We start from the raw sequence: 72,089 nt of genomic DNA on the forward strand, positions 1-72,089 counted from the left end.
GTAGGGGGACCTAATGGACCTACAGATCATGGGTTCCAACGATCTGAGATGAAAAAACTATTATAAGATACTGGGCCATTTGTTAACTACTGGGCCACTCTACTAATGCCCAGAGTCGCACTTCCCTCACTGTAGATATATTGTATCCACTCGATATAACCATGATTAGTAAGTCAAACCTTCACAGGTTGTTCGTGATATCGGCTGGGTCAAAAAGTTGTTTTACCCCCAAGATTACCTCATGTTTCTTAAATCCCATCGATCCTCTAGTGAACAATTGGTTTGTGACCTGATCATCAAACTGAGTTCCTCTCAGACCAATGAGAGGGTGGGGCCCTTTATTTAAGACCCGGAGTCAGCACTTAAGAGAACAACCTCTCTACTATTCCTGAAAGCGGGTAGAAGTGAATTTCCTCTTGCACCCTATGTCCCCAGCTATCTATCCGGCCTTACCCCTGAAATGGAATGCTTATTGAGCCGGCATTGTTGAGTCAACCCTCACCTATGCAAATCTAAGAATAATCCCAAATAAATAAGAGTTCATAGTTAGTTCAGGATTAAGGTCAAGTTACCTAGGTCATCGTTTTAAAATAATCAGTCTTAAACAGTAAATAACGTTATAAAGTAAGAGTGACTTATTTCATGGTTCAATCTTGCGCAAACTCATTGCGCAGGACGCCCCCACTTTTCATGTTACTACATGTATGAATTAGGATCACTTCATCTGTAGCACTTTACAACTCCTTGTAACAACTATAGAGTGGACCCATTCGATAGTGTTACTAGAATAAGGCACCCAACCTTATTCATATATTAGAGATCATTTAGACTATTTACTCGAACCTGATCCACTCTTATATCTCCACATAAAGTTCAAGTACTAGTCATGAATCTTTTAGTTTATTGGATTTATTTCTAAAACGAAATAAACAATTCATATATTCAATACAACTTTATTGAATCAAACTCCAATAACAATTTTATTGATTTACAGAATGAGCTTATTGTTTACAAACCACGAGTTTTAGGACATAAGACTCAACACGTCTATGTCAGTCTAATGTGGTCATCAATAAAAGTTATGAACCAACATGCTCCAGATATTTTTTTTATTCTAGAGGACCCCAAATATCATTGTGGATCAATGCAAAAGGTTTTAAAGATTTGTAGGACACACTTGGATAAGGATTTCTGGTATGTTTGTGAAGGATCTCATATCTAAGAGTTCCATGAGCGCGTTCGGATTGCTCTAATCTCACTGTGACCAAAATACAACATTATACATTCAACACATACAGTTATGCAAATAAATCTTAATTATCGGAATGCTCAGAACAAGATAAATAACAAAGAGAAAGAGTTTCATAGCAGTTGAAGACGTTCTTCATACTCCGGAACTCCAATGCAGCGAAACCCTCCAAGCAATCTACCAATGCCCAGCAGCAGCGTCAACAACAACAACACGAATGACCACGAACACGAATGCCGTGAGGACGACACCACCACTAAAGAGCCCCAGGTATTCTCGGAGTGAAAACCTAAAGGGTGGTCTTTGGTGAATTTGGTAGAGGAAGGAGGAAACACGAATCGTGTAGGCGACAAGGAAGTAGGAGGGAAGAAAATGCTATCGCATAGTAGAAATACTTATCGTTTAGGAGAAGCTACACGATCATGTAGGATTTACTGAACGATTGTTTAGGAAAAGGTACACGATCGTTTAGTAAAACCGGCACACTATACGATTGTTTAGAGAAGCTATCCGATCGTGTAGGTGACAGTGTGCGATCGTTTAGCACGAGGTGGATGATCGTTTAGGTGGAGAAGAGCTATCGTTAGTCTCTTGATTTTCTTAAGTGATTGCTTAGAATTCTCCAAAGCGCTCTCTCTTTTTCTCTTCAGGCAATTGAACGACGGACGATTCAAAATGAAAACCATTTTCATTTTAACTCATTAGTTACAATAACCGACGTTGCCCACTAACCCATGTCCGAACGTGAAAATTGGCTTAATTATCATATAATTAATCAATTAATATAATCATATTATATTTTTATCCTATAGTTTGATATCACATATCTACTATAGTATTTTCTCCTCTACTTGATATAAATCATATTTATCTCTAATTTCCTCCAAAATAATGTATCTTATACATATAGCCAATTATATCATATATAATTAACCAGTCCAATTATATTATATATAATCGAACTTCCTCTTGTCAATTTGAACATTTTAAATTAACCCAAATACTGGTTCGCAACTTTATCCAAGCTACCGAGGGGACCTAATGGACCTACGACTCAAAGCTCCAACGGTCCGTGAATAGCTGACTAAACTCTTTTACCACGAGATCCACCATCTGTTAACTGTCAGGCATTCCACTAAAGACTAACAGTTGAACTCTTTTTACCACAGATATATTTCTGTGTCCATCGGATATAACCAATCATGAGTACGATGATCCTTTACAGATGCTCGTAAGTACAGTTGGGCTATATTACCATTTTGTCCCTATAGTTACATCTCACTCCTTAAGTACCACTGATTCTTCTAATGAATAATACAACATAGTCCAACTATGTGTGAACAACTCTCGGGCCAAGAGAAGGTGTGTGGCGCCACATCATTCAAGTCCCAGAATCAGCCCTTAAGGGAGCTATCTATCTACTTACCCTTGCCTTGGGGAAGGAGTGAAATTCATCTTGTGTAACTGAGTTTCTAGCTCCCAAATCAGACGAATCCCCAAAATGGTAGGTTTGAATCAGCGACCTGGCCACTCGACTCATACAAATCAAAGGACCGCCCTCAATGGCAGGAGTTCCCAACTCACTCATGATTGAGGTCATGTTACCTTTGGTCATCCTAGTGAAGTGAAGTCTCTGTCATGAACGGTGTTATATAACGAGACGTTAATAATTCGTGGTCAGGTCTTATACAAACTCTTTGTATAGGACGCCCCCGCTCACATGTCCCTAACACGAATGATTAGGATCAGACCATCTGTGATAAGTCACAACACGTGTGACCATTTCACAAAGCGGGCCACATCCGTAGCGTTACCAAGATAAGGTTTCCCTTTTTATATCCATATACTACAGACCATTTTGGTTATCACTCAAGACATAATCCACTTGTATGTCACCACATACATGCTTGAGTCACATACAAATAACTAGATATTTTATGTTTATTGGTTTATGGTAAAGTAAATAAAACAAGCAACTGAGCAAAAAAAACAAGATGTGAAGTAAATATCATATATTAACAACACAAGCGTTCGTACAAACTGTTTACAAACTACAGGACATGAGACTTTAGGACATCAACCCCAACAATCTCCCACTTGTCCTAAAGCGAAGTGGGGTGAAAACTTAGTACAAAACAATAAAATAGGGCATAAAAGCCCAGTACAAGAAAATCTCCCACTTGCTCTAGTCCAATCGTGGGCTATCCTATAGACCCATGCTTCGTAGGTGACCCTCAAACACTGTAGCCGTGAGAGCCTTCGTAAACGGGTCAGCAACATTAAAATGGCCTAGGTTAGACTGATCCATCTCAACTCCTCAACCTCTTGAGGTGTCTTAGGACACATTTCATTAGACAAAGTGACTCTATGCCTGAACGGCAGTAAGCCCCTCCTAGAGTCCTGCATCGAGTACTTGAGCAACATCTTGTCAATGTACGATGGCTGAGACAATGCTAGCACTTTGTTCTTACAATCCCAAAAGATCTGTATACCTAGAACAAACGGAGCCTCTTCTAAATCTTTCATTTGGAATTGGGTCGCTAGCCAGTTCTTAACTGTAGTCAGTAGACCTACATCATTCCCAATGAGTAGGATATCGTCTACATACAACACTGAGAAGACTACTGAAGCATTGATGATCTTCTTGTAAACACAAGGTTCATGAACGTCGCCATCTCGGTCAACATCCTCCATTGCCTTCTTATGAGACAACGGATCCTCAATGTCGTCATCTGCTACCATAGCAAGGATTTCGTGAAACCTAGATAACGAACGGGTGGGTTCGCAACCCTCCCACTACGTCGAGGTTTTCTCAACTCTTGAGGTGGAATCGACCTACTAGATGAACTCCTATCAACAACTTTTGTTGATGTAGCAAGCTCTTCAACAACTCTTGTTAAAGTTTCAATAGTTTCATTGGAAAGCTCACACAACACGACTTTGCTTCGTGGACTGTGCTCCCTTATATGGACCTCCTCCAGGAAAGTAGCATTTGTTGAAACAAACACCCTATTTTCCGTCGGATCATAAAAATAACCCCCTCGTGTACCTTTGGGGTAGCCTACAAAGAGGCATAACCTCAACCGTGGTTCCAACTTCTTGGGATTAGTCTCAAGCACATGTACAGGGCAACCTCAAATGCGGAAGTGATGTAAACTAGCTTTACGCCTATTCCACAACTTCAAAGGTGTTCTTGCAATACTCTTAGAGGGAACCAAGTTGAGTATATATACCGCAGTCTCCACTGCGAAATCCCAAAACGAGTTTGGTAAGGAAGCATAACTCATCATCAAGCGAACCATGTCTAACAAGGTCCTATTTCTCCTCTTTGCTACACCATTCTACTGAGGTGTACCCGACACTAAGAGTTGGGAAACGATTCCATGTTCTATCAAATAGTCCGGGAATGCCGAGTCCAAAAACTCTCCACTCGATCAGATCAAAGTGTTTTAATCCATCTATCAAATGCGTTTTCAACTTCAGCCTTGAAATCTTTGAACTTTTCAAAAGATTCAGACTTCCGTTGCATAAGATAAACATACCCGTACCTAGAGTAATCATCAGTAAAATTGATGAAATACTCATAGCCACCTCGAGCTCGCATATTCATACGACCACAAAGGTCAGAATGTACTAACTCAAGAGGCTCCTTGGCTCTATAACCTTTTCCAGTAAAAGGTCGTTTAATCATCTTACCTTCAAGGCAAGATTCGCACACTGGCAAAGAATTTTCTTCTAACTCACTTAGAAGTTCATTCTTCACCAATCTCTCAATTCTATTGAGATTGGTGTGCCCTAAACGAAGAAGTCAAAGTTGGGCATTTTCTTTGGGAGAAATTTGTCGACGTTTTGATTGAGTTACGGTAGTTCTGAACAATTCAGTATTGTGGAGGGAATTAATGGCTAACAGTCTTAGCACATGTAAATTCGATTCAAGATTTGCTGTGCAAATAAAAATACCATCTTTATGAATAAACGCTTTATTTACATTAAAAGAGATAGTATATTTACATTGCAGTAAACACTTTACAGAAATGAGGTTCCTCTTTAGTTCAGGAACAATATATACATAATGTAAAACAAGAAACCTATTTATAAAGCTAACTGGAGTCCTCCCACTGCCATAGCTGAGACGACGTGCCCGGTGCCTACTCACATCGTCATCTCACCAGCCTCCAGCTATTGCCAAGATCTAATCCCCTGAAAAGAAGAATAAACATGATTAGTGGCGCCCGAATCAATTATCTAGGCAGAATCATCATTCTCCACTAAACAAGTTTCAAGCACAAGTAAATCACATTTACCTTTATCCGCCTTGGCTTCTTTCTTCTTTTTCAGATACCGAGGACAGTTCTTCTTCCAGTGTCCATCTTGGTTGCAGTGGAAACACTTTCCTTTAGCAACCTGTGGACGCCTCCTTGGGGCGACAGGCGGTGGGTTAGTAGGTGCCTTCCCTTTTCCCTTACCACCTTTCTTATTCTTCCCTTTTGCAGAGTTAGAAGTAGAAGGTGCAGACTTCGTTCTTGAGGTCGAACCCCTATGGAACGCCCTAGAGGATGAAGCAACATTTTCCTCATCCTTCTGCCTCTCCTTACTTTTCAGTAAAGATTGGTATGTCTGCAACTCGTTGAGGAGAGTTGTAAGGTTGTATTTCACTTTATTAAGAATCACATTACTAACAAAGTGCAAGAAGCTCTCTGGCAAAGAATGCAGGATTATGCTAACCTGACTACCCTCATCGATCGTAGACCCATTTAACCTACCACATTGAAGTGGACCATCATGTTTAGCACATGTTCACGAACAGAGGTGCGTTCTTCCATTTTGGAGTTGAATATGTACTTAAGAGCCTCATGCATAAGCTGTTCAGACGGTTGTCCAAACATCCCCTGCAGGTACTCCATGATCTCACGCGCTGAGACCATAGGCTCATGTTTCTTGGCCAAGACTTTAGAAAGACTTGCCAAGATCTAGGCTCGGGCCTTCTCATTCGCCCTTGTCCATTGCTCATATGCCTCCCGAACATTTCGAGCGGTATTAGAAGCTGGAATAGGAGGACAAGCCTCCGTGAGAGCGAACATGAGATCCTCGATGATCAGGATCATCGTCATCATGTGTTTCCATGTTGTGAAATTATCACCAGTAAGTTTTTCGGTGTTGAGTAATGTCAACGTGGTTGTTGCCATTTTGAAAATGTTGTTGAAAATATGAACAAAACTTTATTAGATTTTGCTAAACCACTTTTAAATCTATCAGTTTTGCAAAACAGTTTCAAGTACCCTAAGTTATAGACTTCTATTTTACAATGATGCCCTAGTGAGGCAGGACAAACGCCACCGGTGGGGTGATCAGTTACCTCTTCGCTGGGATGAGACATTCTCAAACATTAGGCAGAACCAACTCTTGGAACTGAACCTAACAGCCACCATTTCTAGGTCCAGAATTGTTAACCTTTAACTATTCCGCGTAAGTTTAACCCCTCGCTTTCGGTGCCAGAGTCCCGCCCTAATGAGCCCACCGTAGGGAAGAAACAGATTAGGACAAGAGACTAAGTTACCTTATCCTCTTACAGGAGTTAAAATAAAGAAACGTGCAAAACTGCCATGCGGACACTCCCAGGGTGCCTCGAGGCAATGCGCAGTAACTTTATTCAACCTAACGAGGGAGACCGATGGATGTGCTGTCGCACTTCCCGCTCCCACTTACTATGAACACTCTCTCCATTCACCTTGATATTGACCTACCCAAACACCATCCATTGGGGGGACACGCCAAAGGTGCCACGAGGTCGAGGGTAGATCTCAAGGTGTGGACTATTTAGGAGAAATGTGAAAGGTTTAAGTGAAGCATCTTATGCCCCAAGTACCTCTCACCGAATGTTCTACCTTGGAATTCATTTACCTAAACAATCCGGCTACTGATTTTAGTCTAAGTTGTCTTTTTAAACTCTGCTCATAAACAACATTTGTATATGAAATAAGAACAAGTTCAAGTAGTCACATTTAAACACTTTAATGGACTGTCCGTAACTTGCATGCATGCATCAAATCTATCTAATTCACCTTTCCAGGTAAGTGCCCAGGTAGGGGTGTTATGTTTCCGTGAACTTAAATACCCTAGCCTAGCAGAACCCGCCTTAGACAAAAGGTCCCTTATAGATAGATTTGCTATACTTTAACCTTTTATTAGCCAATTTAATCCTATTAAACTGATTAAAAGATTAAAGCCTTAGGGTTTCTAATCATATTAGAACCGTGATCTTAGGTCTATATGATCCAAGTTTTAAACACTTTAAAACCATGAATTAAACCTAAGTGGGCATGCATGTCTTTCTTATTTCTTTTAGTTATAATTTCTCTTTAACTTTCAAAAAGAAACAACTAAAATCGTTGCGCACAACGAGGCGTTTATAACATTTATAAAATAACCTATGTGTCATGCTTCATGCAATGTCTGGTCATTACTATATATAACTTTTATATAACGCGTAACAACCAAGCAAACATGCTATCATTCACCTTATACTATAACATTTATAATATAAAGATGATGCATGTCAATGCTTTTTATGCATGCATAAATATAACTCTTATATTATATGATGCATGAGCATGCTCTTACATAATTAAAATAATGTTTCTCTAAACTATAACAATTATAATAAAGAGATGATGCATGACCATTGCATAACCTAAGGTGGGATTTACTATATGTGTATACCATATGACATATAAAATATACATCGCATGTAATAAATAAAGGATTAATAGACCGAGACGAGCCTTTACAAAAACTAGAATGAAAAAATCCTATCTATTACATTTTTCATCGAGCAAACCGGTTCACAGGCGAACCGGGTCTTGAACCGCCAGGAGGTCTCCATCGTGTAGCAAACTCCATTAGGTAGACGATCGTTTAGTGCTCACTATACGATAGTAGCATAAGTAAACGATCGCGTAGACAACGACGAGGCTGCGAAGCCTGATCGTCCATTAAATTGTGTAGCGCGACGACAGGTAAATGATTTACCTGACGTTACTAAGTGATTGTTTAGTCAGTTACTAAGTGATGAAGCTTGCTGGCCTAAACGATTGTCTAGCATGTGTGCTTTATACGATATGCGAGCATCTCATCGTCTACACGATGCGTGCAACCAGGTAAACGATTTACCTTGCGATGCTTAGCGATCGTTTAGTCAGTTACTAAGCGATGAAGCTTGCTGACCTAAACAATCGCTTAACACGCACGCGCATTAAACGATACTCAACGATCGCATACCCAATCATCAAGACGATACAATCAACTCTTGATCGCATACCCCCATTATTTAAACAATACGTTCAACTGCGATCGTGTACCCATCATCTTTACGATGCGATCAACAACGATCGCGTAGTACATCTTTTGAACGATGCGATCCACCTTAAATCGCCTCCTTCCACGAAGAACCACAACACTTGCCCAGATCATGTACCACTCTTATGTAATGCTTGCATAGATCTTCTTCTTCAACGAATGACTCAAAACTTCAAACAAACTTTGAATACAGACTCGATAACGATTATTACTGCCTAAAAACGCAGGAGCCTTTACAAACAATCGCAAATGTAAAAGGATCTAAATCAAACCGAGGCTAATCATCCCAAAAACATCCATTAATCTGGCACATCCACAGCAGATTTAACAATTAAACAGCGTAGAAATGCACCCACCACGAATGTAAATGTTAATTCGTTGCAACAGATGAAATCGGAGTATCAGAACCTGGCTCTGATACCAATTGAAGGATCTCATATCTATGAGTTTCATGAGCGTGTTCGGATCACTCCGATCTCACCGTGACCGAAATACAACGTTATACATTCAACACATATGGTTATGCAAATAAATCTTAATTATCGGCATGCTCAGAATAAGATAAATAACAAGGAGAAAGAGTTCCATACTAGCAAAACCCTCAAAGCGATCTACCAACCCCCAGCTGCAACATCAATAACAGCAGCACGAACGACCGCGAACACGAACGTTGTGGGGACGACACCACCACTAAAGAGCCCCGGGTATTCTCAGATTAAAAACCCAAAGGGTGGTCTTTGGTGAATTTGGTAGAGGAAAGAGGAAACACGAATCGTGTAGGCGACAAGCAAGTGGGAGGGAAGAAAATGCTATCGTATAGCAGAAATGCTTATCGTTTAGAAGGAGCTACACGATCATGTAGGATTTACTGAACGATCGTTTAGGAAAAGGTACACGATCATTTAGTAAAATTGGCACACTATACGATCATTTAGAGAAGCTATCCGATCGTGTAGGCAACAGTGTGCGATCGTTTAGCGCGAGGTGGACGATCGTTTAGGTGGAGAAGAGCTATCGTATAGTCTCTCGATTTTCTTAAGTGATTGCTTAGAATTCTCCAATGCGCTCTCTCTTTTTCTCTTCGGGCGATTGAACGACGGACGATTCAAAATGAAAACCATTTTCATTTTAGCTCATCAGTTACAATAACCGACGTTGCCCACTATCCCACGTCCGAACATGAAAATTGGCTTAATTATCATATAATTAACCAATTAATTAATTAATAAATATAATCATATTATATTTTTATCCTATAGTTTGATATCACATATCTACTATAGTATTTTCTCCTCTACTTGATATAAATCATATTTATATCTAATTTTCTCCAAAATAATGTATCTCATACATTTAGCCAATTATATCATATATAATTAACTAGTCCAATTATATTATATACAATGGAACTTCCTTTTGTCAATTTGAATATTTCAAATTAACACAAATACTGGTTCTTGACTTTATCCAAGCTACCCAGGAGACCTAATGGACCTGCGGCTCGAAGCTTCAACAGTCCATGAATAACTGACTAAACTTTTTAGCCACGAGATCCACCATCCATTAACTGTCAAACATTCCACTAAACACCAACAATTGAACTCTTCTTACCACAGATATATTTATGTGTCCATTAGATATAACCAATCATGAGTACGATGACCCTTGATAGATGCTCGTAAGTACAATTGGGCCATATTACCATTTTGCCCCTATAGTTACATCTCATTCCTTAAGTACCACTAATTCCTCTAATGAACAATACAACATAGTCCAACTATGTGTGAACACCTCTCGGGCCAAGAGAAGGTGTGTGGTGCCACATCGTTCAAGCCCCGGAATCAGCCCTTAAGGGAGCTATCTATCTACTTACCCCTGTCTCGGGGAAGGAGTGAATTCCATCTTGTGTAGCTGAGTTCCTAGCTCCCAAATCAGATGAATCCTCAAAATGGTAGGTTTGAATCAGCGACCTGGCCACTCGCACCCATACAAATCAAAGGACCGCCCTCAATGACAGGAATTCCCAACTCACTCATGATTGAGGTCATGTTACCTATGGTCATCCTAGTGAAGTGAAGTCTCTATCATGAACGGTGTTATATAAAGAGACATTAACACTTCGTGGTCAGGTCTTATACAAACTTTTTGTATTGGACGCCCCCGCTCGCATGTCCCTAACACGAATGATCAGGATCAGACCACCTGTAACAAGTCACAACACTTGTGACCATTCCACAAAGCAGGCCGCATCTGTAGCGTTACCAGTATAAGGTTTCCCTCCTATATCCATATACTACAGACCATTTTGGTTATCACTCAAGACATGATCCACTTGTATGTCACCATATACATGCTTGAGTCACATACAGATAACCAGAGATTTAATGTTTATTGGTTTGTGGTAAAGCAAATAAAACAAGTAACTGAGCAAAAAAAACAAGATGTGAAGTAAACATCATATATTAACAACACAAGCGTTCGTACAAACTTTTACAAACTATGGGACACGAGACTTTAGGGCATAAACCCCAACAATTTAGAGAGTCGATAAATTTTGCACTGAAAGTGACTCGATTTTTTTTTTTTTTTAATTAATGAACAAATGAGGAAACAACCTCTCAAAATACAAAAAATTTAGATGACTGAGATGAAAGTACCATAACATGACTTGATTTTCACTAGACAAAGATGTAGAACAAGAAGAGAACTCGAGAATAAAACTAATATAACTAGAAGAAGATTCATACATGGGGTTGACAGACGAACTTGGATGATGCTTTCCTTGAGAAAGATAGAGGTCACCTGGCTACTTTGTAACACCAATCACCTTTCCCGAACCCAACTCCTGAAATTCACATAAATTTGAATAAAATTTAGATGCACAATTCAAGTCACTTATAAGTTTGCTTATCGACATCAAGTTACAGCTCAATTTAGAAACCTAAAGAACATTGGAGAGTAGAAGATCATTTGATATGTTATCGACCCTGTTTTTGTAACCTCAGAGAGAGATCCATCTATTATTTGGACCGAGGAATGGTTAGGGTGTGATTTAAACTGATGAAAAATTCTAATGTCACTAGTCATGTGATCTGAGGCTCCATAATCTACATTCCATAATTTTTGTTTATTGTGTTATACAGAGAAGCAAGGCAAGACGATGTTCTGATGAGCAAAACTTATAGACGGTGTAACAGTTTGCTTTGACATGATGTAAGAGACTAATTAATTTAGATTGGGCAATTCAACTGATGATTGAATAGAAACCAAACTAGTTTAACTGAATGAAGTTGTTTCAACCAAACCAAATGACTGAATAGAGGCATAATCAATTGACTATGTAAACTGAACTGAACCGATCTGACAAAACTAAATCGTACTGATGGAACCGGTCTGATTGAACCGAATCGGTATGACTGAACGGGACCATACTAATTGAATCAATCGGCCTTGATGAACCTGTTGTGAAACACGATTGAAACACTAAATGCTGTAAATGCTGAGGAGCAAAGAACTGTCAGGTCGGTGAATTTAAGAGGAGAAGATATTCCCACTAGGCGTCTATAACTCCTTAGATTGGAGTCAAGATGAAACCTAAGGCTGTAACATCTGAAGATCAAACATGCGGCAACAAACTTGATCGCGCAGAGAGCATAACATGGACGTATGGATGCAGATTTGGGTGCACGAATGTAGTAATGTAGATCGGGGCAGGGACGTCGTCAGGCTTGATCGACGGATAGATATGAGTTGTACGGATCTAGGCTTATAGATTTGACGTCGCCGAACTTGGTCGATGGATGGATCTGATGTCATCGAACTTTGTTGATGAATGAAAGCACACAGAGGGACAACAATGGCTGCTGCGACAGTGACTAGGATTAGGATTTTATTTTGTTGGCTCTAATACCATGAAGATTTTTGGAGAAATATTCAATTTTCTCTTATTATTTAAAAGAGGATCCAATAATGGGTAAATATAATATAAGAGGTATTCTAACAAAGGAAACTAATTATAAAAGGAATGAACATTTAACAATAATAATTAAAATAATTATAAATGAGGCCCCATCCTATACACAAATCTACACTTTTTACCTTTTTTTAGGGCAAAAGAGGGATTTCACACCTTCAAAAAGTCCTTTTCTTCAAATAAAAACAAAAACCAACCTGAAGGTCTTTTCAGCCCAATATTTCATGACTTAATCATTGCTTTTAAATAATGCTTATTTTCATAAAGAGACATTTCTGATCCTCAGTCCTCACTGTGAACAGTAGTGATTTCGAGATCCAAATTTCGCAAATGGGTAGAAAGAATTCAAAGAAATGCAAAACGAAAGAAGAAATCGGAGACGATTTTTGCTTCATTTGTAAAGATGGAGGACTGCTCAGATTCTGCGACTTCAAGTGAGTTCCATTACAGTTGAAAATGGCCCATTCCTTGTTTTTTTCATGCAATAATTTTCTTAAGAGAAATGATTCTGCAAGGAAAAAGTATGAAGATGCTGCTGATATTTAGAGAGGAAGTAAGCATGGAAAATTGGGTGAATGGCAAAAAATGAAGTGGAAAATGGAAATGAACAAAAAATAATCTGCTAGTCTGTCTGTTTGTTTGTTCATTCCGTTTCTTCTTTTTCCTTGCATGATCCTGTTTAAATTGAGTTCTTAGTGGTTTAGTTTATGTTTCATTGAATCCCGAGTGGTTACTTGCTTCCACATTGTAATATTCAACGAAAGTTTCTCCTAAAATTATATTGGAAAAGCTCAGAGAAGCTTTTAGTATGATGAATTGATGATCATAATTACTTATTTAGTATACGATAGTAAAAATTTCTAGAATTCTCTACCAAGTTTGGCCATCTTAATTCACGTTATGTCGGTTTATGAATGTTCATGAGTGAAGATGTATGGATGTGATACATTTTTTAATTACCATATTGGTTAGGATTTTGTGTGCATGTTCTGTACATGTCTACTGGGACACTGTTGTTAAAAGCTAAAATTACTTAAAGACCATTCTATTCTGGCTAGAATGTTTGAAGATGTGAGGGAGTAGATTTTTTTTTTCTTTAGTTTTCTGTTCCTTTATATAATTTAAAGGAATTTGGACACTCTTATTTATCCATTTGCATCCTGATGAATATATCTTCAATTGTGGATTTTGATTCTGTATTATCAAGATAGGCTGTAATTATTTAATCGCGTACATAATGATGAGATTGCCTTAAAGCGTATCACCCTGAGTGTGTTGGAAGGGAAGAATCTTTTGTGGAGTCTGAAGATCGTTGGATTTGTGGTAAGATGCTAATGCGATTATGATTCTAAGAGTGATGATATATATGTCATGTGTGAATTATAGTTTGTTTAAGTTAAGTAGTTGCTAGCAGCTCATCTATTAATATCTTCTTAAAAGTTGCATCTTTTGACAAGGATAGGAATAGAAAGTTCCTGAATCCACTATTGCCTTCTGAGTTCCAAGCCTCCCCCCATTTGAAGTTCCCCAACTTCTAGAGAAATTACTGAATGAGCTTGGTATAATATGGTTCCTGGACATGTTTATATGGGGTCTGTCATTGGCTACTTCAAAATTATGAAATTAACATATCTATAACATGTGGATGGAAGTGGAGCATGAGTCACAATGTGCTATCTGCACAGAATATCTCTCCTGACTCTTGTACTACGCTGTTTCTCTTGTTATGGAAAAGGTGTATGTGTTATTCCACATATTAAATCTACTTTTGCTGCCTTGCCTGTTATATGCTATCTCAAGTCTTTTACATAGTACATGTTAGGATTGTTAGTTAAAGCGAGCAATTCTCAGTTAAATTGTTTTTGTATTATTGTTATGTTGCTGAACTGTATTCAGGTTTATGATTAGAATATTAGTTAGGCTATTATTTCTCTTGGGCTTCTATTTTGAGAGCCTCATTCTGCTCTTGTGAATCAATGAGAAATTACCAATAATGCTCTACTCAAGGATTTTCAGACCCTTCTTGACACGCGTCCTCAACAGATAGCTTCTTCTTCTTTTTCCACATCTACCATGTTTCAGAGACCCTTTGTCCTCCACTCTTCGTTACCCGTTCTTCTGCTTTCAAATGTGTGTAACTACCCTCCTTGGCGCCACCAGATTACTCTAATTCTTCATGGGCACAAGCTGTTTGTATTTACTGACGGGACGAACAGTAGTCTCCATGTTCCTTCTATGTCTGCTAACCTTTTGTCTGTTCATACGCTTTGCCAAGATAACAACTTTACTATCCTTTTTTATGCTAGCTCCTTTGTTATAAGAGACAAAATTACTCATAATATTTGTTTCAGGGTCTATCTAAGATTGTTTTCATCCATTGCCATATGTACCTTTGTCTAGCTCCAACAAGACTATAACTTCTGCCATTGTCTCAACCAAGTTTCTTCTTCACCTTGGCATGCTTGGCTTGGTCACCCTTCTGATAATATTTTACGCAATGTACTGACAGAAGCTAATATTCCGTTTTATTCATTTACTTGTAAATGTTGCCTTCAAAGGACAAATGCATAAACTACCTATTCCTTTGTCTATTTTGCTTTTTTTCCCCTCTTTAATCTTTTACATAGTGCTGCTCGAGGTCCAAGTCCTGAGTCTTACTTTATCAATCACTAACACACCTCCAATGACTACAATATCTAAAGTTGGTATTTCTAAGAAAAGCACCATTTTGCTGCTTCTAATGACTCTAATGCACAATCTTACCCTCCGTTGCAGATGTTGCTGCCGTCTGTCTGGGTCTTTTGTCATTTTCCTTTGCCAACTGTCTGTGTTCTCTTAGTCTACTGACTTTCATCATCCATATTTGGTTCTGTTGTTTTTGTTTTGAGGCTTTTTCTTTGGACTTCTTTGTGAGTCTGCTGGCGCCTCTAGTGTCGTCATCTTCCTAGCATATACATTATAATTTCATTGATAACATACATATTATAATAATTTCATCCGAGCTACAATTGATATGATTTATCCAAAAAGGACAATCTTACTTGAATGGAGTCTGTTCTATGGGTTGTTCAACTGTGTCCTTGAGTTCTAAAAAAATTATGGTTTATCCAAAAAGGAGAAATTCTTTCCTTTTATCAGGGATATCACACCATTTAATTTTCCTTTCTGTCTCAGTGTCTTTTAAGACAATTTAGAGTGAAAGACTTTTGAGATCTGTTGGGCATCTTTCAAGTTAACTCTGTCATTGAAGATGAACATTCTTCTCAGCATAGTTGTTCACCGCTTATTGATGATTTATTTGTCCAACCACCAGATTTTCTGCATGCTCCAAAGGAAAACCCAGACATTAGTCATGCATTTAATAGTCAAGGCTTGCATGATCACCCTCAATTACTGCAACAAGGTCTTGAGGATTCAGTTGTCTTCTCAAAGGAACCCTCCTTGTGAACTGCCTGCCTTTCATATTGATCCTAATGCTTGTCCTATTGTCTAAGAGGTGCCTTTTAAGGAAACCCAGATGCCTTTTGGTGATTTTCTTAGGGCTCTTGATTCTTCAAATTCCTTAAGCATTAAAAAGGTGATTTTCTTAGGGCTCTTGAATCTCCAAATTCCTTAAGCGTTAAAGTGGCGATTTTCTCTTTTAGTTCTCTTTTATTTTATTTTTTATATTGCAGCTTATCCAATATCCTGTACTTAATTTTTTTTTTATTCATTTCCTCAAACTCGAGATTAATACTTTGAATCCAGATAGTGTTGAAGAAAATGTTTCATATCTTTTGGTCACTGTTTGTTAAGCAATCAATCGACAAGAATGCTTTTCATCAGATCCTGATTTTGTTCTCATTAAAGGAATCAGTCATTTGCCTGAAGACCCTACACCTTATCATTCTCTTTTCATCAGTGTCATGTTAGGATGATGATTCAATGCAGCATCCAAAGTTAGCTTAAGTAGTGTGGAATCTGTCTTACAATCTATGGAAAATAACATTGATGATTCTGGTTTTAAAGACTCTTTTGCTGACGAGCTAGTTTCATTTTTCAGGAATGTGACAAAGTAGTTCCTCTTTCTCCTTCTTTATAAGTGCCTTTTAAATTTTCTTCTCTTATTGAAACTTGTGGCTTTGATATGCATGAAATTGCTTTCATGATTTCACTTGGAAATTGATTTTCATGTTTGTTAACTCAAGTCTTCAAGGTCTTTGAAAGCTTTCAATTGGTACTTCTGTTTTTCATTTCATTTTATGTATTATTCTTCTTGGATGTTTGGGGTTCAGCTCTGCTTTCTTCTTTGATGGATTTTGTTAGACCTCTAATCACTTGCACATATGTAAGGATGGGTAGAAGGGGGATTTCTTACAATATAGTTAGTTAGGGAGGAAGGCGAGTTTTACCTGAGGAAGCGGGGGAGTACTATGAATGAGTTTATGTAGGGGTTAACGTGAAGGAGGGGAGGCAGGAATTGTGAGAAGGCTTGTGGAGGAGGGCACCGGTTCTCTTGAATTAACTGGGTTATGTTGTTGCTTTTCTTTTGTTCTTAGTCTTACTATTTTCTCTTGTATATCAGGAAGACAGAAGTTGATCTGAACTTGCAATAGAATATCATGACTCTTTTTTTTGAAAAGGAAACAAAACTTTTCATTATCGTAATGAAAAGAGTTATGCTCAAAGCACAAAGAGACATTGAGTAATAAAGATTTAAGAAACAACTAAATATTTAACCAGAAAATCCTAGGATCAGTAGATGCACCTGGTTATCTCAACTAGGTTGACACAACCATAGCACCCTCATCTTGTCCCAATACAAAACAGTCTCATATTGAAATCAAGAGTACATGACTACACTGAAGAAATAAAAGCATTCCAATTAAGACGAACGTCTTGAATAGAATAATCAGCGAAAAACTGTTTGAATATCATGACTCTGATTTTCTTGATTATTTGCTCTTATTATTAGGCCTATTGTTTTCAGAGTTTCTCTGGTTCTCAAATCTACCTTTGGTGCAGTTTCCAAAGTGCAGTGTGTTTTTCTTTTTGGTTTTTGTTTTGTGTGTGTTTTGGGTTTTTAAGGCTCTTTATTTGCTAGGTTTTCTTTGTTTTGTTCAATTAGTGATGTTATGTTCCTTTCTTTGCTCATTGTAGGAGCTTCTTTTCTGTATTGTGTTCTTGATTGGTTCTTTTTTATTTTGATCTGTCCCTATACTATTCCCTTGTAAAATTTCTATCTTTCTCATTAGTCTCTTTTCATTTATTCCATGAAAAATTTCTCTTGTTCAAGCAGGAAAAAAAACTAATGGTTTGTGAAAAGAATTCAAAATGATAGATGTAGGGCCTTGTATAGATTTTGCTGTTGACAAAGCTTGTCAGAAGATGCACTCTCCCACCGATGGACGTTTTACAGTCAAACACATTCCTCAATATCTACAGTGTTCTTCTAACATTGGTCTATCCTCTTTTGCTGTATCTCTTGAGCGAATGGACTTTTGTATGGCGATTAGGCTGGTGACACAATTATGGAACGATCAACAATAGGCTAGTTTATCTTTTGGGCAAAAATCCTATCTCATGGAGTGATATGAAGCAACCTACTGTTGCTCGTTCCTCCATAGAAGCGGAATAATCACTCACTTCTCCTACTGCTAATCTTTGCTGGATTCGACAACATTTGTGTGACTTTTTGAGTGCATACTCTTCATGTTCCAACTGTTTAGTGTGACGATGTCTCAACTATTGCCCTTGATAACAATCCATTGTTTCATGGGGGAACTAAACACATAGCGATTGACTATCATTTTGTTTTTGAGAAGGCTACCTGCAAAGATGTCCAGATCAACTATGTATACACTGTTGATCAAATTGACAATTTGCCAATTTTTTCACCAAACCACTTTCTCACACAAGGTTTCGGTACCTAAGATCCAAACTGAAACTCCTCGATCAGTTTGAGGGAGGCTGCTAGGATTGTTGGTTAAAGTTATTAGTTCTCTGCTGAATTGTTTTTGTATTATTGTTATGGTGGTGTACTGTATTTAGTTTTATTGTTCGAAGATTAGTTAGGCTGTTGTTTCTCATGGGCTTATTAAAGAGCCTCATACTGCTCTTGTAAATCACTGAGAATATTATCAATAAAACTCTGCGAAGGATCAGTTCAGTACATACACATGAAAGTCTCAATAAGACCAGTTTCAGAACTAAATGAGAACCGTGTACTTACTTTTTGTTTGTTTCTTTTTTTACTATATCTAGTAGTCTCTTTTGTTTGCTTGTGCCGTTTATATATTTTTGAGTGTTCTCAAATCATGATGTATATTATGTATCAGACTGGCATTCATGCTTCCTCTGCCGTAAAACCTCAAAGTTCCGTTGTGTTGGCTGCCCACAAGCTGTATGTGGACGTTGCATTTTTAATGCCGAGTTTGTATGTGTTCGAGGCAGTAGAGGATTCTGCAACCACTGTTTGAAGCTCGCATTACTTATAGAAGATGGTAAAGATGCTGACATTGATGGGGTATGCTGTATGCTGACTTGTCTTCTTAGGGAATTTTAGCCTACTCCTTTGCACACGTCAAGTATCCTGAACAATCTCTCTCTCTCTCGCTTTCCCTTTTTGGTTCTGTCCTGTTTTCTTCATTTATTCCAACTAGCAAGACAAACGGAAGAAATGTATTATAAATATTTCTTGAAGAACTTTATTAAAATAAATATTAACCATACAAATACGCGTACGCATATGTGAGCTCAAAGAAAAAAAAAAAGAATTTACATATGTAAAATTCAGCCAAATAATGTAATCCTAATCTGAAAGGTCAAACTTTTTGTAATTTCTTTGATTGTCTGTTTAATAGGATTGCTCACTCTTTTATACTTTGATTTTTTTCCATATGGCTATATTACTTTGTTTTTTTATTAAAAAGGAAAATAATTCTTAAAATGACTTCTTAGTTGAGGCTGTTTCCAACCCAAGAAATTCAGGATGAAAATGGGTTGCATATTATGTGCTTCAAAATTCTAAGCATCTAGTTTTTTCTTGGTAGTTGGAAGAGAGAAGAAAAATTATGATTAACAAGGTACTTAATTATCTTTGTTTTCCTTGTTGGTACTTAATTATCTTTGTTTTCCTTGTTTTCTTGTTATATCAACATGTATTTTGCACCTTAGAGTTTTACGTTTTCTTTTCTCTCCTTCCTTGATTTTTGTGCTATGGACTTGCATAAGCGTTTACTTCATCTAATACTGTCAGGCTTTTGCTTATTCATGGATGTTTTCACATTGTCAAAATATTTGATTCAACCTATGGTTTATGTCATTTATTTGAATGGAAGTCATGAAATCTAATATGTTTGGGGAAAGCTTTCAAGCATATTGAAGGGTGGAAATTTTTTGTGGAAGATCAGTAAGCAATTTTGTGATTATAACTTCCTTTGGTAGTTAGAAATAGATGGAGATCGGTTTTCGAAATTCCCTCCCTTTTTCTTCTTCTCTTTCTCCTTTTTCCCCCATGTTTGTCTTGATTGTGTTTACTCTATTTAGTCATATTTCTCTAGTTTTTTAATTGATAGATCTTGTTTCTTCTTATTTAGTTGAAATTAAGATCTCTGGTTTGGAGCTTCATCATTTATAGAGATATAGAGTGAGATTAACTCAATTAAGTAGATGGATCTTTGGCCTTCAGTTTCATCCTGAAATAATCCTTCTTGAATTGCTTGGTGTATGTGATGTAGGGGTATTCTTAGGATTCCATTATTGTTTTGTCTATTAGTTGACTTTGGTCTTTTTTCCCTTTAGTTGTTAGTTTGGGTTAATTTGTCAAGTCTTTTATTTGATTAGCTGCTGAATTTTTTTTAGAACAGAAAGAAAGCTTGATATTCATTGCAACAATCCAATTCAAGCTTTTAAAAGAACCAACAAAAAAGCAGATAACAAGAGAGAGAGAAGAACCACCTTAAAACTTAAGTTAATTAGCAAAACTAATAAATTATTTAAGCCAGTAGGTTGCCGGTTGTAGTCAGCCTATTTAAAGGGTTGTACTTTCAGTTTTTGGCATCAAGAATAAGCATTCAGTCTTCAAGATTTACTCCAAAATTCCAATCTTCATCTGTATGTTGATGTGATATTTCTATTTATTTTATTCCTTCATGAACTTGCTTTAATATTTAGTTAACCTTAAGACTCTAAATAGCTCCTTAAGGGAGTGTATGGCACGAGTTGAACTTTTATGTTGCAGGATAATAACTTGAGCCTATTTTTGGTATCTAGCTTTGCTTATCCTAGGTTGTGTGTTTATTATTCCAATAGGCTATATAAAATTTCTTGTTACTTAATCCCAAACATGTGATATGCACCTTTCAGAGTACAGACTAAACTTTACAAATTGTAAACCCATGAATTTAGCATATCCCATGGGTTCCCTACTTTTAAATTTCTATGTTCTATTCCTTTTGGTAATGCAAACACAGATTACAAAAACATAGGCTTTCCAACTCCAAAATTTGTAATTCAAACATCTCCCGAGTGTCTAAGCCCTAAGGGATGGGACAGGTTGATATAGCTGGAATCTTTGTATGACCGCATAACCTCCCAGCAGACACTGTATGCCTAGATATTCATATATTTTTTGCCACAATTGCACTTTTTTTTGTATCGACGGACAGTTGTTGTGGCTATAAAACATTGAGAATGGTAGTCATGTTTAGCAAACACTCCTCCATGAGTGGACCGAAAGTTAGATAAGGACAACAAGGACAAATTTGTAGAGATAGGGCATCAACACCTTGATCATTGGTCTTGGAAGGTTGAAGGTTTAGACTTTTTTAGTGAGCCCAAACAGCATCACAAGAGACCCTTATCCGGGGCAGTATTTAGCACATGCTTTAGTGTCATCTAGTTTTGAATTTCTTAACCAAAAACCAACTTTCATTAATGAAAGTACAAATAGAGACCAGCAAAAAGGAAGTGCCTAACCAACAAATGGAACATAAAAGACAGGTAGAATTGAAAAAGAAAGAACTGTGGCTGCTGGTGATATTAAAAACAAATGGTAGTTACGTAAGAGTTTTGAGTATGAACCCAAAGAGAGATGTTAATGTTGAAGATTTAATTTCACGGCTTATTAACCTAAGTTTTCTGGATTCATTGGTGATTTAACAGCTAAAAAGTTTTAAGCCCCACATCTCTTCTCTCAACCTAAGTTGAAATATCGTTCTCTTTCTAATAATAAAACATGCCACAAATTGCAAAAAACCAGCTTGATGCAACATATGATTTTTTTTCTTGAAATGTGGGATCGTCAACTTTCACATTTTAGAGGAAAGGTGAATCCCATACTTGCAAATACTTGATGCCACTTGGCCCGAGGGTAACATTTTTACCCCTTAAATTTATAATTCCCGGACCATTTTCTTCACAATATCTTGACTTTTGACACTAAACTCCACCAAACAAAAACAAGACAAAGATTAATGTTATTCATCTTGCCATTTGCCTAAAGTTGCATCAAGTGGTTTCCAATCAAACCTTGAATATTATACATTTCCAAATTCCATTTTTTGTCTCAATTCCCTAACTTTCATGGATGTGCAAGGCAGTTATATCTCTGGTGTGGTCATTCCAACATTATTGCTTCCTTTTGATTTTCTTATGACTTACCTCTATGCTTGCTGATTTGCAGACAAAGGTTGACTTTAACGATCGTGAAACTTATGAATGTCTATTTAAGGAATACTGGGAACTGATGAAGAAAAAAGAGGGTTTGACAGCAGAACATGTCCATACAGCGAGTAACTTATTGAAGAAGGGAAGGAATTACAGGTGTGACTTCAATTCAAATGAAATTGAGGAATCAGAAGAAGACACTGATGAATATGAACTATCATCAGACTATGAAGAGTTGGTGTATACAGAAGAAGGGCATGCACTGGTTAAAAAATGCAAAAGAAGAAAGGAGAAGCTAGGCTCAACGAGAAAAAAGATGAAATCAAGTAACAAGGAGTTCATTGGATGGGGGTCAAAACCAGTGATAGACTTTCTTTCAAAAATTGGAAAAGATACAAGCAAAAAGTTAACACAGCATGATGTGGCTTCTATTATTACTGCCTATTGTAAAGAAAACAAGCTCTTCCATCCTCAAAAGAAGAAGAGGATTCTTTGTGATGCCAAACTACAATCTGTTTTTGGAAGGAAAATAATGAATGTAAATAGTGTAAACAAACACCTAACTGCTCATTTTGCTGAAAACATGGAGGAATCATCGGAGGATGAGAGCACGAGTAGTATGGAAAAGGATGATAATTCTATAATGGCTTGTAAAAGGCAGAGGAAGTTGGGCTCAGACAGAAAACCTGCTGAACAGAACCCATCAGATATGTCACATAATTGTTCTGCTGCTATTATTGCAGCAAACATCAAACTAGTCTATCTGAAAAGAAGTCTAGTAGAGAGGCTTTTGGAAGACAAAGAATGTTTTGAAGGAAAAATGATGGGAAGTTTTGTACGAGCTAAATCTGATCCCAATGACTATTCACAGAAAAATTCTTACCAGTTGCTACAAGTTACAGGTAATGAACTATATCTGTTGCTTAGATTAGTGATTAAATTTAAGAAAATGTCTGTAAGCTCAATCTTCAAGGCATCTAACCCTAGAACAAAATCAAATAAAATCCCAGAACATTTAGGGAGTAAAAAGATTTAGCAAATCATGGAAAATAAGACTAATTAAAATATCTTAAGGTATTTGGTCCAAAAATGCCGTGAGAGAGAATCCTAAAGACCAAAATTACATCCCAGATTAAAAAAGAAAACAAATAAGGGAAGTAGGGTAGGCGGCTAGGGCCAAAGATAGGGAAGGGGTGTGCTGGGGCAGGCTGAGTGTTGGTGATGTGCTCTGGGCATTGGGCAGCATCTAAGCACATTGTGCAAGTGCACATATGGACGCGTGCAAGGTAGAAGTATATGCAAGTGTTGCTGGTGATGTAGTGCCAGTTGCCAGGTGGACACATGCACGTTGAGGGGCATGTGAAATGTGAAGCAAGGCTGCTGGTGCATGAGTGATATCATTGTGAGGTTATTGGGAGGTTGGCATGTGCAGGGGCTTGCATGTCGTGAGGTTCCCTACAAGCGCAGGCATGCGTACTGTTGGGTGGTACTAAGTGTGAGGCATGCTGGCCATTGCTTGGCTGCATGATTGCGCCTTGGTCCTCCTTCTCTCTTGAGTCATTTGCTTTGATTCTCCTTGTCCTTGGTGTGACTATGTGAGGTTGGTTATCTATGATCAGTTCACATCAAATGGGGAGTGAGTGAGATGGAAGAGACGGACAACGAGACATGGAGAGAATATGATGGAAAAAGAGGTAGAGAGAGAAGTGTAAAGGAGAGTGAGATGGAGACAGACAACGAAAGAGACGGAGAGAGAATATGATGGAAAGAGAGGTAGAGAGAGAAGTGTGAGGGAGAGAGAATATGATGGAAAGAGAGGTAGAGAGAGAAGTGTGAGGGAGGGTGACGTGGAGGGAGAAACCGATATAAAGAGAGGTTGAGTAAATGACTACAGTCAGAAGCAACAGCCAGCAGTTGGAAAGTTGGTAGTTAGTTTATTGTCTGAAATTAATTTTTTTTTATCTGATTTCATGGTGAAATTAATTTGGTTAAATAACAGAATATATTTTCCTTTCATGGATTAGTTGTTCTTCATGCTCATGCATACTTCATTGGCCCATCATGAAACTTATCATTGAATTATCACCATTGAATTTTCACCTACAATGACTACACCAGGTGAACAAAATTTGATAAATCAAGTTGTGGCATCAGATATTTATTTATTTTCAGTTTGTAGGCACTAAGTGAAGCATTTTAAGAGGAAGGTCCAGCTCGTAGTGTGATGTACCTTCATTTAAAATGTTCTTTTCTTTTCCCTACTGGAAAAACTTGTGCCTTACTTTTGTCAAGATTAACAAAATGAGCTTTCCAAAATTATTTCCATGCACCTTAGATACCTATGGAACTGTGTTCTGTCATTCCTTTCTGTTGCTGGAACTGATTGACCTTTGGTATTGCATATTGAAGTGCTGCTGGTGATTTAAAAAATTACCGTGCTTTGCTCTAAACCTTTTTCTGCACCATCACAGGCATAAAGATAGATTCGAGCAACACTGGGAAACAGGGAATTCTCCTGCAAGTTGCCAATAGACTAGACTATATACCAATCTACAATTTATCAGATGATGACTTTTTTGAGGTAGCAAATACATCATTGCTTAATTTGTTTCGTCTTTTGAGAAAATTCATATCCCACTGTTGAGAGTAATCTTCAGTTCCCACACGATGTTTTATGGAAAAGTGCCTTTTTGGTTCCCAAGTTATTAGGAATATGTGTCTTTGGTTGCTATAGTTTTAATTTGGTCATTTTGGTTCCTCACTTTTGAAGAATAGATTTAAATGGACCCTCTTTTCATTAATTAGATATTTTCTATTATATTAAAGAACAATAACAATATATTTTTTTTTTTGAGAGAAACAATAACAATAATTAAACTAATTAAACTAGTAATTAAAACTCTCTCTTTCCTTTCCCTTACCCAGCCCCCACCTCCACCGGCAACCCCTTTTTCTTTCTCTTCCTCGTCTTCCTCGTCTTCCTTCATCGTCATTCACCTCTTCCTTCATCCTCATTCTTCTTCCTCATTAACCACAAACAAATCATTACATTCCTCAGTTTCCCCACCATCCAACTTCAACTTGAAGCTTTCTTCCACCATGAACTCCAGCTCCAGCATGTACATGACTGTTTTCTGCTCGCATTTCCATAGTCCATTAGAGCTAGCCGGCTCGCTGTTAACTTCTCAGGCAACAGTTTGAGTCTTTTTCCCTTACCCAGCCCCCACCACCGATCTTCATCTTCAAGATTAATGGAATGTTTTGTTTGTAACATAGGGAAGAAGAATGAGATGAAGGAAGAGGAGGAAGAAGAGGAGGAGCTAAAAAGGGGACCCGGAGGGGGTGGGGGTTGGGTAAAAGGAAAGGGGAGAAAAAGTTCTTTTTCTCTTTAATTACAAGTTCAATTATTATTATTTTATTAAATATAATAAAAAAATCTAATTAATGAAAATAGGGACCTTTTAAACTTATTCTTCAAAAGTGAGGGACTAAAAGGGCCAAATTGAAACCATAGGGGCCAAAGGCACCTATTTCTGAAAACTTGGGACTAAGAAGGTACTTTTCCCGTGTGTTATTTATAAGATTTTCTAGTCACATTTGAAATTTGAAAATTCAGCAATGGCTCTAATGTCTTCTTCTGGGACAGGGATCTATCGAAGTTGCTTTGCACTTCGTGACTGTAGATCTTGATTTATGATCTCTTGATAAGAAGAGAAAGAGTTTTTCCTAATTTTAACAAATTTCGGTGTTTACTATGAAGTTTCTTGTGATAAAATAACAAGTTCCCTCTACTTTGTGCCAAAGCTGACAATTATGTATTGCCACTTCTTTGTTTCTTACAAATCAATAAATCAGAATTGAAAACCATTCGTAGAATGCTAATCACCATGCTTAGGTATGGTTTTGATCCGGTGAATTGGGTGGCATCAAAGAATCGAACAGTTCTAGTGAAGTTGCGTTGGAAGGATTTCTCTGCCAGGAGAAACTTCCTCCTTTTTAACGTTCTGCTTGTAAAAGAGGCCTACTGCTTATATTGAAATATAAGACAAATTTGGGGAAATTTTGACCAGGTGTCTAGTATTGCAGGAAGAATGCGAGGATTTGCACCAGAGAGTGAGAAATGGCCTGCTCAGACAGCCCACACTGGTAAGGCTGTAGACGTTTTGAAGCATATGCTTGAACTAATAGAAAATTATTTAATTGGAAATTTTTTGTGGTGGCTTTCGGTTATTGAGAGTAAATTCTCGGTTGAACAAGTCACTGTTTTTCAAGGACATTATAGTAATAGCTTCATGAAGTATCTTGCCATGTGGCTGATGGTGAGACGATTTTATGAATGACCAAATACCAATAGCAATCATTACAATGACCTATTCTATCCTAAAATTTTCCTCAGATTTATGGTAGCATGTTCTGTTAATAATTATTGACAAGGATATCCATCTGTATACCAAATAATCTTCATATCTCACAACTTTAGTAAAATTAAAAAAATAAACAAAGATCCAAACAGTCAAGTTTTTTGAAAACCTCTGCAATTAATGCTCTGAATTCAAATTTGGTGACAAATTTGAATTCTACAACCTTCAAAATCTCTTATTCAACAGTAAATATGTGCTGAATCACTATTGAAAGGAAACTGGAATATTCTTTATGTCCTCCAAAATCTTCATGATCTATGTCTAATTTCCATGTTCTAAATGTCTTTTTACCAAACATCATTATCTTTCAAGAGTGTTTATACTGGTATTTCACAAGTTTAACAATGAGAATGAACCTGAGAAGTTCCTGCACCCTCTCTATATTGATATCTTGTTTGTCACCTCATATGTAAATTCCTGTGCATATTCTGTACATTTATGCAACAAATTGATCTAGAAAACGTCTGAGCTTAGTTCTTACCTAATCTTATTTGTTTGGCCTTTTACAATGTTGAGCATCACAGTGGCATAATGGTCAAAGCTCGTAAGTAGGGTGTTTTAATTGAGTCTGCATACTCTCTTAATTTCATACCTATCTTATAATTTAATATTCCCGTACTAGGAGCCTACATCTTTCTTGAAGAACTTCTTTTCTTGCTAAGGTCAGAGGGATTATTCAAAATGCACATTTTTTTACTTGTATCCTTAAACATAAGTCCTCTTTTTCCCTTCAGGAGGAGCTTTGTGAGAAGGCAAAAAGTCTGCATGAGGACATCATAAAACATGTAGGGTAAACTGTTATTAAATTAAAGCAAATAATTGTTTTCAGCTATAAGTACATTCAACTGGTTTGTATTTCTTTTACTGACAGTGGATTCCAAAAGAGCTGGCTAGATTGCAGACATGTATTGATCATGCAAATGAGAAGGGATGGAGAAGAGAATATCCTATCTGGATTCACTTTATATGATATATGTCATTTTGGAGTGGCTAAAACTAAAATTACGACAATGACTTATTTTGGAAGAAATATAAAATTTAAGTAGACTTTCTAATTGGTGCCATTTTAATTTAATGTGGTCCTTTATAATGGGGGTTGCAATCACGATACCTCAGTTTATCCTTTCCTCGTTGGACTTGAACACCCATAGTGCCATCTAATATATAAGCACTTAAAGAAAGGCAGAAAAGAAAGAAAGATGGCATACAATTGGGATGAGAGGATAATCTTTACAACCTCTAGACAGGACAGAACAAGGAAATATCTAAATTGTGTATCCATGAGTCGAAATCACCTAGGATATTGGATTCTAACAATAATATCATTGTCTATTGAGTATACCTTATGTCTACCGTTCAAATCATTCTTATATATATTATTTTGGCTATAAAGTTGTGTTTTATTATTACTCATTTTATTAAAAAGATGACAACACTGATAATACTAACGCCATAGTACGAAAACATACAGACATGGCTTTGCCTAACCATCTACTTCATTTTCTGCTTGGATCCATTTCATGCTGTCAGGAAATTTTCATGTGGATTGAACCAAGCTGGATTTTTTTTCCCCAAAACTTTTAAGGATAATAAGTTGCCTTAACCTTTGCTTTGTATAAACATTGTTTGAGTACATGGAAAAAAGAATTCTACTTCAAGAGCCATCAGAACAAGCGCGGTTGATACATGAGCTTCCAAAAGTGATAGCAGATATTCCCGAACCCACGTTTGAGGATTTGCTAGAGAAGGATGAAGTAAATCATGTGCTTGTTGATAGAAAAGACGGCAGAAAAGCTGCCACAGGTCAGTGATCTTTGTCGTAGTTAAGTGGTCTTTTTTTGGTTTTTTTTCTTTTTTGGTCGGGCTTGTTCAGATACTCACTTTTACCTTTGGAAAAGTTCACTTTTGGTTGTCTCTTCTATCGTAGTTGATGCATGGAATTTAAGAGCCATTGATCCGTTGAATTTAGTTTGTATTATGATTCAGGCCATGGCATTCTATTTTCTGCCTCTGAAGTTGGGCGTGCCTTTTTCTATCCTTAGTGCTGCCTATTTAGATTCTACTGTTTATATAACCGTACGTCCCTATTTTCCTAGTGAACATCTTCGTTTATTTTTTCCTTTGTAGTTGGTTCAATCCTTTGAACTTGTGGGTTGTAATTTGGAGATGAGTCTTTTGATAGGTTATTGGTTTTTCTTGGAACTAAGACATTTTTCTGGTTTCTCCTTCACTTAACTCATAACACTGACTGGTAGAACATAAGGAGCCATCAGTGTTGATCGGGGCTCAAGTCTGGGTTTGCTCCCTGAATCTGCCGCAGCTGGGTCTTAGATGGGTATTAGAGCTGGTCGGGCTGCTGTTAAAGGGTGTACATGCTGTTAAAGGGTGTAGCTGCTGGTGGTTTTAGTTTGCCAATCAAGAGTGGTTGACTCTGATCTCGTGTGAGCCACCAGAAATAGGGAAACATTTTCATTCAATTGAATAATATGATAAGAAATACTTCTCCATTCTGCCTAAAGCACTGAGATATTCTTGGTACAGAAGGAAAACGAAAACCTTCCAAGTCCTAACTAATAACAAACACGAGAGATATAGCTGCTTAATTACGATCATGTAAGTTACAATGGTGTTCATTAGAGAGATGATCCACCACCATGAGTTTCTAGGGGAATTGTGTCCTTAGGGGATGGCTCTTTTAGTAGCCTTTTCTAGGCTAAACTCTTCAGCTTCAAGGAACTCACCTTGAGGGAAGTAAAAGTAATCCTCCTCAAACCAATGGATGGAGTCAGGCAGCTAACTGGCGTGAGGGGTGTACCTAAGATATTTCTTTGGGTAGGGGGGAGGTCTGCTAGTTGCAATTTTGCAGGAGAGGAATAATAGAATTCTTAGAGAGACCGAGTGATAGGGTGAAGAGGTTTGGGAGGTAGTTTAGTTTAATGCCTCCTAGTGGATGTCAGTCACTTGGTATTTTTGTTATTGTGAGCTTGATCTTGTTCTTTCGGCTTGGAGTTTTTTTTTAGTTAGGTGGGACTCCTTTTGTTGTGGATTATTTTTTGTATATCCTTGGGGTGTTTGGAGCAAGGAGTGGAATAGTGAGCTCCAAAGAGTTATGAAATCTAGGGAGTTCTAAACTTTTGGGACCCACATTCTAAGGAGTTGATAAGGTATAAAATTGATGTATTTTAGTAGTAGGACCCACAAACTCCTTGGGCCAAACAATGAGTGGATTTCACAACTTCTACTTTCCAACTCCTACTTGTCAACTCCTTGGGTCAAACGCACCTTATATATTGAATATTCTATCATTTCTTTCAATGAAAGCACGTTTGTTTTTTAACTATCATGGATTGACCTAGTGATAAATAGGGATATGACCTTGATAAAGGGCTAAGAGGTCATGGTTCAATCCATGGTGACACCTAAATGGCGTAGGGCAGGTGGGTTGCCCAAAAAGAAATGAAAGTACTTTTTTAAAAATAATAACAATAATAAACCTTCTGCTGCTTATAAAATCCATCAGTTGCTCCTATTTCACAGTTGCCCATGGCAGAGCCGCACCCCCTACTTTTACCAAGTTTTTTTTTTTTCCTCAAGGAAACAAACTTTTATAAGATGAAAAGAGTCTAATGCAAACATAAAAAGGACAATCCGAATAGATAGAAAAAATTAAACTATTCAAAGAAGATGAAAGCACTCCAAATCAAACAAATATCTTGCACCGAAAAATTAGAAAACAACTTGGAAGGAGAACACCAAGTGAATGCATTAAGTCTTGCAACTTCATAACGAATGAGCCACGTGGGTGATTTTTCATGAAAAACCCTTTGGTTCGAACCAAATTCCAGCAAGCAAATCTTTGACCACGATAGCCAAAGTAAAGTAGAATGAAGCCTTCATCACAAGACTTCCCAATCTTTGAATGACATTCTCTCAGTGAGAATGAAAGGAAGCAAATAAATCCTTCAACGTGCCATAGATAACCCACTTTCACCAAGCTCTTTAACATTGACAATTGAAATGGACAGAATCAAGCTACATTCTAGGTGTCTGAATCAACCCTTCTAAGAAAAACGATTCTCGTGGTATTAATTTAGTGGGCATGTCTAAAGAAGAAAGCTAGCGACATAGCAACTTCATTTTCATTTCTGCTTTCAGACAAGGTGGGGTTTTCAGGGGTGATAAAGCCTCAAATTTGTACAATTTAGGGGGCAGTCAGCTCTGTAGGGGGCAGAGGAATGTGTAATGGGGGGAAGAGGGAAGAGGGAGAAGTACGTTAGTTGAGAAAATAAGAATCTCCAATCTAGGAATGAATGAGGCCTCTCATATCTGTCTTCTACTGTTTAGTTTCAGTGAATGAGAAATTGTCATTGATACTCATCAGAAAGTATAAAAATTGGTTTGGATGGTGATTGTGATTTATCCTCAACAGAGCAAGAAGAGATATAAAGAAGCTCTCCAATGGACTGGCATTGAAGAAAAGGATAGTGATTACTCAACCTTTAGGCAAGCAGCTCCATCTAAAGCTTGAATGAAATCCAAATCATTAATATGTGGCCTTGTAGGTACTCCTTAATACCTGAGCCTATTAATTCCTCTCAAGCCATTATAACCAAGAAATTATCAAAATTCAAGGGATATCCTGTCAACAGTTGCAACTGACTGTTCTGAATATTCTTCTGTTAGCACCACCACCATTTCAGCACAAACAAGCTAAAATTGGAACAATATAACTTCTTCATGTTATGAGCCAAAATAAACTACAATCTTGCTGACTCATATTTGTAATTCTTTAATGAATATTTATTGTATTGCATCTTGGTGCTTAGGAATTGTCTTTTTCTCTCAATGTACTAATGAGCATTCTCCGTTGGAAAGCCTTCAAAAGGAATGTATTTTTAATAATTTTTGCTGTTTCGGTCCAATCATTAGGCTACAGACTTTTTATGAGTTCTTAATTGGTTGTAATGGATTTATTTGTTTTTGTTTTATTTTTATTTCATTGTACTTTGACTTTGAGCATTAGTCTCTTTTCATTTTGTCAATGAAAATGATTCAATAATTAGTTCGAGACAAGAGCTTCAGTGAATTTAGAAATATTTTTAATTCATTATTTTCATTATGCAATCTGTATATGATAAATAATAATAATGATAATCAAGGGTCTCACAAATGCACGTCTCCAAGGGTAGGCCGTGTTAAATGTTGGTCGAAGAATAACAATAACAGAAGGCAGGCCTCAAATGCAACTGAACTATCACTCATTTGAATTTTGGATCATGTTCTAATTTTTGAGATCAATATATGTGCAAAATTGCTTTAAAAGAAGGATTTGAATAGATATTGTATGAGTGCAAGTGTTTGTTTGAGAACAAGACTAGATTTCCTTTGACTTCAAATGCTTATTCACCAACAGTGTTCTAATTAGCATCAAACATCAATATTTTAGCTCAACCTTTTTGGTGATAAATTTAACTAACCATGTTTTGATTTTCTTGCTTTATCCCTCAGCTGCTGAGGTAGAAGAATGTCTGATTGGCGTACGGAATATCTCAGAGAAGCAGCAACAATCTGAAGTATCTACTTGTAAAGATTTCGCTAAAAAATCTTGCATCTCAGCCGTGGAGTTTCAAACTCGTGATGAGCAGCATCAATCCATTCTGCCAAAGGAGCATGTATGTTCCAATCCTTCCTGGAACAATATTCAAAGTGAGTCTATCAATGTTCAAGAATCAAAGTTGAAAAATAAAAATGCTTCTGAAGTTCAATTGTCGAAGTTGAAAAAAAAATTTGATTCTGAAGTTCATTTGATAGAATCGAAGTTGAAAAACAAAAAGGCTTCTGAAGTTCAGTTGATAGAATCAAAGTTGAAAAACAAAAATGCTTCTGAAGTTCAGTTGATGCAGTCAAAGTTGAAAAACAAAATTGCTTCTGACGTTCAGTTGGTAGAATCAAAGTTGAAAAACAAAAATGCTTCTGACGTTCAAATGGTAGAACCAAAGTTGAAAAACAAAAATGCTTCTGAAGTTCAGTTGATTGAACTAAGCGACGATGATGAGGACTTGAGGGTTGAAGAAAAAATGCAGAATTTAGAGAATCCAAATGTCTCCATGTGGTATTGTGCAAGTCCTCAAGGCGAGACAAGGGGACCGTTGCCAATGTCGTTATTGAAGCAATGGAGGGACAGCAGCTCATTTGAGTTGAAATGCAAGGTTTGGAAGAGTGATCAGAGCTCACAAGACGCAATCCTTTTAAGTGATGCCATTCGGTTGCTTTTCCCTGAATAAATTGTGGACTGCTAATATATTTTTGCATCAACTCAATGTCTATATGATGCAAAACTACTGTACAGTTAGAATTGTAAATGGTAGTAAAGAAGGGAAACTGTTGCTGCTTAGTGCTTTCAATGGAAGCTCTTTTTTGACAAGAACAAATCATTTTGTGTGAGATATGAAAATCAGAATTGGTATTTATCAACCATAGCCAAGGGATTTCCAGACTTTCAGCTATGTTGAACATGAGGAGATGAAAAATGTGTTTACACTGCCCTTGAAGCCTTTATACATTTGAATGTTATTTTCATTTTTGCCAAAAAAAAAATCTTGGAAATATGTTACATAATCTGATGATAGCAATAGGCCTTTTAGGCTATAGCAAAAGGAAAAACAATTAGAAGATTTAACCAAAGTATTTAGAGACTAATAAAATTTTGATACTTCAATGACTGGTTTAAAGCAGAGTTTAATTAACCTCTCTCTAGATCAGCTGAACATTGAAGTATTAAATGCCATTTTGAAGTTTATTTGGAGAGTATAATTTCATCATATCTATCTCTTGAGAGTTTCTTTAATTCAAGTTTTTAGAAGTATTTTTATTTGTTTATTAAGATTTTACAGAACACTTCATTAGCTATGCTAAATACATTTTAATTAATAATTTTTCCATAGGTACTTGTACAGATTTTATTTTTTTAAAAAATATTTTTTCCACAAGTTATTTCAAACACACTCTTAAGGGACTGTTATGATCAAGCGGTGAGATACAAAACATGTTCTGAAAATGAGCCCACAAATAATTAAATTCGATGAGATAAGATAATGAGTCTCCAAACACTGAGATGATATAAGATATGGGGATATAGGACCCCTAAAAAGCCCATAAAATGTTAACAATTGGCTTCTTTTTACTAATTTAACTAGCTTAATAATACATAATCCAAAACGTTCTTAAAAAATCTTAATGAAAATCTAGCTCAAACATTTTGTTCTCCAATTCCTAGAGGGGTGTTTGGCACACCTATTTCATAAATCATTAAATAATATTCAATTCTACCAACTTCAATAATATTCATTATTAAGATTTACACATTTATCAATGAATTTAATTTTTTTCTCTCTCCCTTTTACACATTTATCGAAAAACTATAATTCTACACCCCAAACAAATTTTCTAACTCCAACATATTAGTTACAAATTTCGAAACTCAACTAAGTGACTCAAACACCTCTTAATAGTCGAAGCATATTACCTTGTTTTAAAAAATAAAAAATAAAAAATAGTAAACAATAATAAAATAATAGAAAGGCATATCATCTGCATACACTTTATTGTTATATAACTCTTAAAATAGACTCCCTATATAGCTCCAGAACTGAATGGTCATAAGCAATTGTAACACTCCCAGAAAGAAACGACAGTGCATTATGCAAAGGTCAGTATGCGAAAAGGGGGAAAATATTTCTCATTGGCTCATCACAATTATTGCTGTAAATCATCAATTATGTCAACTAAACATGATTAATATTATGAGTCTATGACCAGTTTTCAAACATCCAAAGCATATTCCCATCTAAACAGCCTCATAAATATCGAATTTCCGAACCCAAACTGCAGTATTGCTCAACATCATCATCTTCACAATCTACAAGTATGGTGTTCACACTACAATTTCTATCTCTTCCACAGTCCAGAGTGAAGTTTCCAACCATTGAAACTGGCAACAAATTTCTTGATAGCTGTAACGAATTTACATGTCTTCCCAATCTTGGTCGTTTGATTAGTTAAATGCTTCCTCTTGAAACATTTTCCATGAAAGCCATACCCTCCCTAGCTACTTCACGAAGCGTTTTCCTTTCTTAAAGCGTCGAGCCTTTCCTTCATTTTTTTACTCTGTTCAAAGTTTGCCTTTCGTTTGAGAGCTTTCTATAAACAAAGAAAAGAAAGTGCCATTTGAGATGAAAAAAAATGGAGCAGGTCAAGTTGAACATGAATGTGGAAGCACACAACTCACTTCCTGCCTGAAACACCGATCGAGCTTGATTTTGAGATCTGTGCATTCACCGAAAAATTTTGCAACAGGATGGTCTAGATGACACTTCTGAAACTCCTCAATAATCTGCAAGTGATGAAAGAGAAGAGGAACGAAAATAATAGCTTTTAGAAAATGGTTTCCAATGAGAAAACTGCATAATAACAGGGGAGTTTGGGCTTTAGTAGACTACGAATAGATTCTCTTACCTTTACTTTTCCTAATATGCAAGTGTTTAGGCTAGCTTACAACCTAACTCTAGAACATTTGGTTGTTAAGATCAAACTCAAATGAGTGGCCACTATTAAATTTGAACTTATTTCACAGATGAATACCAAGGAAATCTATAGAGATTCTCTTCACTTTGAGTGGAAAGAAAGCCATATGCTTCTCACATGCTAGTTGGTGGATAAAATTTAGCTCCAACAGCAATTTCATAGCAGTAGTTCACTGCAATGTTCTACCATCACAGTTCAACTAAAGACATGTTTTTGAGTAATTCTGAAATTGTTAAAAATCACTCCAAAATATGTTTTTAATAATTCAAAATCAATTTTGATGATATGAAAATTGCATTTCCAAAGTGTAAAATTAACCACTAAATTGATTTTGCATGATTAAAAACGAGTTTTAAAGTAATTTTAAACATGAAAAAAGTGATCACTTCGAAGCATGCACTAATTATAGCTCCACAACTCATCATTTGATTTCCATCAGTATAAAACTGAATTAGATTGTCAATAGTTCTGCGCTTGATTGAATAGAGTTTACATTAAAAGAGGTAAACTGGGCTTCAACATATGATTTTCCCCCCCACTTTCTTGCAAGACAACAACAGAATTGATTCATAAACGAAAGGATAAAAAATGAAATGAAGATCAAGTCAATCATCTAAAGGAATTCAACTATATATATATATATATATATATACAAGAAGGTATAGTTTCGGAACTCACTTCAGCACACATCGGGTGCTTATGCAAAGTTAGAGGAGGATGCATATTCAGTTATGAAATCCCCAGCAGCCTGCAACAAGTATAGTTCACAGAAAACCCAAAATCATTCTCAAAAATCATAACCAATGCGTCGATTTAATGTCAGGGAGAAGAGAACGGATGCGGATGTTTAAGGTTTCGATTCAAACTAATATATTGGCAATCCCCATTAGAAGGTTATGCTATTTCAATCAGAATGTAGGGTTTTCGTATCCAAATTCGAAGAATCAGGGCGATTTTAACCGAAAGGAGTACACAAACGTATATAAATTATAAATTGAGATTCAAATCAAGAAACCAAACCTGCGAAGGGCATAAAACTTGAGCCACTCGTTCTCCTGTAAGCTTCTCTAATCTGATTCAAATACAGAAAAAGAGTGTTATATATATATATATATAAGATTTAATGGGAATTTTTAAAAATAGATTAATAATGAATATTAAAATTTTAATTTCTTTTATAGAACTGATAATATTGTCTGTTAGCGATGCTAATAGAAATCTATTAGTGATTTTTTTTTACTATTTTTATAAATAATTTGACATTTTTTTTATTTGTAAAAATTTTTCTAGATTATTTTAAAGGTTAAATAAAGTAAGTTAAATTATCAATATAAACTTTCACAATTATTAATTTAGTATATGAATTTTTGTACTTTTTGAAATTGGTTGATATGCTATATACAAAATTAAAAGCTTTAAAATTACATTAAATATAAAATTCATATATATATATACAAATTATTTTTTAAGATTTTCAAATTTGTTAATAATTTATTAGAAATTAGAACTTGACAAGTATTTTGCTTTTGAAAATTTTACTTTCTACTTATTGATTATTTTCTATGTATACATTTTTCAAAATCAATAAAATTTTGAAAACTAAAAAAATATTTCTTAAGAAAAAATCTTTCTTTTTAAAATTTGGCAATGAAATCAAAGGTTTACTTAAAAAAGAAAATTTTGAAAAAGTAAATATAATTTTTAAAATAAAAAAAACCAAAGGCAAATGGTTATAAAAACAAGATCATAACTTTTAAATCTTGACTTGATTTTTAAAAATAACAGTAGAAAGTGGATAACAAATAAGAACAACCTTATATGTAAAGTAGGATTGTTAAGCTTAATTAAGACAAAAAATCAAATAAAAGTGAGTTAAGTTAGTCTAATAGTTGACTTTTTAGTTTGGGTAAAAAATGTCAAACAGTTCCTTACATGTTCAATTTTGCATAATAAGTCTTTGAATTTTTTTTAAAATGTGTAATATGTCCTTTTTAATTTTGTATCAAATATGTCTTCAATAGATTTAAAATTTTTAAAAATTAACTAATCTATTTGATTTAAAGTTAGGTTAATGACCTTCTAGATTACATATTATTAGATACAAAATTACAAGTCAAAGACTTATTAAATATATTTTAGGGACTAAATAGATACAAATTCGAAAGTTAAGTAACTAGACTTGTAGTTTAACCATAAAAACAATAGAGATGAATATTTCACGAATGAACATTTTAAGGAGAAAAATTTGTAGATCAAAAAAATTAAAGATATACTATAAGAGAATAGTAAATTTTGCTTTAGAAAAAAAAAAAAAAAAACAAATTGTGTCTATTGTTGAATAGAAATTGTTAATGTTAAAATCTGGATGAGAGAAAATGCATCTGACCTTTACATGACACTAACAGTGAATTTGTATGAAATGGAGAATAGCATGGCTTACAAAAGAGTAAACTTGCATACCAATGTAATGTTTGACATGCCACACACTCTTATGGTTAAAGTTAGAGAGTGAAAGGGTGTAAAAGATTAGAGTTTGAGAGTGAGATTTAAGTTACCTTTTGAGAGTTATAACAATATATAATTGAATTTGACTAATGTCTCTTCCTTTTCTTTCACATATTAGGTTAACAAGTAAGGCAAACATCATAGGCCTATTGGACCGAGGGCGCGTGATAGGCCCTGGTCAGAGCTAAATAGATGTTGTTAATTCTACCTAACCTGAACCAAACAAAGTTTATAATTCACCGAACCTACATCTTATTCTAACATGTAGCATAAGCGGTAACACGGGGTCGATTCACAGAGAAGACTTGTTTAATCTTTTCTTAAGCTAAATTTGACTATAAAAGCAATAAAACAGGGGTTTTTGTTTAAAATAGAAACATACCTAAAATCAAGAAACAAAGGATAAATGTAAACAAGTATAGAATAATCTTGCTCCTAATTCAAGTTAGACGTTCAATGCAATTCATATCATGGAATTCTACAAATTAAATTCACAATCGAATTATGCTCGCAACTACTTACTTAATTCGATTAAGCTAGCCTCTACAAAGGCGGACAATTAGCAATTATCTAGTCAAAACAGCATCCTAAACACTAGTTAAGGTTGGATAGGCCTAACCCTAATCAACCTACATGTTTCTACCTCTATTGGGTTCGATAACGACCATATAGAATAGAAAGTACGCGCATTAAGTTTTTAGAATTCAATTGTGCCAATTAATTTTCAAGATAGCTTACTCAATTAACCAATATTTCTAGTGAGATTGGGACTGCTGAGGGTTCAACAAGAGTTGTTGAACAGGCCGACAGATCAACAAAAGTTGTTGAGGTCGAAACATCTAGTCAACCAGCTCAAGAGTTGAGACTACCTCGACGTAGTAGAAGGATTATGAATCCACTGGATCACTACATGGGTTTTACTGAAGCCCAAAACGTCATTTCGAATGATAGGGTCGAGGATCTATTGTCTTTTAAGAAAACAATGGAGGATGTTGACAAAGATGAATCGGTTAAAGCCATGAACCAGGAAATGGAGTCTATGTACTTCAATAACGTCTGGGAGCTTATTGATCCGCCTGATGGGTTAAGACCTATGGGGTGTAAGTGGACCTATAAGCGGAAGAGAGATGTAGATGGAAAGGTGCAAACCTTTAAGGTTCGACTCGTGGCAAAGGGTTATACTCAGATTGAGGGAGTTGACTATGAGGAAACTTTCTCACCTGTTGTCATACTCAAGTCTATTCGGATACTCCTGTCCATAGCCACATTTTATGATTATGAAATATGGCAAATGGACGTCAAGACTACCTTTCTTAATGGTAATCTTGAGGAGACCATCTGTATGACTCAACTAGAGAGGTTCATAATTCCAAATCAAGAGCAAAAAGTTTGCAAGCTTAATAGGTCCATTTATGGGCTGAAACAAGCATCTAGATCATGGAACATCAGATTTGACACTGCGGTCAAGTCATTTGACTTTAATTAGAATGTTGATGAACCTTGTATATACAAGAAAATCATCAACAGCTCAGTAGCTTTCACGGTAATGTATGTGGATGATATCCTACTTATTGGGAATGATGTAGGTATCTGACTGACATTAAGAAATGGCTAGCTGTCCAGTTCCAAATGAAAAATTTGGGTGAGGCACAGTATGTTCTAGGGATCCAGATCATTCGGGATTGTAAGAACAAACGGTTAGCCCTGTCTCAGGAATCGTACATCGATCAAATATTGATTAGGTATAGGATGCAGGATTCCAAGATGGGTTTGTTACCCTTCAGGCATGAAATCATTTTATCTAAGGATCAATGTCCTAAGACACCTCAAGAGGTTGATGAGATGAGATGGATTCCCTATGCTTCAGTCGTAGGAAGCTTAATGTATGCAATGTTGTGTACCAGACCCGACATTTGCTATGCAGTAGGGATTTTCAGTTGGTATCAGTCCAGTTTAGGATTTGATCACTAGACGGCAGTCAAGACTATCCTCAAGTATCTTCGGAGAACGAGGGACTACAAGTTCATGTATGGAGATAAGGATTTGATCCTTACAAGATGCACGAACTTTGACTTTCATACCGATAGAGATTCTCGTAAATCGACATCGGGGCCAGTTTTCACTCGAAATGGAGGGGCTGTAGTGTGGCCAAGCATCAAGCAAGGATGCATCGCAGACTCCACTATGGAAACGAAATATGTAGCTACTTATGAAGTAGCTAAGGAAGCTGTTTGGCTGAGGAAATTCCTTTCCGTTTTGGAAGTTGTTCCAAATATGGATTTGTCGATCACTCTGTGTTGTGATAACAGCAGGGCTATGGAAAATTTGAAAGAGCCTCGGAGTCATCGTCGGGGTAAGCATATAGAGCAAAAATACCACTTGATCAGGGAGATTGTGCATCGTGGTGATGTGATAGTCACTAAGATCGCATCGGAGCACAACGTTACTGATCCCTTTATAAAGACTCTCACGGCTAAAGTGTTTGAGGGTCACCTGGAGAGTCTGGGTCTTCGGAACATGCGACATCTTGTCTAGAGCAAGTGGGAGATGATACTGGTATGCCCTAGTTTATTGTATATTGTACATGTTTTATATTGTATTGTACATTAGTCTCTCGAGGCATTAGGACACGTGAGAGATTGTTGGGATTAGTGTCCTAATTCTCTCGGAGTCTCGTTGTTTCATTCTGACATTCACTCATATCCAATAAACAAAGCTCCATGGTTATCTTATGTAAACTTAAACATATATATGTGATATACAAGTGGATCATGCCTTAAGTGATAACCTAGATAGGTCTGTAGTATAAGGATTAAGGTGGGATGCTTGATCCTGGTAACACTGTAGAGGTTTGCAAGTGTTGTAAACTACTACAAATGGTAGATCCTGACCATTCATGTGGAGATATGCGAGTGGAGGTGTCTTATACAAAAAGTTTGTATAAGATCAGACCACGAGATGACTAGACTCTGTATATAACGCCATTGATACTGGAGACTTACATCTCACCTAAACGACCATAGGTGACATGACCTCAATCTTGAGTGTTTTGGAAACTCATGCCTTTGAAAGCGGTCCTTTGATTATTATGGGTGAGAGTGGCCAGACTGCCAATTCTACCTTTTTGGGGACTTATCTGATCTGGGAGCTGGGAACTCACTTACACAAGATGGAATTCACTCCTTCCTCGAAGCAGGAGTAAGTAGAGAGATTGCTCCCTTAAGGGCTGATTCTGAGGCTTGAACATAGTGGTCACAACTTCTCTTTGGAAGAGAGAACTCAGTCATGTAGGACTATGACTTATGTTCATTAGAGGATTTAGTGGTATTTAAGGAATTAGATGTAACTATAGGGGCATAATGGTTATTGGCCGAGCTATACTTATGAGCGATCTGTGAAGGGTTGTTACACTGCTGATTGGTTAAGATGGACACATAATATATTTGTGGTAAGGTGAGTTCAGATGTCGGTCTTTAATGGAATGCCTGGTAATTAATGGATGGTGGATCCCGTGACTAAAGAGTTTAGTCAGTTCTTCATGTGTCGTTGGAGCTTCGAGCTACAGGTCCATAAGGTCCCCTTGATAGCTCAATGAATTCAATTTGAGGATTAGTTCTTAGTGTTCATTTGAAATGTTCAAATTGACAAGAGGTAATTCGATTATAAATGATGTGATCGGTATGATGTATGAGATACATAAAGTGGAGGATTAATGTAAATAAGATTTACATTAAGTACCATGGAATAAAAAAAGAGCTATGGTTTATATGTTTCATGAGATGAAATATTAAAACTATAGGTTATAAATATATTATGGTAAGTTGGTTATCATTTATATTTATAATAATATTAATTATTGGATAATTATCTGTTTTTTTCTCTAATAACCAATTGAGTGGGAGGTTATTGGTGGTTTCATGGTAACTATGAGATAAAAGGAAAAATGTTTTCCTAATTTTAGAAAAATAAAAAGGAAAATGTTGTTTTGAGAATTCCATTCTTGGAAAATACTCACGGATAGTTGTCAAATAAATTAGATTTACTAAGCGACAGCATAGAGTTAGCTAAACGATCATGGAGTGTTATTACACGATAGACACTCAGCTAAGTGATGAGCTAAAAGATCGCATAGCTTTTGCTAGACGATCGCATAGCTTTTCCTAAACGATTGGGCATCAACTTATACGATAGGTTGTGATTCCTCCGATTTTCTGCCTCAAACCAAGTCCACACAAAGCCCACCCTCTGTATTCTCACACGAGAATACCAAGGTAGCCTTCTTGGTGGTGTCATACTCAACTCGACATAGTCGAGGCTCTGTGGAGGTCATTCGTGGTGTTCGGGGTGTTCGTGACCTTGGCGATCGCTTAGTTCGAGTGTGCGATTTTTGTGCAGTGTAGCGGTCGTGTAGGACGAACATCCGTGTGTTGCTGTATTACTGTGATCGAGCGTTCGTAATCAAGGAACTCGAAGATGAGTCGACAAAGGTTTGTTGATTTTTCCTTTGATCTATAATAAAGCATAATGTAATTTCTATTTTAGCATAATCGTATGTTTTCATTTGTAATTGTAATTGTAAAGTTCATATACGATTGTAATTTGGAAAGATCCTTCCACTTCTTATAGAAATCCTCGTGTTCATGGTTACCTTGGTATTTTCGGTGTGAGAATCCAGTAGTTGTGGGCTCTGTCTGATTCTGGCTTGAGGAAGAGATTGGAGGACTACGATCGAGTAGACGATCGAGCAAGTGAGAGATAAGATGTTGCCTATCGTATAGACGATGTGCTCGATCATTTAGTAAACGACAGCCTATTGCATAGGCTATACCACTCAATCATGTAGCTATGATCAGCTGAGTGACTATCGTATAGTCAACTCTAAGCGATCACTTAGTTGATCGTGTAGTCTCTCGGCTATCACTTAGTGAAACTCTTTCACTTGATAGCTTGCCCGTGAGAACTTTCTGAATGAAGCAACCTCTAATTTTAGGAAAACAATTTTTCTTTTATCTCACGGTTATCATAAAATCACCAATAGCCTCCACTCAATCGGTTATTAGAGAAAAAGAAATTAATTATCATATAATTAATATATTATAAATAAAATGATAACCAACTTACCATATTATATTTATAACCTATAGTTTTAATATTTCATCTCATGAAACATACAAACCATAGTTCTTTTTCTATTTTATGGTACTTAATGTAAATCATATTTACATTAATTCCTCCACATGATGTATCTCATACATCACACTAATTATATCATATATAACTGAATTTCCTCTTATTAATTTGAACACTTCAAATCAACCCCAAAATGTGATTCTGAACTTGAATCCGTTGAGCTACCAAATGGACCTTATGGACCTGTAGCTTGAAGCTCCAACGGTACGTGAATAACTGACTAAACTCTTTAGTCACGAGATCCACCACCCGTTAACTGTCGTGCACTCCACTAAAGACTGATAGCTGCACTCTTCTCACTACAGATATATTTCTGTGTCCATATCAACTAATCAACAGTGTGATAACCTTTCACAGATCACTCGTAAGTACAACTAGGCCAATTTATCGTTTTTCCCCTATAGTTACATCTAACTTCTTAAGTACCACTGATTTCTCTAGTGAATAATAAGTTATAGTTCTACTATGACTGGGTCCTCTCTTGCAAAGAGAGGATGTGACCATTATGTTCAAGACTCGAAATCAGTTCTTAAGGGAGGTCTCTATCTACTTACCCCTGCTTCGAGGAAGAAGTGAATTCCGTATTGTGTAATTGAGTTCCCAGCTCCCCAATCAGATAAATCCCCAAAAAGGTAGGCTTGTTGAGTTGGCAATTTGGCCACTCTTACCTGTACTAATCAAAGGACCGTTTTAGTGAGTAAGCGGTCTGATAGGCAGGAGTTCCCAAAACACTCTAGATTAAGGTCATATCACCTATGGTCGTTTTAGTGAGTAAGTCTCAATTATCAATGGCGTTATATAAAAAGACGAATCATCTCGTGGTCCAATCTTATACCAACTCTTTGTATAGGACATCCCCGCTCACTTGTCTCCACATGAATGGTCAGAATCAGACCATCTGTAGTAGTTCACAACACTTGTAAACCTCTACAAAGCGGGCTGTATCGGTAGTGTCACCAAGATAAGGTATCCCTCCTTTATCCTTATACTACGTGTGATATAACAACATTAATTTCCATGCCCTGGTCAACCGCCTGCCATTTCAGTTGCTTTTCAGATACCAACATTCAGATACCCATACTTACAAGTGGTGATTTGACAGGAACAACATGAACCAATATATCTTCTATGCGTTGGAATCCTTTAGACGCGTGCCTTTGCGTTAGTTAAGCCTACGATACTTAGTGAACTTTATTGAAATCCTGCAATGAGATGCGTTAGTGGCACAGTTTTATAAAAAAGAATGTTTTTGTAAAGGCTAGCAGTATTTGAAGAATTCCATGCGTTTTCCTTTAAGATAAATAAGTTTTTATCATTAAGAATCCTGATTGTTCCAACTTTCGAGAGACAATAACTTGTATTTCTACAACTTATTAGCAACCCATGATGAAGTCCATAGACACATTCTCCCATTTCCATTCTAGTACGCTTAAGGGTTATAACAAGCCTATTGGCTTTTGCCTCGGGGCTTACACTTGTTGACACATTAAGCACTTTCTGACGAACTACACTATCTCCCTTTTCATGTCATTCCACTAGTAACAACGTTTCAGGTCCTGATACATCTTCGTACTACCAGGATGTATTAAAAATGGAGAATTATGAGCTTCTAGCAATAACTCATTTTTAAGGTCACTGTCTGCTGGTACGCATAAGCGTCCCTGATAGAGAAGACCCGTATCTGTGTTGGGATTGATGTTCTAAATCTATTGTATCTCATAGTTTATAGTTTTGTTAACATAAATTATTTATCTAATAAAATTAGAGGCATTTTATTTGGCATTTAGACAACATTAATTCAATCTAATAAAATTAAGATCCAAGGTTATATGATGTCATTTGACCAGTATGTGGTTGACATACAGGTGGTTCATGTTCAAGTAATAACCTAAAAGGTCTGCAGTAAATGGATGAAGGTTAGGTGCCTTATCCTGGTTGCACTGTAGATACGAACCACTTTGTAATTGTTACATGAGAAGTAAAGTGTTACAAACAATATGAACCATATTGTTCATGTAAAGACATGTGAATTGGGGTATCCTGTATAAAAGAGTTTATACATAGACCGAACCACGAAATAATTAGTTTCTCTTTATAACACCATTACTTGAAGAAACTAATATTTCACTAGGATAACCATAGGAGACTTGACCTTAGTCCTGAGTGAGTTGTGAATTTTTGTTTATGACATAGTTCTTTAATCTGTATGGGTGAGAGTGGCTATGATAGCCAACTTATAAGCCTATCATTTTGGAGATCTATCTAATTAGGGAGTTGGGAATACAACTACACAAGATGGAATTCACTCCATCCCATTCCTTAGGAAAGTAGATAAATTGCTCCCTTAATAGTTGCTTCTGGGTCTTAAACAATGAGGCCTCAATGTCTCACTGGCACGAGAGGTGTTAGTTTATAGTTGGACTATAAATTGTTTGTTCATTACAGAAATCAATGGTATTTAAGGAGTTAGATGTAACTGCAAGGGTAAAATGGTATTTTGACCCAGCTATAATTATGAGCATTTGTGAAGGATGTTAGGATATACTATCATGCAACAGAAGCAAACAAAATCAATAAGCACTCTAATTACATTTAATTTGAGTTCTAAAAGCATGTTTAAATAGAAACTTCAAAAGAAGGTTTCTAAACTACATACCATTGATGAATTCTCCCAATTCCAAGCTGCTCTTCACGTAATTTCAGCTCCAATTCAACAGTGAACCACCAAGAGATCTTCTCTACTATTCTCGGCCTTGAATTTGAGTAGTGGAACTAAAAAATGGAGTGAATTTATGAAGAGAATTGGATGAGTTTTCGGGTGGAGATGAAAGTTGTAGCAGAAACCATTTCCAGCAACCTTAATCTCCCTTCAGCAAAAAAATGGAGAGCTTTTTATCAACTTCCTTCGTGCAAGCATTAATGGACAATTTGAATTCCAACACAAAAGTTGATTGTTCAAGTGGATATGTGGTGTGATAAGAGAAAACAACTTTTCCAAGATGATTTTGTGGGAAAATCCCACTAAACCATAAATTTCCAATTTTTGTTTTTCAAAATCAAATTTTAATTAATTCTAAAATTAACTAAATTTTAATTTAATTAATTTATAATTAATTAAATTTAAAACATAAAAATTCAATTTCTCAAATTGGATTGAAATTGAAAATTAATTTGATTTTTAATTAATTAAACATATTTAATTAATTAAATAACAATTTAGTATCAATTATTAAATTAATCACACACCTAATTTTAAACATGAATCCTATTCATGTAATTAATATTTAAATCAATATTTAAATATTATAAACTCTTCCATTCTGTTTAATTTCTATAAACTAAACGTTTAATTATATCAAATATAATTATACAAACCCTAATTTGAATTTGAGCTTATTCAAGTTCAAACCCTAATTTCAATTTGAACGTTTCCATTTGAAATTATGTTTGAACACTTTAAATTGATATCATTCCAAATTCACTCAATTTATTAATTTAAGGTGTTCATGTTTTACGAGCTAGTAGAGGAACCTTATGGACCTACAGATCATGAGCTCTAACCATTTAAGATTAATTGGCCAAAACACTTTAGATCAAATTAATCAGTATTCATTAACTTTCAAGCCATACCATTATAGCTCGATAGTTGCACTCTCCTCACTATAGATATATTTATGTTCACTTGATTTAACTATAATCAGTAAGTCGACCCTACACATGTTGTTCGTAATAACGACTGGGTCAATATGCTGTTTTACCCCCAATATTACATCTTGCTTCTTAAGTTCCACTGATCCTCTAATGAACAATTGGTTTGTGATCCAATCACTAAACCGAATCTCTCTCGAGCCAATGAGAGGGTGGGGCCCTTTGTTCAAGACCTGGATTCAATACTTAAGAGAACAACTTTTCTCCTATCCCTAAATCGGGTATCTACTCGATCTTACCCTTGAAATGGGAGACTTATTGAGCTGTTGCTGTTGAGCCAACCCTTATCTATACAAATCTAAGGATAATCTCGAATAAACAAGAGTTCATAGTTAGCTCAGGATTAAGATCAAGTTACCTAAGTCATCTAAGCGAAATAGTTAGTCTTAAACAGTAAACAATGTTATAAAGTAAGAGTGACTTATTTCTTGGTCTGATCTTATACAAACTGATTGCATAGGATGCTTCCACTCCTCATGTCAATACATAAACGAATCAGGATCACTTCATTTATAGCACTATACAACAAATTGTAACAACTACATAGTGAGTCGCATACAATAGTGTTATCAGAATAAGACACCCAACCTTATTCATATATTATAAATCATTTTGATTATTTACTCAAACCTGATCCACTTTTATGTCTCCACATAAAGTTTAAGTATCATATAATAGCCATGGATCTTAATTTATTAGATTGACTTTATAAGTGCAATTTATAGATTGAATAACAAATTTATTAAAGTAATGTCGAATAACATCTTTATTGATAATAGAATATGTTTAACTTTACAAATTGCGAGTTTTAGGACATACAACCCAACAAAGGGTTATCGCTCTGTTGATTGGTTATATCTATGGATACAGAAATGTATCTATAGTGCGAAGAGTGCATCTCTCGGTCTTTAGTGGAATGATCGGTAGTTAATGAATATAAATAATTGGATTAAAGCAGTTTAATCAATTAATCTCATATCATTGGAGTTTCTAATTTGTAGGTCCATAAGGTCCCTTGTTAGCTCACTAAAGGATAGTAATGAGGAATGATTTAAATTGTTCAAATCAAATGAGGAAATTTTATATTAATAAAATTAATATATAATGGTTAATTATAGATATGATCTATAATCCAAACTAGGTGATAGAGATATATTTGAATAAGAATCAAATATTAGATTCATAAATAGATGTATACATATAGATATATGATATTTATATGTTAATTAACTCCATATTAAATATGATTTAATATAGTTATTCAATTGATTAATTAATGATTAATTAATTGATTAATAAATAATGAAGATTAGAGGTTAGTATAAATATATGATATTTATGATAATTAATTAAATGTATATTAAATAGGATTTAATATATGGACATTTAATTAATCTGTCAATTAATTAAATAACCCTAATTAATTAAATAAGGGTTATTTAATTAATTAGCACTAAGGGTTTTAAGGGAAATAATTGGAGAAGGGATTAACCCTTCTCCATATAAATATATCCTTATAACCAAATTAGGGAAAGGGATTTTATTGCACAAAAAGTCCTGACTCCACCTTGCAAACTTTCTCAACCAGGTAAGCATCACTCCGTTGAGCATCAGTAATTCTCTGCCTCAAGGTTGATTGTACCGATAACTACACCAATTATGCAGTGACTTCCCCCACTACTACTGCAATCTCAGCCCATTTAAGGTCTTTGCATAGATGAGTCTGTCTGGTAACCAGGGCTGCTGAATGGGTTACCTTCCTACTTATGGCATCTGCCATTATATTTGCTTTTCCTGGGTGGTACAAAATCTCACAATCATAATCTTTCACTAACCATAACCACCTACTGAAGGAACTCTAAATAGAGAACCAGTGAGCGGAAGCAGATCGTTTCAAACTCCATTGAGAAATAACACAAACAATTACAGTCTAGAAGAATAGATTATGCACAACGAGTAAATTACAACATGATTCTTTTAAGAACAAACAAGGGATAGAGTATGCAATACCTTTGAAGAACCCTTTCTTCAAGTATTCATTGATCGTTCAGCAATGTGTCCAATAGCACGATCTCGAACGCAACGATCAAAACTCGATCTCAATGAGCAACTGAATGAACCTCAAAAATAGCACCACAAAAGTTACCTTGGTATTCTCGGTGTGAGAATCCAAGAGTTGTGGGCTCTATATGACTTTGGATAGAGGAATAGAGGAGGTAAAAGATCGAGTAGACGATCAAGTATGCGACAGAAGAATGAAGTCTATCGTATAGACTAGCTACTCGATCGTGTAGAAGAAGAAGCCTATCGTATAGACTTGCTACTCAATCGTGTAGTAACGAGTAACTATCGCATAGTAAACTCGATACTTGATCTTTAGGCTGTGAGATACTATAGTTTAGTAAAACTCTTTTACTCGATAGTTTTTCTTTTATGAGACGATACAATAATGAATCATCATCTGATTTGGAAAAATCATTTTCTTTTTTATCTCACAGTTATCATAAACCGCAAATAACCTCCCAATAAAGTCGGTTATTAAGAAAAATAATTATTAATTATCAAATAATTAATATATTATAAATAAATATAATAACTAACTTATTATATTATATTTATAATCTATAGTTTTAATATTGCATCATATGCAACATATAAACCATAATTCTTTTTCTATTTTATGGTGTTTAATATAAATCATATTTATATTAATTCCTCCAATCAAATAATATATCAAATACATCATATCAATTATATAACATATAGTTGAATTAATTTAATTATATCATATATAATCAAATTTCCTCTTGTTAATTTGAACACTTCAAATTAACCCAAAATTTAATTCTCAACTTGAACCGATTGAGTTACTAAGGGGACCTTATGGACCTGTAGCTTGAAGGCTCCAACAGTACGTGAATAACTGACTAAACTCTTTAATCACGATATCCACCATCCGTTAATTGTCAGTCACTCCATTAAAGATTGACAGATGCACTCTTCGCACTATAGATATATTTCTGTGTCCATATAACCAATCAACAATGCGATGACCCTTCACAAATCGCTCGTAAGTACAGCTGGTCCAATTTACCATTTTGCCTCTATAGTTACATCTAACTCCTTAAGTACCATTGATTCCTCTAATGAACAATAAGTCATAGTCCTACTATGACTGAGTTCTCTCTTCTCAAGAGAGGGTGTGGCCACTATGTTCAAGACCCGAAATCAGCTCTTAAGGGAGCAATTTATCTACTTACCCCTACATCCGGGAAAGAGTGAATTCTGTCTTGTGTAGCTAAGTTCCCAGCTCCCCAATCAGACGAATCCCTAAAATGGTAGGCTTGTTGAGTTGGCAATTTGGCCACTCTCACCCATACAAATCAAAGGACCGCCCTCATGAGCAGGAGTTCCCAACTCACTCAGGATTAAGGTCATGTTGCCTATGGTTATTCTATTGAAATATAAGTCTCAATTATCAACAACATTATATAAAGAGACTAATCATTTCATTGTCCGATCTTATACAAACTCTTTATCTAGGATACCCTCGCTCGCATATCTCCACATGAATGGTCAAGATAAGACTGTTTGTAGCACTGTACAACACTTGTAATATCTATAAAGTGGGTCGTATCCATAGTGTCACCAGGATAAAGTATCCCACCTTTATCCATCTACTACATACCATTTAGGTTATTACTTAAGGCATGATCCACTTGTATGTCTCCACATACATACTTAAGTTACATAAAATAACCACAGATCTTAGTTTATTGGATTAAGTAAATGCTTATACATTAACACTTATTTTATTATAACAATTTGTTTATAGAATGTTACAAACTACGAGACTACCAGGAGATTTAAGACACTAATCCCAATAATCTCCCACTTGTTCTAAAGCCTCGGGAGACTAATGTACAATACCAGTACAAAATACAATAAATTAGGGTATACTCTATACCCCAGTAACATCTCCCACTTGCCCTAGACAAGGTGCCACATATCTTATAGACCTAGACTCTCTAGATGACCCTCGAACACTTTAGCCGTGAGAGCCTTTGTAAACGAATTAGCAATGTTGTGCTCCGACACGATCTTCATGACAATCACATCACCGCGATTCATTATCTCCCTGATCAAATGATATTTCTGTTCTATGTGCTTGCCTCTTCGGTGACTCTGAGGTTCCTTAGATTTTGTCATAGCCCCGTTGTTATCACAATAGAGTGTGATCGGCAAAGACATATTTGGAACAACTTCCAAATCAGTAAGGAGCTTTCTAAGCCAAACAACTTCTTTAGCAGCTTCACAAGCAACTACATATTCAGGTTCCATAGTGGAGTCCGCGATGCGTCCTTGCTTGATGCTTCGCCATACTATAGCTCCTCCATTCACAGTGAACACTGACCCTGATGTCAATTTTCGAGAATCTCTATCAGTCTGAAAGTTAGAGTCTGTGTATCCTGTAAGGATCAAATCCTTATCTCCATACACAAGCATACAGTGCCTCGTTCTTCCAAGATACTTGAGGATTGTTTTGACCGTCATCCAGTAATCTAATCGTGGATTGGACTGATATTGACTTACAATCCCTACTTCATAGAAAATGTCAGGTCTAGTACATAACATTTCGTACATAAGGCTACCAACAGTCGATGCGTAGGGAATCAGTCTCATTTCCTCGACCTCTTGAGGTGTCTTAGGACACCATTCCTTAGACAAAACAATTCCAAGCATGAAAGGTAATAAACCCTTATTAGAATTCTGCATCGAGTACTTGCTCAACATCTTGTCAATGTACGATGCCTGAGACAAAGCCTAACTTTTTGTTCTTACAATCCCTAATGATTTAGGTCTCTAGAACAAACTGTACCTCTCCCAAATATTTCATTTGGAATTGGGCAGCTAGCCATTTCTTAATGCCAATCAGAAAACCTACATCATTCCCAATGAGTAGGATATCATCCACATACAACACAAAGAAAGCTACTGAGCTGTTGATGATTTTCTTGTAAACACAAGGCTCATCAACATTCTGATCAAAGCCATACGATTTGATCGCACTATCAAATCTTATATTCCAAGACCTAGATGCCTATTTTAGTCCATAAATGGACTGATTAAGCTTGCAAACCTTTTGCTCTTAATCTTGCTCAATGAATCCTTCTAGTTGAGCCATGTAGATGGTCTCCTCAAGATTACCATTCAAAAAGGCAGTCTTAACGTCCATTTTCTATATCTCATAATCATAAACTATGGCTATGGATAGGAGAATTCAGATAGACTTTAACATGACAATAGGTGCGAAAGTTTCTTCATAGTCCACTCCTCAACCTGGATATAACACTTTGCCACAAGTCTAGCCTTAAAGGTCTGTACCTTTCCATCTACACCTCTTTTCCTTTTGTAGATCCATTTGCAACCTATAGGTTTTACCCCATCAGGTTGATCCACAAGCTCCCAGACAGAATTGAAGTACATAGACTCCATTTCTTGATTCATGGCTTTAATCCATTCATCTTTGTCAACATCTTCCATTGTTTATTTATAAGACGATAGATCCTCACCTCCATCATCCGATATGATGTTTTGGGCTTCAGTTAAACCCATGTAGCATACAGGTGGATTCACAACCCTCCCACTACGTCGAGGCAGTCTCAACTCTTGAGATGGTTGACTAGATGAACTGAATTCAACAACTCTTGTTGATCTATCAGCCTGTTCAACATTTGTTGAACTCTCAGTAGTCTCATTAGAAATCTCATTTCAAACAAGCTTACTTCGTGCTTATGATCCCTTATGTGATCTTTTTCCTTATGTGATCTTTTTCCAAGAAGATAACATTTGTCGATACAAACACTTTATTCTCACTTGGATCATAGAAATATCCACCCCTCATTTCTTTAGGGTAACCTACAAATAGGCAAACTTTCAAACGAGGTTCCAACTTTTTAGAGTTAGCCACAAGCATGTGGGCTAGACATCCCCAAATCCTGAAGTGGCATAAACTACCTTTATGACCTCTCCAAGACTCAAAAGGCATTTCAGAAACACTATTTGAGGGAACATTCTTCAAAATGTAAACTGTAATCTCTATTGCATATCCCCAAAACGAGTCTGGAAGATTAGCATAACTCATCGTAGACCGAACCATGTCCAACATGGTTCTGTTTCTCCTTTCTAATACACCATTCTACTGAGGTGTACTTGGGGTTGAGAATTGGGACGTGATTCCATATTCTATCATATAGTTTTGGAATTCTAAGTCCATATACTTTCCACCTCGATCAGATCGTAGTGTTTTTATCTTTTTACCTAACAAGTTTTCAACTTCAGTCTTATACTCCTTGAACTTTTCAAGAACGTCAGACTTATGTTGCATTAGGTATAGATACCCATATCTAGAATATTCATTTATGAAAGAGATGAAATATTTATACCCACCTTATGCTCTTACACTCATCGGATTACAGAGGTCTGAATGTATAAGCTCCAAGGTTTCCTTGACTCTATAACCTTTTCCATGAAAGATCGTTTGGTTATTTTGCCTTCAAGGCAAGATTCACATACTGGCAAATAATTTTCTTCTAATTCATTTAGAAATTCACATTTTACCAACTTCTCAGTCCTACTGAGATTGATGTGACCTAATCTTAGATATCAAAGATGGGCATTTTCTTTAGGAAAAACTCTTAGTCTTTTCATAGTTGTTGTTGTTTTGAACATTTCAGTATTAAGCATGGCTTTTATGACTAACGACCTTAGTACATACAAGTTATTTTCCATTGAACTAAAACCAATCTCTATACCATTCTTAAAAATAAACATTTATTCTTAGAAAAGGAGATGGAATAACTTTGTTCAATCAAATAAGAAACTGAAATTCAGTTCCTTTTGATATGAGGAACTACATAAACATTATCCAGTAATAGATACCATTTCTTGTCCAAAAATAACTTAAGCCTGCCTAGTCTACAGCAACAGCTGAAACGACCTCACCAGTACCAACTCTAAGAGTCAACTCTCTAGCTTCCAACTTTTTCTAGGAACTAAATCCTTGATGGGAAGAACATATGTGGTTAGGCAGAATCATCATTCTCTACCAAGCACGTCTCCAAGACAAATAAATCACATTTACCTTATTCGAATTTCTTCCTTTTCTGGAGAGTAGTGGGATCAGTATCAGAACCTAAATTATAAACTCCAAGTTTCATTTTAGAGAACAATTCTCGCCGATGAACTTCATCAGAGTCGGCAATAATTGCTTTATCTTTTAGTCCCTTGACATTCAAGAAAGACTTGAGATTATCTTGGGAATTGACACCACTAATTTCTTTGTCATCAATCCCTTTTTGCTCAAAAAGTAAGAACTTACGTTCAAACAATTTTTGCAACAAGTCCATGATCTCACTGCAATGACCATGTTTTCAACCCTTTTGGCTAATGCATCAGGTATGCTTGCCAAAATGTGAAGACATATAGATTTGAAACCCACATTAAGTTATGTAGTTATGTAGTTATTCATGCATCATATATTATAAGTGTTATAACATGGCATTATGAAATTACAAGAGAGCATGTGCATGCATCATGAAATATAAGAGTTATATTTATACATGCAGTAAGCATATTCATGCATCATCTTTATATTATAAGCGTTATAGTATAAGGGTGTATGGAAGCATGTGTGCTTTTCGTTGCTTGGTTATATAAGTGCTATATAAAAGTAGCAATGAATGAACAATGCATGGAGCATGACACTTAGGCTAATTTGTAAAAGTTATGAATACCTTGTCTGTGTTTTCTTCGCGTTGTGATTGATTTTGGTTGTTTTCGGTTATAAGCATTATAATGAAAATTAGAACTAAAATCAATAAGAAAGAGTTATATCTGAACTTAGGTGAATTTATGGTTTAAAGGGATTTTAAAATTAGAAAATTAGATTGAGATAGACCTAAGTTCAAGGTTCTAATGGGATTAGCTACCTAAGGTTAATCTTTTAAATCAGTTTAATAGAATTAAATTGATTGGCATAAAAGATTAAAATTGTATATCTATAAGGGACCTTTTGTCTAAGACGGGTTTTGTCTAGGTTGGGGTATTTAAGCTGACGGAAACAGAACACCCCTACTTGAGAACCTACTTGGAAAAGTGAATTAGATAGATTTTCTACAAGCATGCGACAGTTGATCAAATACTTCGTTAAAGAATTTAATGAATGATGATAAAAAAATTGTTCAACTTTCCAAGGTAAACGTTACTCTTGGACAAACCTAAAAAGTTATTTATTAAAATCCTTAGCCGTGTTTTTTCTAAGTAAACTAACCCTAGGTTATAAATTACTCAGTGGGAGGAAGAGATATATATGATATGTCAATGATTCCACTCACGTTTCCCCCTGAATGTTCATGTTGTGAGATTCATACTTGGCCTTGTGGTGCCCTGGGAGCATCTCCCTTCGGATGGTGTTTGCATGAGTCAATATCAAGGTGGGCAGAAAGAGTTTTATAGTAAGTGGATGAAGGGTGTGTGTAAATATGTCCTGCGGTCTCCTTCATTGGTTCACACCGTGAGATCATTCATGCATTCCCTCGTGGCGCCCTGGGAACATCCCCTTCGGATGGGTTTTATGCAGTTGGTCAATATCAAGGTGAACTCTAGAAATGGATAGGGTCGCTTTAGTTTTTGCCCCAATTGGATGTTTTTCCTTCGGATTGGCTGCTTGGGGCGGAACTCTAGGGTCTAAAATGATGGGTCACACTGACGGGAAATTGGCAAGCAAGTTAATGATTTCTTGACCAAATCAATGATGGCTAGTCGTTATAGGAACAAGAGTTGTTTTGGTATTAATGACTGGTTGAGAATGTCTTAATTTAGAGGAAGGATAAATTGACCACCATTTGACAGCTTTTTCCTAAATATTTGAAGCGTCATTGCGAAACTAGATGTCACACGGGTTCATTTGAGTTTTGCTAAATCGTATGGGATGTTGTATGTTTTTCAATGAGTATTTTCTTAAAATCTAACGTACGTCAATGTGTTTGTTTTTTCAGCAACATGTTTGATTTTTCATTAAATGCCTCTAGTTTGACCCGTTACATATAGTGGAAAGAGTCCTTAAAACATATTTCGTGATTAATGACCTCGAGTTTGTCATGGTTGAGGAATGTCCTCAAGTCCCGACCCTTGATGCACGGCGAAGTGTTTACAATGCATATGAGCTGTAGATGAAGGCTAATTCATTGACCCGACTTCACATTTTGGCTAGCATACCTGATGCTTTGGTAAAAAGGGTTGAGAACATGGTCATTGCACGTGATGATTGAGAACATGGACTCGTTGCAAGAATTGTTTGAACGTCAATTCTTAATTTTCGAGCATAAAGGGATGGATGACAAAGAAACTAGTAGTGTCAGTTCCCAAGATAACCTCTAGGAAGAGAAAGCAAGTGTTGCTAACTCTGTTAAAGTTCATAGACGCGAAGTGTTCTCTGACATTGAACTTGGAGCTTATTTAGGTTCTGATAATGATCCCACTTGAAACTTGGAACTTGGAGCTTACTTTCCAAAAGAGGAGGATGTCTAAAGACAGTAAATATAATTTATTGGTCTTGGTGACGTGTTTTGGTAGAGAATGATGATTTTTCCTAGATCCTTGATTCGGTTGCTACTAACCACGTCAGTTTTTCCTACCAAGGATTTAGTTCCTAGCAAACGTTGCCACATGGAGAGTTAACTCCTCGAGTCGGTACTGGTGAGGTTGTTTCAACTGTTGCTGTAGGCAGGCTAAAGTTATTTTTAGACAAGAAACGTTTTCTATTATTGGATAATATTTTTGTAGTTCCTCATATCAAGAGGAACTTAATCTCGGTTTCTTGTCTCATTAAACAAGGCTATATCGTCTCCTTTTCTGGGAGTAAAATGTTTATTTTCAAGAATGGTATGGAGATTGGTTTTGGATCAATGGAAAATAACTTATATGTACTAAGGTCATTAGTCATAAAAGCCTTGCTTAATACTGAAATGTTTAGCACGATGACAACACCAAAAAGACCAAAGGTTTCTCCTAAGGAAAATGCCCATTTTGGCATATAAGGTTATGTCACATCAACTTCAATAGGATTGAGCAGTTGGTGAAATGTGGACTTCTAAAGAGTTTAGAAGAAAACTCCTTGCCGTGGGTGAATCATGCCTCAAAGGTAAGATGACCAAATGACCTTTTATTGGAAAAGGTTATGGAGCCAAGGAAACCTTGGAGCTTATACATTCAGACCTCTGTGGTCTGATGAGTGTTAGGGTTCAAGGTGTGTATGAATATTTCATCTATTTCATAGATGATTATTCAAGGTACGGGTATCTCTACCTATTCTAACTTAAGTCTGAAGCTCATGTCAAGTTCAAGGAGTATAAGGCTGAAGTTGAAAACTTGTTAGGTAAGAAGATAAGAACACAATGATCTGATTGTAGTGCAGAGTACATGGACCTCCAATTCCAGAACTAAATGATAGAACATGGAATTATGTCCCAACTCTCGGCCCTAGGTACACCTCAGTAGACTGATGTATCAGAAAGGAAAAATAGAACCTTGTTGGACATGGTTCGGTCTATAATGATTTATGCTCATCTTCCAAACTCGTTTTGGGGATTTGCAATGGAGACTGCATATTACATTCTGAAGAACATTCCCTCAAAATGTGTTTCTGAAATACCTTTTGAGCTGTGGAGAGGCCGTAAAGGTAGTTTACACCACTTCAGGATTTGGGAGTGTCCGGCCCACATACTTGTGACTAACTCGAAGAAGTTGGAACCACGTTTGAAAGTTTTCCTCTTTGTAGGCTACCCCAGGGAAACGAGGGGTGGATACTTCTATGATCCGAGTGAGAATAGAGTGTTTGTTTCTACAAATAGTATCTTCTTGGAAGAAGACCACATTAGGGATCATAAACCATGAAGCAAGCTTGTTTTACATGAGATTTCTAGTGAGACTACTGAGGGTTCAACAAGAGTTTTTGAAATGATTGACAGATCAACAAGAGTTGTTGATGTCGGTTCATTTAGTCAACCATCTCAAGAGTTGAGACTGCCTCAACGTAGTGAGAGGCTTATGAACCCGCCGGATTGCTACACGGGTTTGACTGAAGCTCAGAACATCATTTCTGATGATGGGCTCGATGATCCATTAACTTATAAGCAAGCAATGAAGGATGTTGACAAGAATGAGTGGATTAAAGCCATAAACCAGGAAATGGAGTCTATGAACTTCAATAATGTCTTAGAACTTATAGATCAGCATGATGGGGTAAAACCTATAGGATGTAAGTGGATTTACAAGAGAAAACGAGGTGTAGATGAAAATGTGCAAACCTTTAAGGCTCGACTCGTGGCAAAGGGTTATATCCAAGTTGAGGGAGTGGACTATGAGGAAACTCTCACCTGTTGTCATGTTGAAGTCTATTAGAATATTCCTGTCCATAGCCACGTTTGATGATTATGAGATATGACAAATGGACATTAAGACTGCCTCTCTTAATGGTAATCTTGAAGAGACTATCTACATGGCTCAACCAGAAGGGTTCATTCTTCCAAGAGCAAAGATTTTGCAAGCTTAATAGGTCCATTTATAGGCTGAAACAAGCATCTAGATCGTGAAACATTAGATTTGACAGTACGGTCAAATCGTTTAGCTTTTATCAGAACGTTGATGAGCCTTGTGTTTGCAAGAAGATCATCAACAGATCAGTAGCTTTCCTGGTACTGAATGTGGATGATATCCTACTCATTGGGAATGATGTAGATTTTCTGGCTAATATTAAAAGGTGGCTAGCCGACCAATTCTAAATGAAATATTTGGGAGAGGCACAATATGTTCTAGGGATCCAGATCATTCGAAATCGTAAGAACCAGAGGTTGGCCTTGACTCAGGCATCGTACATTGATAAAATGTTGATCAGGTACAGGATGTAGGATTCTAAGAGGGCTTTATTACCCTTCAGGCATGAAATCATTTTGTTTAAGGATCAGTGTCTTAAGACACCTCAAGAGGTTAAAAAGATGAGACGGATTCCCTATGCTTCAGCTGTTGGCAGCTTAATGTATGCAATGTTATGTACTAGACCTTACATTTGCTATACAGTAAGGATTGTTAGTCGTTATCAGTCCAATCCAGGATTAGATCACTAGACGGCAGTCAAAACGATCCTCATGTATCTTTGGAGAACGAGGGACTACATGCTCGTGTATGGAGATAAGGATTTGATCCTTACAGGATACACAGACTCTGACTTTCAGTCAGATAGATATTCTCGGAAATCGACATCAAGGTCAGTGTTTACTCTGAATGGAGGGGCTGTAGTTTGGCGAAGTATCAAGCAAGGATGCATCACGGACTCGACTATGGAAGACAAATACGTAGCCTTTTGTGAAGCTGCTAAGAAGGTTGTTTGGTTGAGGAAATTCTTTATAGATTTGGAAGTTGTTCCAAATATGTCTTTGCCTATCACTCTCTATTGTGATAACAACGAGGCTGTGGCAAATGCGAAGGAACCTTGGAGTCATCGTAGAGGCAAGAATATAGAACGGAAATATCGTTTGATCAGGGAGATTGTGTATCGTGGTGATGTGGTAGTCACGAAGATCGCGTCGGAGCACAATGTTATTGATCCGTTTACAAAGGCTCTCACGGCTAAAGTGTTCGAGGATCATTTGGAGAGTCTAGGTCTACGAGATGTGCGGCATCTTGTCTAAGGCAAGTGGGAAATGATACTGGGGTATAGAGTATGCCCTAGTTCATTGTATATTGTACTTGTTTTTTCATGTATTGTACATTAATGTCCTCGGCATTAGGATAAGTGGGAAATTGTTGGGATTGGTTTCCTAATTCTCCCGGAGTCTCGTAGTTTGTAAACTTTGTACACATTGTTATGAATAAAATAAGAGTTATTTTCTTTTGTATTTACTCATATCCAATAAACAAAAATTCGTGGTTATTGTATGTAAACTTAAGCATGTATATGAGATATACAAGTGGATCATGCCTTAAGTAATAACCTAAAAAGATTTGTAGTATAAGGATAAATGAGGAATACCTTATCCTGGTGACACTATGGATATGACCGAGGTTTACAAGTGTTGTGAACTACTACAGATGATCTGATCCTGACCATTCATATGGAGACATGCGAGCGGGGGTGTCCTATACAAAAAGTTTGTAAAAGATTGAACCACGAGATGATTAGTCTCTTTATATAACGTCGTTAATAATTGAGACTTACATTTCGCTAAAATGACCATAGGTGACATGACCTTAATCTTGAGTGAGTTGGGAACTCCTGCCTATAAGGGCGGTCCTTTAATTAGTATGGGTGAGAGTGGCTAGATTGCCAACTCAACAACCCTACCTTTTTGGGGATTCGTCTGATGGAGGAGCTGGGAACTCAGTTACACAAGACGAAATTCACTCTTTCCCCGAAGTAGGGGTAAGTAGATAAATTGCTCCTTTAAGGGCTAATTCCAGGTCTTGAACATAATGGCCACACCCTCTCTTTAGAAGAGAGGACTCAGTCATAGTAGGACTATGACTTATTGTTCATTAGAAGAATCAGTGGTACTTAAGGAATTAGATATAACTACAGGGACAAAACGGTAAATTGGTCCAGCTGTACTTATGAGCAATTTGTGAAGGTTCATCGCACTGTTGATTGGTTCTATGGACACAGAAATATATTTGTAGTGTGAAGATGGTAGCTGTTCAAGTATTTACATACCGTTGGAGCTTCAAACTACAGGTCCATGAGGTTTCTTTAGTAGCTCAATGGGTTCAAGTTGAGAATCAGATTTTGGGTTGATTTAAAGTGTTCAAATTAACAAGAGAAAATTCAATTATATGTGATATAATTGATATGATGTATTTGATATATTAATTAGAGGAATTAATATAAATATGATTTATATTAAATACCATAAAATAGAAAAAGAACTATGGTTTATATGTTTCATATGATGAAATATTAAAACTATAGGTTATAAATATAATATGATAAGTTGATTATCATATTTATTTATAATATATTAATTATATGATAATTAATTCTTTTTCTTTAATAACAGAATTGAGTAGGAGGTTATTGGAAGTTTTATGGTAACCGTGAGATAAAAAGAAAAATTGTTTTCCAAAATTCAAGAGTTGATTCATTCGGAAATAGCTCACGAAAAAGGCTATCAAGTAAAAAGTGTTTTTACTAAACGATAGCGTTGAGAGCATACACGATAGCTATGAGTTGACTATACGATAGTTACTCGTTTGATCGTTGTTACACGATTGAGTAGCAAAGTCTATACGATAGGCTTCATCTTCTAAATGATCGAGTGCATTGTCTATACGATAGACGGTCTTCATCTCCCACTTACTCGATCGTCTACCTCCTATTTTCCTTAATCCAAAATCATTTAGAGCCCACAACTCATGGATTCTCACACCGAGAACACCAAAGTAACACTTGGTGGTGTTTTAATTTGTTCATGGATCGAGTTGGACTCGATTGAGTTCGAGGAGCATCCAGTTATTTGTGTTGTTGGCTGTTTCGTTCATTGCGTTCGAGTGCATCGTTGGATGCATTGGACATTGATCGAGGGATACTTGAAGAAGAGTTCTTCAAAAGTACACATACTCCATCCCTTGTATCTTCTTGTAACATGCTGTAATTTCAGTTTATGCATAATCTTTTCATTTCCATTTTGACTGTAATTGTTTGTGTTCATTATGAATGGAATTTGTAACGATCCACTTTTGCTGCTCAAAAGATCTCTATTTAGATTTCCTTTAGATCAATGTTTACCCTGAATGGAGGAGCTATAGTATGGCATAGTATCAAGCAAGAATGCATTGCAGATTCTACCATGGAGGCTGAATATGTAGCAGTTTGTGAAGCAACAAAGAAAGCAGTTTGGCTTAGGAAGTTCCTAAGCGATTTAGAAGTGGTTCCAAATATGGACTTGTCCATCACCTTATACTGTGACAACAATGTGGCAGTATCCAAGTCTAAAAAACCTCACATCCACAAATGAGTACAACATTTTGAGAGGAAGTATCACCTGATACGGGAGATTGTGCAACGGAGAAATGTGATCGTCACAAAGATCGCCTCGGAGTGCAATATTGTTGATCTATTTATGAAGGCTCTCTCAGCTAAAGTGTTCAAGGGTCATCTAGAGAATCTAGGTTATGAGACATATACATTGTATAATCTAGGACAAGTGGGAGATGTGTAATGGGTATATGGATGCCCTAGTTTATTGTATTTATTTACCATAATCCCATTGTTTTGGATTATGATATTATGTACAACCCACTGACTAAAGTTTTAGTTCTAGTGGGAGTTTTTTGGATTTTATGCCCTAAAACTCGTAGATAGTAAATGTTATCAATTGACCGTCATTAATAAAGAGTTTTCAGTGTTAATTCAATAAATATTATTGATTGTGTTGTATTCTATTTTGTCTTAATAAACCTAAATCCAATAAACTAACATCCAATGTTGTCTTATGAGTTTTGAACTGTATGCGGAGACATATAGAGATCAATGTTCAAGAAACAAACTAAAGGGTCTACAGTATAAGGATAAGGCTGAGTACCTTATCCTAGTGACACTATAGATATGTCCCACTTTGTTCTTGATACAATCGCAATGATCCAATGCGTTCGTGTAAGTGACACGCGAGTGATGGTATCCTAGGCAATGAGTTTTCATAAGACAAGATCGCAAAATTTTAACCACTAGATGTAATACCGTTAATTAGTTTGGTTCATATTTTAATTGGATGACCTAAGTAACTTATTCTTAATCCTTAGTGTGTTATGAACTCCTATTCACGAGGGATTGTCCTTTGATTTATATGGGTGAGAGTGGCTAATTTGTCGACTCAATAAGCCTACCATTTTGGGAACGAGATCGAGTGAGGAGCTAAAACATAATAATACAAGATGAAATTCACTCCTTCTCGACTTCAGGGTAAGTAGATGAGTGTTCCCTGAAGTGGTGTCTCCGGGATTTGAACAAAGGCCCCTACCCTCTTATTGGACCGAGAGAGGTTTCTGTTTATTGGTTGGACTACAAACAAGTTGTTCAATAGAGGAGTACTGGTATTTAAGGATACAGAGGTAACCCAAGGGTAAAACGATAATTTGAACCAATTGGTTTTATGGACACTCGTGAAGGACTAACTTATTATTATTGGTCTATATCTGTGGACACAGAAATATATCTGTAGTGAGAAGAATGCAACTGTGGGTCTTTAGTGGAATGCACCCACAATTAATGAATATTGATTAATTTGGTTAATGAGTTTAGCCAATTAATCTCATATCATTGGAGCTTCTGATCTGCAGGTCCACCATGTCCTCTTGTTAGATCACTAAAGGATATTAAAGAGGAATGATTTGAATTGTTCAAATCAATTTGAGGAAATTGTATATTAATGTGATTAATATGTAATTGATTATGGATGTGATTTATAATTTAAATTAAGTTGGAGAGAAATATTTGAATGTAATTGATTCTTTATGAATCTACTTCACTTGAATTAAATATTTGAATGAGATTCAAATATTTAATTCAAGTGAAGTAGATTCATAAAGAATCAATTAATTAAATTAATAGAGAGGTGATGCACATAAACGTACGATGTTTATTTATGTTAACTAAATATATAAGCTAAATTAGATTTAATGTATAGATGGTTATTTAATTAATGTGCTAATTAATTAAATAAATGTTATTTAATTAATTAAGCACAAGGGTAAATAAGAAAAGACTTGGGAAAAGGGTTAATCCTTCTCCATATAAATTCTTCCTTATAGCCCTTTTAGGGCAAGAATTTCGTTTAGATGAGATTTACCTTAGCCACCAAAACACAAAATCCTATATACTCTCTCTAAGGAGAAATCTCTCTATCTCTTCCTCTTCCAATTAGTTGGATACCACCTATCATTCTATTGGAATCCTTGAGAATAACAAGGTTATTCTCGTAGTCATGTTCAAGTTCGATTTAGAAGAAGTTCATGCCAAGATCGAGAGGGTTTTTTCATGGAGCTCAAGAATCTTCAAAGGTAAGAATGACTCTCTCTTAGTTTCCCTTCTCCAAGCATGTTATTTCATATGTGTATCCTTCATATGTTTTGTTTTAGAATTTTTTTTTTTGTTTATTTAAAAATTGATTTTCGAGATGCAAGATGTTCACATACTTCCACTCGGGATTTGATCCCTATACGTAATACTGCTGCGATTTGACCGACTTACTCTAGAAGTAATGTAAATGAAATAAGTGAAAGCAAATACCTATATATTGAACATTATTTTATATAACATACCTTCAAATTCAGCATCAACATTTTCTATATGACATTTAGCTCAACCATAAAGAAGGACTCCATACGATCCAACTTCTACTCATAACACTGTAAGTGCTAACTACATTCACATGTCATCCCTATCCACTAACTGTGGTCCTTGCTGGTAGAAGTATCTCGGGTGATACACGCACCTAAGGGCATACTACAGGTGGTTCAGAAGTCTGTAAAACAACCACCTGTCATAGTATCGTCACCTGTCGTGGATTCATCACCTTGTTCTTGTAGGGATAAAAGCCCTAACATAGTGAATTAATCAAGACCTAACTCGAAATCAATTGATAAATTGAAATACCAATATACTGACAAAAATACAGAATAGAAAGGGGAGACCTAAAACCCTCAACCTACTGTAAATTTTCTAGGTTAAACATACATAACAAATGGGAATTCAATCCTATAGAGAAAGGAAAGAACACTTAATTTTATTGATGACTCGAATGGAAAAACGCCAATTCTTCTTAAGATTAAAAGCCAATTTGGAAACCTCCCTATTATCTGAGAATTTAGGTATTGGTTTGTGGGAACCAAAAATCTAACTAGGAAGAAAAGGAGAGAATTTCTTTTACACAGAACCCTTCTATAAACAGAATCACATCCCCTAAAACTTACATTTTGCAAGTATATTAACTAATGGAGAGGGAGGGGGGAGACCCCACGTTTTTGATAACTCCCCTACGTGGGAGTTATTATTTGATTTTAAAAATTAATTAAATAATTAATTTAAAATAATTGATAATTAATTAAATCTAATTTAATTAATTAATTATCAAATTAAATATCATATATTTAATTTAACCAACATGTGAATCATATTCAATTATATTTCTCTCATAATATATAGTTTTAATGTGCATTTAATATGCATTAATTTTAACCTATAGTTTTAAAATAAATCCAATTCATATTACTTTAATATTTGAATTCCTTTAAATATTTAATTCTCTCGTAAATTAATTTTGAATCATATCCAAAATTAAATTTATATTATAAAGTTTAACTAAAATATAAAATTTATATTATAATGTATCATTATACATTATACTATTTCCCTAGATGAATTTAAACATTTCAAACTCTATTCAAGATATATATATCAATTCCCTTTATGAGATAGGAAGGGGACCTTGTAGATCTACAGATCAGAAGCTCCAACGACATGAGATTAATTGGCTAAACTCATTGACCTCAATAAATCAATATTCGTTAATTGTGAGTACACTCCACTAAAGACCCACAACTTCACTCTTCTCACAGCAGATATATTTTTGCGTCCACAGGTATAGACCAATAATAGCAAGTTAGTTATTCACGAGTGTTCGTAACTCCAGCTAGGGTGAAAATCACCATTTTACATTTGGGTTACTTCTTTATCCTTAAGTACCAGTGCTCCTCTAATGAACAACCTATTTATGGTCCAACTATTAAACACAAACCTCTCTAGGACCAGTAAGAGGGTAGGACTCTTTGTTCAATTCCCAGAGACACCACTTAAGGGAGCATTCATCTATTTACCCTATAGTTGGGAAGAAGTGAAATCCATCTTGTATTATTATATTCCTATTTGCCCACTTGATCTTGTCCCTAAAATGGTAGGCATATTGAGTCAGAGAACTGATCACTCTCACCCATACAAATCAAAAGACAATCCGTTGTGAACAGGAGTTCATAATAGACTCAGGATTAAGACTAAGTTACCTAGGTCATCTCATTAAAATAGATACTTAATTAGTCAATGGAGTTACATTGGTTATTATGTCACGGTTTGGTCTTATGCAAACTCATTGCATAAGATACTCTCACTCGCATGTTACCTATACGAACGCATTGGATCATTGTATTTGTATTAAATACAAAGTGGGTCGTATCCATAGTATCACTAGGATAAGGTACCCAACCTTATCCCTATATTATACACCCTTTAGATTGTATCTTGAACATTGATCCTTTTATGGCTCCACATATAGTTCAAGACTCATAAGATAACCTAAGATGTTAGTTTATTGGATTTGGGGTTATTAAGACAAAATGAATTCAGTGCAATCAATAACACTTATTGAACTAATATTGATAACTCTTTATTGATGACAGTCATTTATTTACATTTTCTATCTAGAGTTTTAGAGCATAAAACCCAACAATTATTGATCCTCATCCTCAATTAGACTGCGAACAACATTCTTTAGAGGAGGAGGAGGCGTATTTACATACCCATATGTTGTCGGAAGGTCCAACGTATGATCGAAGTAGGCCATCTCCTCATTGATTGGAACTCGTCATTTATACGAGCTTGAATGTAAACAACAAGAAAAAAAATTAGAACCCTAAACCCTAAACCATATAAACCCTAAACCCCATAAACCCTAAACACCATACCATTATATAGAACTTAATGAAGTACGAGTTACCACTTGAGACCCAAAAACCTATGTTTGAATCACCTTTGCTCCAGGTGAATACGTGCAACTCCATCACATGATGCACAGTATTGCATAAGTGAAACCCTATTCGCTACCCATCTGCTAAGGGATGAAATTGTCTCCTATGCCCAAACCTACCAATTTAAAAAGCAAACATCATGGGTAAGTACATGATAAAGTCAAAGTACCAATAAAAATTATGATTAAACAAAATTAACAAGCCTGGAAAGGAAAAGAAAATCCGTATAAGTTGTATGACTTAGGCGACTTACTAATCGTAGGCTTCTTCTTATAAATTGCAACTTTCCCTTTAAGTGCACTTTGTAAGCTACTCAGAGTTCTTGTAAATATCATGTTGCCCCAATCATAGCTACAAAAATTCTCCCACACACCAATCAACCCTAACATGGTTCAGTCCATGTGTTGCCTCCATTCTCTTCTCGTCATAGCCAACTCAGTGAAATAGAATATAACCATCTTCACCACATCTTCATCACTCTCGAACTCATAATCTGGAAACTCCTTGTCTAACTCAATCCCATTCATGTTAGGTTTATCACCCAAGTACTACTTCTCAGCCTAAAATCTCTATCCTGATCAAACTCAACTATACGCTTGGGCCTATATCTCAAACCTGTCAATATCTTAAACTCCTCTTGCTCAAAAGAAACCTTCCTCTCCTGTAACTTAAAGCTAATGACATATTCCCTTTAAAAACTAACTTCATCTAAAAAATGACCAAAAACGTTTTCCTAAACATGTACAACTGGTTAGGTGTTACCTTATTCCTAATATTCAAGACTATTTTCGGCAGATAAGCACAACAAGTCAGATTTGCTAGAAATAGTCCGACATACAGATCTTAGGCACCAATGCCATCTGTCATAGAGACCACAAACCAAATATTGAACTCAATAACCAAATAAGAAAAACAACAACAAAATGTACAAATAAATTTGGAATATGCATTAAATCTCGGTGTAAAACAACTCGAGATTGTGTGCTAATTATGAAGAACTCAGGCCATTTACACCGACGTGCCACAAAATTAGGGTTTTGGTCCTATCCTGCATAAAATCTCAGGGATGATCTCGGGCCACATTTACCCCAAGATTGTATACAAAATGTCCATAACTCAATGGTCATCCACCCAATCTCGGGACACATTCAAACGATCTTGGGCCTACTTCATTGGATCTCTGCTGAGATTCAAATTGATTTCAATCAAAATAGGATGATGTATTCAGAAAATCATCAATAACAGATAACATACACGAAAAAAGGACCAAATATTGAAAGAAAGATAGTATCCAACCCAGATTTCTCATATATTTCAGATAGACTCTAAAACCCTAACCAAACTCTAGTCTAAGATGAAACCATAGGCTAAATGAAAGATATAGTGAAATACCTCTATAATAAGGAAGCTTCAGGATGCAAATAACCATGGAGAAAGAAAATTTCAAAGCGAAAGCAGGGATATCTCAGACGAGGTGAGAGTTGAAATGATTTCCGTGTATATGAAAGGTTTTTTAAAGCATGGGTATTTTCGTCCTTTCAAGCGTCTGGATACTTTGAATTCATAACGTTTCAAATCCATAGACTCGATTTGGCTTGAGAAGGTCAAAAAAAAAAAAAAAAAAAAAACCATTTTGATGAGCATTCAAAAAACGTACTATCTTTTAAATATGAAAAGTAAAAGTGGATTATTTTAGACAATTTTATGAGATGACATATCTTGAAATAAGAAAGAAGGTTGCGTAATAAACCAATATAAAATGCCAGTTATCTTCTTCACCACGTATTTGCCAAACCCCTGATTCTCTCTTTTCTAGGGTTTAACCAGTTCTTCACCTTCTCTCCTCCTTCTTCCGACGGCTTCCGCTCCTCCTACGCCGTAGAATCATGTCACTTTACCGCTTCCTCCTCCGCTCTCTCCACCGCTCTTCAACCTCTCCCTCAAATTCCCGAACTCTTACCATTGGTCCTCTGAACCACCATTTTCAGGAGCCGATTCCACCGTCTCCCATCTCCCTCCTCCATGCCCGCTCATTTGCCTTTTCCTCTGCCGAAGAAGCTGCTGCCGAAAGACGCCGTAGAAAGCGCCGTCTTCGTATTGAACCGCCTCTCCATGCACTTCGTCGCGACAACTACCCTCCCCCACAGCGTGATCCCAATGCTCCTCGTCTTCCTGACTCCACATCCGCTCTTGTGGGGCCTCGTCTTAACCTTCACAATCGTGTTCAATCCCTAATTCGTGCTGGTGATCTTGATGCGGCTTCTGCGGTTGCTCGCCACTCTGTGTTCTCGAACACCCGGCCGACGGTTTTCACTTGTAATGCTATTATTGCTGCTATGTATCGGGCTAAGAGGTATGGCGATGCGATTGCACTGTTTCAGTTCTTCTTTAACCAGTCGAATATAGTTCCCAATGTTGTGTCGTATAATAATTTGATTAATGCTCATTGCGATGAGGGCCGTGTTGATGTGGGTCTTGAGATTTATCGTCATATTATTGCAAATGCTCCGTTTAGTCCTTCGGCAGTGACTTATCGGCATTTGACTAAGGGGTTGATTGATTCTGGGAGGATTGAGGAGGCTGTGGATCTTCTGCGGGAAATGTTGAATAAAGGGCATGGGGCTGATTCGTTGGTTTTTAATAATTTGATTTCCGGGTTTTTGAATTTGGAGAATTTGGAAAAGGCGAATGAACTTTTTGATGAGTTGAAGGAGAGGTGTTTGGTGTATGATGGAGTTGTAAATGCTACGTTCATGGATTGGTTTTTTAATAGAGGGAAAGAAAAGGAAGCCATGGAATCGTACAAGTCATTGCTTGATAGGCAATTCAAGATGATTCCAGCGACTTGCAATGTGCTGTTGGAGGTTTTGCTTAAGCATGGGAAGAAAACGGAGGCTTGGACCTTATTTGATCAGATGTTGGATAACCACACTCCACCAAATTTCCAAGCAGTTAATTCAGATACGTTCAACATAATGGTTAACGAGTGCTTTAAGCTCGGCAAGTTCTCAGAGGCAGTAGAGACTTTCCGGAAGGTGGGAACTCAACCAAAGTCTAGGCCTTTTGCTATGGATGTTGCAGGGTATAATAATATCATTGCAAGGTTTTGTGAGCAGGGAATGATGACAGATGCAGAGACTTTCTTCGCTGAACTTTGCTCGAAGTCCTTGTCCCCTGATGTCCCAACTCATAGAACACTGATAGAATCTTATTTAAAGATTGAGCAGATTGATGATGCATTGAGAGTTTTTAACAGAATGGTCGATGTTGGTTTGAGAGTTGTTGCTAGCTTCGGAAATAAGGTATTTGGTGAATTGATTAAGAATGGCAAGGCAGTTGACTGTGCCCAGATTTTAACAAAAATGGGAGAGCGGGATCCTAAACCGGATCCCACATGCTATGACGTTGTGATTAGAGGACTATGTAATGAAGGTGAGCTGGATGCTAGTCGGGAGTTGCTCGACCAGATAATGAGGTATGGTATCGGCCTCACTCCCACACTTCAAGAATTTGTTAAAGAGGCATTTGGAAAGGCTGGTCGGCATGAAGAGATTGAAAGACTGCTAAATATGAATAGATGGGGACATGCTCCATATCGCCCCCCCTCTGGTCCCCCGAGAATTTCACAATCGCAGGTACCACCTCAAATGGGACCACCTCAAGGATCCCCTCAAATGACCGAACCAAATTGGCGACCTTCCATAAACCCTCAAGCTAGAGGAAGTTATGCCCCTTCATCACCTCAGATGTCAGGTTCCAATTATTTTCAATCGGGATCAGATCAAATGATGAGACCGCAACAACCATCATCCGAACCAACTCAACTGGGAGCACCTCAAGGACCCCGCCAAATGGTAGAACCAAATTGGCAACCTTCCATAAACCCTCAAGCCAGAGGAAGTTTTGCCCCTTCATCACCTCAGCTGTCAGATCCTAGTTATTTTCAAACTGGATCAACTCAAATGACAGGTCCTAATTATTTTCAATCGGGATTAGCTCAAATGACGAGATCACAACAGCCATCATACGAACCACCTCAAATGGGACCACCTCAAGGATCCCCTCAAATGGCAGAACCAAATTGGCGACCTTCCATAAACACCCAAGCCAGAGGGAGTTATGCCCCTTCATCATCTCAGATGTCAGGTCCCAGTTATTTTCAGTCAGGATCAACTCAAATGGCAGGTCCTAATTATTTTCAGTCGGGATCATCTCAAATGACAAGACCGCAACCACCATCATCCGACCCGCCTCCAATGGAAGAACAGTATCACTCACAACAACCCCCTCAAATGGCTGGCCAAGGGGTAGCTTGATTCTTAAAATCCTAAGTTATTAGAGGATGCTCTTGTTAAATTTTGACTGAGTTGACAGGCAATATGTGATCAATTACTTACTGCTACATGTTCCTTCTGTCAGTTCACCTCAACTTTCTTCCATTCAAAGTTTTGTTTTTTTAGTACAAGGATTTGGTTATATGCATGGTGTTTGTCTTAGATATTGTGTTTACCTGGTATATCAAGTTGGTTTCCTCTTGCACTATTTAAACTCACAAAATAATCAATAGTATTTTGATCACTTTTTTCTTTTTTTAATGGAAAAAACATTCCATTATAATTCCATTAATTGTATGAAATTACAAAAGGGTAATAAGATTTATGAGATATTACGTAATGTTATTCCACTGTGATGTACAAAAGGTGATCTAAAAATTCAGTGTAGATTCCATTCATTCCAAAATATTTTGATCCACAATAGTTTGAAACATTGTTACACATTTATAAGAATGGAGTAAGAATGGAATATGATCTGAATGCAGGGGCGTAACTTCTACCAGCATCCTACATATTACATTGGGAGAATCTAAGAGTACATTCTACATTTGTTGTTTCTGCTTCAAATTGCATTGACAAATTTATCATTTTCATCCTACTTTTGTGATTTTCACACTGGTGAACTTATATGTTCTGGAGTGAATCAGAGATAAAATCCTAGTTGGTTTCTATGCCATTCAGTAAAAAGCAGAACTTTGCTTTAACTTGAATATGATACACAATCATGGAAAATAGTTTTACTTTCTTCACAGAAGGAATAAAACAGAGTGGATATCAAGGCCTTCATTGCAACTCTCCTATCAATACAAATCTTAAACAATAGATGAGAAATTTAAATAGAGCAAAATGGTCAATGAATAGAATAATATTGCTACACTTGATTCTTTCCTTCTTTGAAGGATTCAACTGTTGTCGAGTGTTCCTCGCAAAAGGGGAACTCAAATCTGTGAACAAAAAGCTATACAATTGAACCAAAACTGAATCATTCCTCCGTCCATGTAGTTGGGCAACTATAACAAAACGTGCCACCAAAGCTTAGGAACTTGGTTAATCCAACCCCCCACCCTAATAAAAGAGAAGAGAAGAAAAGAACAACAGGTGTCAGATTTTGACTAGAATGTTTAAAATTTCAATACTGATGAAGTGAGGTTAAGCAAGGACTCCAGGGTAGATGGAGCAAACTTCCGAGCAAAGAGGTAACAAACAGAAGTGATCTCTGAATTATATAGGCACTGTGTACCATTATTTCTTATAGACTCCATAAGACTCTCAGT

The 72,089-nt window shown here is 36.4% G+C and overlaps 4 protein-coding genes across 7 annotated transcripts in view; 2 read left to right on the top strand and 2 right to left on the bottom strand.

Moving 5' to 3' along the window:
* The first annotated feature begins 12,818 nt into the window (after nucleotides 1-12,818).
* Nucleotides 12,819-33,209, top strand: LOC120091285 (uncharacterized protein At5g08430-like). Of its 4 annotated transcripts, XM_039049248.2 has the most exons (11): nucleotides 12,819-13,012; nucleotides 13,822-13,901; nucleotides 18,896-19,083; nucleotides 22,243-23,128; nucleotides 24,698-24,807; nucleotides 26,313-26,372; nucleotides 27,382-27,432; nucleotides 27,519-27,589; nucleotides 28,269-28,450; nucleotides 32,156-32,353; nucleotides 32,459-33,209. In XM_039049248.2, exons 1-11 carry the CDS (start codon nucleotides 12,909-12,911, stop codon nucleotides 32,929-32,931), a joined length of 2,403 nt encoding a protein of 800 aa, XP_038905176.1. In that variant the 5' UTR covers nucleotides 12,819-12,908; the 3' UTR covers nucleotides 32,932-33,209. The 4 variants fall into 4 exon arrangements, with proteins under 4 accessions (XP_038905176.1, XP_038905175.1, XP_090163751.1 ...); XM_039049247.2 differs by having other exon boundaries at nucleotides 12,820-13,012; nucleotides 32,156-33,209; XM_090307625.1 differs by lacking the exons at nucleotides 12,819-13,012; nucleotides 13,822-13,901 and adding an exon at nucleotides 16,023-16,155 and having other exon boundaries at nucleotides 32,156-33,209.
* A 1,153-nt stretch (nucleotides 33,210-34,362) lies between these two features.
* Nucleotides 34,363-36,336, bottom strand: LOC120091287 (Cytochrome c oxidase biogenesis protein Cmc1-like protein). The gene is made up of 4 exons (XM_039049255.1): nucleotides 36,251-36,336; nucleotides 35,909-35,978; nucleotides 34,935-35,039; nucleotides 34,363-34,846 (listed from the first exon to the last, which is right to left on the bottom strand). Exons 2-4 carry the CDS (start codon nucleotides 35,951-35,953, stop codon nucleotides 34,760-34,762), a joined length of 237 nt encoding a protein of 78 aa, XP_038905183.1. The 5' UTR covers nucleotides 35,954-35,978; nucleotides 36,251-36,336; the 3' UTR covers nucleotides 34,363-34,759.
* Nucleotides 36,337-68,367: 32,031 nt separating this feature from the next.
* Nucleotides 68,368-71,059, top strand: GRP23 (glutamine-rich protein 23). The gene has a single exon (XM_039049080.2). It carries the CDS (start codon nucleotides 68,368-68,370, stop codon nucleotides 70,795-70,797), a length of 2,430 nt encoding a protein of 809 aa, XP_038905008.1. The 3' UTR covers nucleotides 70,798-71,059.
* A 593-nt stretch (nucleotides 71,060-71,652) lies between these two features.
* The window catches only part of LOC120090288 (Core-2/I-branching beta-1,6-N-acetylglucosaminyltransferase family protein), a 3,232-nt gene continuing 2,795 nt past the window's right edge, over nucleotides 71,653-72,089 (bottom strand). Inside the window, exon 2 of the mRNA XM_039047862.2 lies at nucleotides 71,653-72,089. This exon is cut by the window's right edge and continues 489 nt beyond it. Within this exon, the coding sequence (XP_038903790.1) occupies nucleotides 71,937-72,089 (153 nt within the window). The 3' untranslated portion in view covers nucleotides 71,653-71,936.

This window comes from Benincasa hispida, chromosome 11 (genome assembly GCF_027475165.1).
Source record: "Benincasa hispida cultivar pf3 chromosome 11, pf3_genome.v1.1, whole genome shotgun sequence".
NCBI lineage: Eukaryota > Viridiplantae > Streptophyta > Magnoliopsida > Cucurbitales > Cucurbitaceae > Benincasa > Benincasa hispida.

Bases quoted from the DNA above. Each gene is read 5' to 3' on its own strand.
- LOC120091287 (XM_039049255.1), bottom strand. From the start codon at position 35,953: ATGCATCCTCCTCTAACTTTGCATAAGCACCCGATGTGTGCTGAA. The intron at 35,040-35,908 runs GTGAGTTCCGAA...CATCACTTGCAG, and splicing joins AGCACCCGATGTGTGCTGAA to ATTATTGAGGAGTTTCAGAA. The intron at 34,847-34,934 runs GTGAGTTGTGTG...CTTTGTTTATAG, and splicing joins ATCGGTGTTTCAGGCAGGAA to AAAGCTCTCAAACGAAAGGC.
- GRP23 (XM_039049080.2), top strand. From the start codon at position 68,368: ATGTCACTTTACCGCTTCCTCCTCCGCTCTCTCCACCGCTCTTCAACC.
- LOC120091285 (XM_039049247.2), top strand. From the start codon at position 12,909: ATGGGTAGAAAGAATTCAAAGAAATGCAAAACGAAAGAAGAAATCGGA. The intron at 13,013-13,821 runs GTGAGTTCCATT...TACATAATGATG, and splicing joins CTCAGATTCTGCGACTTCAA to AGATTGCCTTAAAGCGTATC. The intron at 24,808-26,312 runs GTAGCAAATACA...CTAGTATTGCAG, and splicing joins CAGATGATGACTTTTTTGAG to GAAGAATGCGAGGATTTGCA.